Here is a 72,089-nt window from a genome sequence, read left to right as displayed (position 1 = left end):
ATAGAACATCTTCCTTATTATTGCCTCTAAGGAAACCATATTCTCAATATATATTTTAGTAGACTTTCCGATGATGCTTTGCTTGGGTTTCACTTCAAGCGGCTCACAATGATTTTGGGATACCCTAATCACTTGTGATCATGGAAATTTACCTTAAATTCCCGCACATTACACATGGATGCACATCCATGTTACCATTCTCAAGCCACGACTCATTGTTAGCTCGTGCTTATAAACGGCTTCCTTGTTAAGGATCTAATCCTTGTTAAGATTTGTGCTTGCAACATCAATTCTCAAATTGTATTTGTTTTCACAAGTCAAGAACTCATTTTGTTACTTATCCAAGTACTTTGGATGTTCTTGGCCATAATCTAACGATCTATTACATAGATTCGGGTTGATTGGTACTATATACATACTTCACATGCTCTAAGCAAGTAAGTCGTGTGACGATACCATATCCTAGCGTACATGATGGATTTAATTGTAGACTGATTCTCAATCTTTTTCCATCCACGTTACATTTTAGCTCATCCAGTTTCACTGAGTCTTGCTAAACTATTTACTATGTGATATGGTTGAAAGTCTCTATTAGAGTCCTTCTTATTTGACTTATTTACTTAGTTTTATACATACGGGTCGAAAGTCTTTCAAAAGTCCTTCAATTCATGTTTAACACGGTAAATTCCTTTACATGTTCAAACATTTTATTAAGTCTATACAATAGATCTTAATTCCCAATATGTACTAGGTACCTTTTTTGCTTGGTCCATTGTCGAAAATACTTTCAAATTTAAGCATTTAGCATTTGATAGTTAATTTACAATAGAGTTCGTAAACTTCTTGTTGGACCTTACAAGATTGACTCTTGCTCCCACTAAACTTCTTATTCATAAGAATTTCTATGTTTCTTCATAAGTCAATCCATTTATTAACTTTATGAGAAAACACGTTCCAATTCCTTTATGCAATGCTTCCTTCAATCCCATTATGGATTTCTTGAGCTTACTTTCAAATCTAGCATTATTTAGATTTTCAAAAACCCTTAGACTATTTTCATAGTCACTTCCAAAATCCTATTTTAGGAAGGCGGTTTTGGTATATTTTCCCATATTTCATATGTGCAATTTTTCTAGAATAACCACGAAAAGACTTGAGCATTCCGATTGGTGAATAGGTTTTTATTAAAATCAACTCCGTGAATTAAATTATATCCTTTTCAACCAATCTAGCTATGTATGCATATACATTACCACATTTGTTGGTTTTCTCCTTGAAAACTTATTTGCGATCGATGAGTCTTTCACCCTTCATGCAAATTAATCAAGTTTTAAACATGATTTCCAAACATGGAGTCTATTTTGGATCTTATGGCCTCTAACCATTATTTGGAATTTGAATTTGTCGTAGCTATCTTACAAGGCATTATTCCCTTACTATCTAATAGTAAATAGTATGCTTGTAAGTCTTAGGTTTATTTCTAACTAAATAGAAAATTTATAGGATTCAATCCAAAACGTTGGTGAATTCTATACCTATACGGGGTTATTGCATCAAACACTGAGTTTCAAGGCGCTTCCAAAGCCTTTTGATTATCTTGATCTTACTCCAACTTTTCAGAAGTTTTGCGAGTAATGAATTCTCTTTTAAGGCACTTGTAAAGTCCTTTTGAGTACTCTTGATCAAGTATTCTTACGAAACCCTTTTAAGGTCTTCCGAGATTCTCAGTTCTAGTTTGTTGCTAATCTCGATGGTCATCGAGTTCATTTTCCTCCCACTTGTTGTTTTGGAAATGTGTTACTTTCCAAATAGACATCACTTAGAGCAATAAACATTATGTTCTCAATTAGGTTGTGGGGTAATGCTCGTAGTCTCACTTGAATGCTTACAAAGAGACATGTATATTGTCTTTAGGTAAAAGTTCGTTGTGAAACAAACAGTTAGCTCCCACTTGAGCTATCTTAGCCTTTAATGAGCCATTAAACTCCCACTGAACCACCTAGCTCTTGTTAAGCTGTGAGCTCCCACTAAGTCACTTAGCTCCCATTGAGCCAGTGAGCTCCTACTGTGGCTAAGAGTTAGACATATACTTGAAAAGATGTTTAGAAGTTAATTCTATCCATAACTGAATATGGTGTTGTAGGGAATATTTCAAGCATCCCACACTTGAGCCCCACTGTGATCATACGCTTAAGCATGGTGGCGTCTAAAGGAAAGGAAGATAGAGTAAAAGAGTTGCCAACAAGTTTTAGGAACTTGTAAACCGTTCACAGGATGAAGGTTACACCCCCTCACGATCCATGAGATCGCTAACTCCATAGTGGTCTGGAACCATGACTGGATATTCGGGGATGAAGGTACAAATCCAACCTAAAAGAGATTGAACCTGCCCTAAAAATAGGCCTCTACTTTATTCTTCTCATATTCATGTGCGCTTTCTGACTAACATGCAATCAATAGATTAACCCTAAACCTGTTTAATCTATGTTGGTTGAATATTAATGCACAAGCAAAACTATTATTTGTGATCACTTGAATTATAATCATATTAACCTAAACAAGATTATTAATTATCTTATTAAGCGTGATTACAAGTACAAATTCCCTTTAATCCTGCAAGAGAGGGCGTGATCAAGCAATAACAATAATAATATCAAGAAACATAATAACAATAATAATCATTATAACAACCATATTAACAATAAAGCATAATAATAGCAAGATCCTAGGCATGATATTAACAAGATTAATAACAAATCCTAGCATGTCACTAAACATTAAAAATCAAAGCTTTATCCCTAACATGATACTAACATGATAGAAAGAAAGAACAGGAAGCAACCCATAGAAACATACATGATATTAGAAATTTTAATTATTACCCTAAACATGATACTAGGAATCATAAAGGCATCCTAACATGATATGAGGAATCAAAATAATCAAAGCATTCTTTCTATGTCAAAATAACAATTAGATTACTTACTTGGATGCCTCGTATCTCTTTCTAATAACAAAATACACACGTTAGTAACTTTAAGGAAAATATTAAACAGTAAATCTAATCAAAGAATTGAAATAGGATTTGGGACCAAACCCTCAGAAATTATCAACCTTTCACGTCTAGGGCGAAGGCAACTTCGAACTTGGCTAGGTGTGTCTAGAACTTGTGAATGTGGAATTTTGTAAAAGGGGAAGTTTAGAAAAAGAATAGAGGGAGAATAAGCTTCTAGCTTTTTAGAGAGAAAGAAGACATGATTGTTGATGATTGTGAATGATTAAAAACGAGGAGATACGACCCCTATTTATAGAAAAATAGTCCGAAAACGTAGAAAAGAGTTCGAGTCCCATTCGGAATAAAAGACCTCATGTCGCGAACGACAGGAGTTAGCGCTAGACGAGAGGTATTAACGCTAGGCGACAGGTAGTAGCGCCAGGCGACAAAATATGTCATTTGGCGCTGGGACAGTTTTTTGCGGATTTTATTTTTATCTTATCTTTTGATCCAAAAGTCCATATAACACATATAATATGTCGTTGGAAAGATCTTGACATATACTTTCCAACTCAATTCGAATCAGATTAAAATATTTTGTAGATAAAAAGATATGGACGTAATAGTGGAAGGGTGTCAGTTTTGGATGGAGTTTCATATTTCTTTCATATCTTTTTTGTTATATCTTGGAATTAATATTATAATATATCATTGGAAAGATAATTTAAAGATCTATCCAACCATATAAGATTTAGATAAAAATTATAAGGTACGAAAATAATATCTGATCATCTTCCATTTCGCACAGAAAAAGGACTCTCAAGAAGAAAAGTTTTATTCAATTTCGAATTCTTTGATCTTATCTTTTCAAAAAAGGATAATTAAGATCTTTTAGAAAATTATAGAAGCTTCAAATAAATCCTAATTAGTTTAGGAATGAGATTAAACCTTTGGACCCTCCACATGATCATTGGGTCGTAGGTAAAATCCGGTTTGGGCTCAGTTTAGTATTTTGGTCATAACTTCCTCATTATTCATCGGAATTGGGCTTATAATATATCGTTGGAAAGGTCTTTTCAAGCCCCATCCAAATACACCATTATTGAACCCTTATCATGGACCAAACTAAATTGGACTGGATATTTTCATAAATAGAGTGTAAAAAGAAATATTTTCAAAAACATCGCTTGATCTAATCTAGACGTTTTGATATATTGCCAAGTCGATTATGTACTTCATTGAACTCTTGAGCTATTCAAGGTCAAGTTTGTTCACATTTGATGAATATAGCCATATTCTTTCAAATTCTTCGTGAAACGTTGAAGTAATTGAATCCTCTTTAGCTTTCGGAGTCGATTGTCTATACCAAGAACAATAGCTCTTTACTTTGTCGGTTTTTAACAAGTAAGACTTGCTTGTCTTAGAACGATTCCGAATCGATCAACTGTCAAGAGCCTATATAGCCTTGAGTACGTTCTTGTTAATGTGACATTGCTAAAGATGTTCGGAACACAAATCATGCCTATGATTTGAACTTTGTGAGTTGTCATGTTAGGGAAATGTTTGTTTATAATCAAGCATTCTTGACTCATGGTTTAGACAACCATGCCATTCAAATATATTTGCAACTATTGCTCTTTACTTTGAATATGAGTTTTTCCATGTGTTAACGGATTGTTTGCTGATTATGGAACACAATAACCATTCTAAGCTTGTAAGGTCTTTAAACAAAGCATACGACCTTACAACTAATGTAGCTCTTCTTACTTCATTCTAAGATTGTAAGTCAATAACTTAGCTTATCTTAAATAGTTTGAGGTCACTTTCAAAGTGTAATACTCAAGCAGTATCTGATACTTGTGAAGATAATGACTTGCTAAGTTAATTAGAATAACATGAACTCTTTAGCAGAAATGGAATCTAGTTCCTTTTCTTTGTTCCTTGTTTCCTATATTTCTTATCATACTTCATCTCATAATCTTTAAGAACCATTTCTTTAAGAGTCTTTGACTTTTATACTTTGTTAGGCATAATTAAGCATCTAATGCGCCGCATAACAAAGTTCCATTTTTTCCTTTAATTCGTACTTGAATTAATACATCAATGAGTTGTACTCACCAGCGTATAAAGCGAAAAGATATGTTGGTTGTCAAGCATTGACAATTTTGAGTTTCCAACTCAATACTTCATGTTTATCAAAACTACCTAGTATTTTGAATACATGATGTCCAACCGTCCTTTCGGACTTGTAAAAGTCATTCATGAGAATTGTATTTTAGAAATGCCTTTCCTTTCTTTGAGAACTATTCTCAAAGATTTCCTTTACCAATCATGGAAAACAATATAGTTTAATTTGCAATTCTACAAATATATGTGCAAAGTATAACCATTTATCAAGAAAATAACATAATAAGTTTGAAATTTAAAAGCATTCATGCAAACTTTCAATCTTATTAAACGTCTTATCCATGCATTAAATTTTTCCCCATTTGGCGAGAATAAGGCGATTCCAAGATCCAAAGAAACAATGAGTGGTTAAGCATGCTTTGGCTTGTCTTAACACTCAATCTTATAAGGTAAGAAACTCTTTGCTAATAGCTCCAAGCCACTCTTGGCTGGATAAATCATCGCATCTAATTCTCTCTCAACGACTTATCCACTTTGCCACGACATGTTAGGACTCCATCACTCATATCGCTGAGTATAACCACAACCAACTTGCATACCCAGTATGCCTTACGTATCCTAGGGAGTAATAGTGATGCCTCGCTTTGGCGTAGCCCATCACTACTCTCAATAGGTCGATAAGTGTTGTTTTGGAATAGCAAGGTTTTACTCAATATTTTAAGGACCTAGGGTTTCTATGTTGGTTGATTTAAGTGAACTTAATTAATCATCCCAACATTCGAAATCCTAAACATGTATCTAACATATAAATCACACATATATATAATCATAAATATATATATATATATATATATATATATATATATATACAATCAAAAACATAAATAAAGATGATTTTGGCAACTAGCATGACCCCTTGAGTTTTCAAGTCTTCAAGGGACGGCTTTTGCAACTTCATGGCTTCGTTTTCCAAGAACCTCCGTCTTCAAGACATGACCATAATTATGCAAATACTAGTATCTACGATTAGGACTAATCTAAATATTAAGGTACAAAATACTTAACGGTTCGCAGACCGTATTTAGATTTACAAAAAAATACATTACGAATCGCATTCTGTATTTTCTATCCTAATCGGGCCCCACTAGTTGTCATTTTATAAAACCTGCGGGAGAATATACATTCCATTCATCCATTCACTATTTGTGAATGGCCCATGCATTTTACAACGATAAATAAGTAACAATGCACAAACACTCAAAAACTAGTAACTAATTTAGGTCGTTAATCCAATTAACACGCCTAATTAAAACTAGTCAAAGTTGTTTAATCGATTATGTAATTTAGCGCAATTAAAAATTGAAGCTCCCACTAAATTCCGCATCCAACTTAATTAATCCAATTAATTAAGTCGGTAAAACCCAAAATATTGCCAAAATCAAAATTTTGCCAATGCCGCTCAAAATCAAGGCCTAGCCTCAAAATTTAATTAAAATAATTAAAACCAAAATAATTAATGAAAATAATTAAAACGGCAAAAGAACACCAAAAATGCGTAGTCCAAAATGTCAAGTGCCTAGCACCAAGGAGTGCTCATTGCACCACATTACTTCGCAAGCAATGTCCACGCACAATAACCCCTATCAAGCACCAACATGCATACATACATATATAGCATGCCCAGCACCACAAGGCTCGAACACGCGCAAGCAAGCCACGGATAGCCGAGCCACGCACAGGCTGCACCACCTCGAGGCAGCCACATGCGGGCTGCTATGCAGCCCGGCTCGCCAAGGGATGCTTTGCCCTCGATTTCCGTGCAATATCCCCGGGTTTTTAACCCCCATTTTGCGTGACTAAATAATCAACTCCAAATTAATTTTAGAATTAATAAAATGAGCCAAAAATGAAAAATTATTACAAGTCCAACTTAAATAAAAAAATTCATCAAGGTGCACATAACCAAAATTATTTCTAAGAACCATTCTTTAATAAAATTGGTTTAACTTGGTGCAACAAAATGAACAAGGGTAATAACTCACTATTAATTTAATTAATTTAAATTAATCATGAGATTTTGACAAAATAAAGGGGGTTGGAATTATGAACACAAATATTCAATTAAAGATTCCAACTTTAACTTGTGAATCCTTGAAAAATTATATCTTCCAATATGAAGATAAATGAAATTTCTATCACAAGATTCAAACTTTATGATTCCAATCAACTTAATACATGATTAAATCAAAAGTTCAACCAAAAATTCATGGAATTTAGTAACTCAAAGTTTCAATCACTTAAAACAATTAAAAATTGAATCTCTAGTACTTAGAAGCCTCAAAGAACAAATTTTTCACACTTAATGCAATGGATTTGCAATTATGTTAAAATATAAACCAATCTTTCAAGCACCAATTACTACCAAGTAACCATGCTTAAAGAGGTTTAAATTGCAGAAAAAATTAGGAAAAAACCAAATACATAACCACCATAAATATGCCATTAACATTCAAGGTTAGAAAGACTTAAAATTTTTTGTCAAAACGAAAAATCCCTCAAAAAAGGCATTTCTGGTCGGATTTTGGCCAAAAACAAAGTTTAGAAGGGTAACCATTTCCAGAACACCTTTCCACCCAAAATTCACTATTTTTGGGCGAAAATCTGGGTTCGGGGCTGAAGTCAGCACTAATATGAGCTTAAAAATAATAAAACCGAGCTATTAATCTAATTAGCAACATAAAACCAGAAAAATTAAGCCATAAAAACACCTTGAAAATTATGATTATAAAAATAAATGAGTAAGGCTCCGATACTGCTGTTGGGTTTTGATGAGTCCAACTCACCGCGGAAGAAAACCCGAGCCAAGACCACACTCACAATTAATATAATCACAAGACATAATTAACTTAAACAACAAGAATTAAGGAAAGATTAATTACCTTTGACGCGTGCTTCGCTCGTAACCCGAGCTCTTACTTGGGAAAGCTTTTAGTCTCGCTCACGCGAAGACCTCATACGGAAATCCACCCGCAACTCGACCCCGACAAGGTCCAATGCTTAGAGGTTAGCTAAGCCCGACCTAATACTCGAGTAAGTATATGTGTTTAAAGGTTTTCTCAATGAAGATGCCTTTTTTAACACCTTACTCAAGTGAACAATCCCAAGGTATGCCTTGGCTATTTATAAGGAGTGCTTCCTTGTGAATTCCACTCATCTTTCAATGTGGGACTTTTTCACAAGAAGATCCCACATAGAAAGAATGTTGAATTCAATCCTTAGTTAAATAACCAAGGAATAACAAAGTAACAAGTGTCACATGGTTAGGTGAGGACCACTTCCTCACTTGCTCTCCAAGGCAACTCACATGCATTGTGAGCTAACCATGTGCCACCCAACCTTGAGCCCCAAGTTGGGTTCGGTTTGGCCGCCACTTTTGGGCCCGCGTCCATGACTAGTCACCCGGGTCCGTGGCGCGTTGCCACTTGGTGGTTGCCAACGTGGCACGCCGCCACCTTGGCGCGCTGCCACATGGCACTGCCACGTGGCGCACTTCTATTTGGCGCGCTTTCCTAGCCTTTCGTGCGGCTAGGGTTTTTACTTGTTATTTGAAGCATTTTTCCGTCTCACCAATTCCTAAATATTGGCTCGACTTTTAAGATTCGGTTCCGACGCTCTAAGCTCAGAATCCGACGTCTTTGTTCACAATACTCGAGCAACTCATTAATTCCTTCCGAATTAATTCGTCGTGTCGGTTCGTTAGTTGCTTGGGTGTGACCCGAAGGGTTCAGTCAAGATTAAGCTATAATATTAATTACTCATTAATATTACTGATCGGAAGCGGCCTCCACCTAGGCATTCCGATCACTTTACCTCACTGAATAATTAGCTTTCTAATAATTCTGAACCCTCTATTGGAATAATACACTTATTCGAAGGACACCATTCCTATCATTTTACAATTTTGTTCATTATAAAATCAGTATATGTTCATTCTCATATGTTTTATGTTCACTTGTGAATAATTTTCTATTGAAGAGTATATTAATAATGTTCAGGTTAATAATAGAAAAATGTTCAATTACTTTTCAAATATGTTCAGCCATTAAATGTTCGTTTTTGTTAGGGAGGACCAATCACTTTTCAAATATGTTTAATTTACTAAATGTTCATTTTTGTTATAGTAAATGTTCATCTCTAATCGCGGGACTAGCCAGCTGTGGTTGGACATGGGTCAAGCTTAAAATTTGCGCTAAATAACCATGGGCTTGGCTCTAATATAATGTTAAATACAGATTTTTTGTCATACCCGTCACCAAGATAGTCCACTTTACAACTTCAAGGAGGTTTCATCCCAACATGTGACAATAAGAGAAGTAGTCTCTTAGCCTTATAAAGTGTTTAACTTTCTTATCTTTTATTAATGTGGACATTTACATGGATTGTTTGAGAATCTATATTTGCCTCTTAAATGTTAGGTCTTTTTTTTTTTTTTTTAATTTTGGTCACATACAATGTTTCATGGGGTCAAATACAATTCAATGAAGTATAATGAATATTAGTATATGAACTACATTTTGGAGTATATCGAATGAGCGCAATGAAAAATCCAACTCAACATCATACCTTCATATTTCCAATCATTTTCAACAAAAAATTGCATTTCTAAACCACCTAAACATATACAAGTATTAATCTTCACCAGCCAAAAACTCATGCAAGTGTAAAATTATTGATAGAATGATCATATTACAAAGGTAGGTATACTGGTGGACTTTATTAAGATTAGTCCTTTTTGCCCCACGCAATTCTTAAGGCTTATTATTTCAAACATTGCTCAATTTAAACTTATTAAGGTTTTGATCCGAGTTATAGTTGGCATAGTTTGTGGGGTTTCAAATCATTGTTGCTTGAAGGCCTTCGGTTGAGGATAGGAAATGAAACAAATGTTCATGTCTGGTTGGATGCATGGCTGCCAAGGACACTAGCAAAAGCTCATACTCATCGTCCACATTATGATCCAAGTTTGTGGGTTTCAGATTTGATTGATGCACCTTATGCTTGCTGTAACACTAAGGCGTTGTGAGAATTATTTTCAGCTGACGATTCAAGTCCATTCTCCAAATACCCTAAGCTACCTCAATTCCTAATGATTCGTTGTTTTGGTGGCGATCAAAAGATGGCATTTACAATGTACAATCTGGGTGCTGGCTTGGAAGAATGGGTCACAATAATGGCGTGGATGATGGAGGGATGAAGAATTAGAGGCTTGGCGCATTATTTTGAGGCTAGGTGGTCCTCCTAAACTAAATTACTTCTTATGGCAAATGTGTAAGGGGTGTACTGCAATTAAGCAAGAGCTCTTTCAAAGACATATAGCGGAGGATATATAAATTGTGTGGGGCGTGTGTTGGTGGAGTTGAAACTGTCACTCTTGTACTTTTTTATTGTGATGTAGCAAAAGATGTCTAAAATAATAGCCACTTTTGGTCTATTTTGAATGATTTTCTAAACTCCTCTATTCGCTCAAAGCTTGTATGGCTTGCAGGTAAACTAGATCGTGAGGAGTTACGTGTGTTATGTGCCATGGTATGGTCCCCTTCCCTTGGTTTCGTAGGAGCAAAATGCCTCATGAAGGTTTGTTTCTAAACGCTATGTAAAGCTTCTTGAGGACTATTGTATGTATGCCAAGACAGTGTTCTCAGGTCAACCTTAAAGTGTAAGTCTCTCTTTAACAACGTGGCAACGTCCTTTAGAAGGTTTTATAAAAGTAAATGTGGGTGCTCATGTAACTACTTCCTATATGGCCTGGGGTTGGGGGTAGTGGCGAGAAACCATCGAGGGGAGCTCTTCTAAGCTACGGTTAGAAAAGTTGAGGATGTGTGGGAGGTAGACCTGGCAAATGGGTTGTTCAGGTCGGGTACGGGTCGGGTCAGTTCGGGTCAATCAATATTCGGGTTAGGTTTGGGTTGGTTCGGGTCAATTCGGGTTTCGGGTCAGTTTCGGGTCAATGGTAATTCAATGCGGGTCAACAATTCGGGTTAAGTTCGGGTCGGTTCATTTTGGGTCGGGTCAGTCTTTGGGTCCAATTATCGAGTCAAGTTCGGGTCGGGTCAAATTCGGATCGGGTTGAGTTCGGGTCGAGCCTATTCGAGTCAGGTCAATTTTCGTCTATGTTGATGTAGAAATTTGACCAATAATATATTATAATTATCAATAGGTATAAAGTATAATAATTGAATATTAATAATATATTCATTAGACAATTCCAACAGTACTATATATACAAGATTGTATTATTTCATATGTATGATCACTATCATTGATTAATTGATAAAAAATTTAAATTAGATAAAGTGAATAGTGGAAAAAATTCAATGTAACACTTAAAAGAAGAAGCTAAGAGTAATAGTAATAATAATAAATAACAAAAACTAGTGTTCCTAATCAAATGGAACTCTTTATGAATTACGAGTAATAAATTACACGCACATTTCAACAGTACTATACACACTATACTTTACTGTTTAATTTAGGTTATTTTCGATAAGTATTTATTCGGGTAAAGTAATTAAGCCCTAAATCAATTAAGTCATTTTGAGTATTTGTTAATTTTGGGTCGGGTCATTTCAAGTATAGTTCGGGTTGCTTCGGGTTTCAGGTCCGTTCGGGTCAATCAATTCGGGTTAAAATTGGGTCGGGTCACTTCGGTTTGGATCGCTACGGGTATCGGATCAATTCGAGTATCGGGTCAACTCCACTTCGGGTCGGGTCAGCTTTCTGTTCGAGTCAATTTCAGGTTTACGTTTTCGGGTCAATTTCGGGTCACAGGTCGGGTCAGGATTGCAAGCTCTGGTGGGAGGTAGAGTGTACAAAGGCAACAACTGCGCGCTTTAGGCTCTTGGTGGCTAGGCGCCGGGTGTAGGGGTGGCAATTCGGGTCAAAAGGTCGAGTTCGGGTAAGACTTCGGGTTGATTTCGGGTTATGCTTAGAAACAATAAAAAAAAATAGTGCAAAACTTAATATTATTACGAAATATGAAATTTTGGTCAAATCCGGTCGAATTCGAGTTGTTTGGGTTCGAGTTTCTTTCAGTAACTTCGGGTCGGGTTCGGGTCGGGTTATCGAGTCGGGTCAGAGATTTCCAGCCCTACCTGGGTGTGACGCGGGTATGGCTGGAAGGTGATTCTTCTTCTGTGTGTGCTGCAATCAATAACGATTCTAGAGGTTGTTCGCTAATTTGGTTAGTTTATGATGATATTAGCATGTTATTTAAGTGTTTTAATGCTTTTATTTCTTCTTATGTTAGAAGTTCTAGTAACACGGTAGCCCACCTTGTAGCAAGATAAGATACTCATGGTTGCTCGAAATTTGTTTGTATGGATCTGTTCCTGCAGAGTCTTATACTTTTAGCATATTTTGATTTATAATATTCTTGTTAACGTTTTCTTTTTTTTTTTTTTTAAAAGGTATACCAGAACTATATGGTTGGGAAAGATGGAATATATGAATTATACAGATACAACTTGAATAAATATTTGAAAATTTGTCTCGCCTCTCCTCTTCTCTTCTCTCAACTTCTTTTCTAGGGTTTCTCAAAAATCTTGGCCGTTTAGGCCGAAAATAGTCTAATTTCTTTGGAAGTTAGACTATTTCCGACCCTTTTTCCTTAATTTTCTTTAGTTTTGCAATTTAGGTTTCAATAAATCTACACTAGTGTAGATATTCGCCCGTCTCCCTATGGTGGAGTGTCTCCCTATAGTGGAGTCGTTAGTTTTTGTTAGTTTAGTTGTTTGTTTGCGTTTAGGGTTTGTTTGTGTGTTAGGGTTTATCAAAAAGGTAATCATCTTTTGCCCTATTGTCAATTCGTTGGTAAATATTTGTTCGGGATCGCAACAGTTGTCAAGTTTTCGAATTCGTTCAAGCAAATCAGATAAAAATTATCCTTATGGCACAACAAATCGTTAGACCGTCTCTCCGAAAAGGCTGTATATTCCAGCGATGTGTGCGAGAGATGTACTACAGTGCAAGATCTTTTCAACAATCGTAGCTTTGATGAAGGAAACCCTAATTTGATTCAATTTTATGTATTTGTTAATTTAGATTTCATTTGTAAATGTCGGATGGCTTTTTATTAATGAATTGATTTATTTCAAAAAAAAAAAAAAAAAAAAAAAAAAAAAAAAAAAAAAAAAAAAAATTGAAAATTCTTTCCTAGCTAGAAACATGTTAAGTTGTTTACCAAATTATAACCGAAAATTGTTTACATGATATTCCGTAATGTTATAACGTGAGCCCTCTCTTTTATATGAAATTACAAATTCTTCTCTTTTTAATAAGTAATAATTATAATTATTCAAAAAGAGAGAGATTGATAGAACTACCGAAATTCTAAATCAGTACAAATTATGACCTTAATTCAAGATAAAAAAATTGGCCTACGAAATCTTGCTTTTGCTTTCAAATTGTGTAAAAGATGAAATTGAGTGAAAAGTGCAACTAATTACAAAAGTAGTAGTTGTCCCTCTTGGGCCTCATGCCCTCATCTCTCTTTCTCGGACCTTTTGGCGTGTATATTAAGGTAGCAAATCGGTTGGTTGATTTAGTTGATAGTTATGTGGGACCCACGTCCTAAAATTATGCTCATAATAATCTATTAACATTGATTTAAATTTTGTTTAAAAAACTAAGATACTAATTTCATTAATTTTTAGTTGCAATTAATGAGTATTATTTGTAAAACATAAAATATTCTTTTATTGCAACTAAACTTACGAAAAAATAGTAAAAAGATAAACATACATTAAAATAGTTTTCTCCAAGGGGAGCTCTCGGTTTGTAAAATAGTATGGGGTTGGTTTTAAGAATGAAAAACTACAATGATATGGATTTGATACTATATATTTGGTTTGATTTTTGAATAAAATTTTATTTTTTCTTTTATTTGATACAATATATATAAAAGTATTATTATGAGTTAAATTCACCTTTACATTAGGTCTAAACATAATACTTTGCGGGTTTAAGATATGGTTATAAAATTACGAAATATTAATTACCATTTTAAACCATACCTAGAAAATTTAATTATACACTTATAAACGGATCAATATCGTAATGAGTTTTTCATGCAACGAGAACATGTACTAATATCATGTTAACTTTTATTTCATATGTATGTTTTTATAACCCTTTTTTTTTTTTAACTTAAATTCGCTAATATCTTAACTAGTACAATGAAAATGTCAACAGAAGCATTTAGCAAAGTAGAACCAAGAAAGGGAAAAACGTTATGGTGTTGGATTTTACTCAAAGAAGAATCCCATCATCATCATTAATTGTTATAATCATGCTAATTACATCCAACCACATGAATATTAGTACTCTTTCTAATTTTTATCTTAACTAAAAGGAACTTCCAGTAGACGCAATAATTTTTTTAGCTATGATTAATGTGCGTAGTACTTAGCTAGCTTGTTGGTTAGTTTAACTAATTTTTAGCTTTAAGGAGTAAATTTTTGCTTCTTGGATGCAACTTTTCCATTTTTTAGTTGTCTACTCAAACACTATTAACTCTTTTTCTTCACAAAATTAGGTAAATATTCTCGTCTATTTGGATGCCTATTATGATTAAGTAGTTGTCACTATTTAATTTAAATCACTCAAATATAACAACATATCTTTGTGGATATAAGCAATCACAAAATGAATGCATACTAGAATAAGTATGTGATAAGTATATTTTAACTAGACAGTACGGTGATGGTATTTGATGAATGATGACTCTTTTTTAGGTTTTTTTTCTTATGATATATACAGTATCATTTTATCATAATACAAGGAACTTGTATTAAAACCTACTTATACTATCAATTACAAATCTACTTAAATTATACTTAAAGAGTTAACTTATTATTGCTGTTTGAACCTTTAATTTCGAATTACGGATTCGAATCTCCTTTTAACACCCCCAACTCACTTCAATGATTTTGGGTTTTGACTGATTTAATTAGAGAGTCATCTACAACAACATCAAAAAAAAAAAAAAAAAAAAAAAAAAAAAAAGTTATGCCCATATTTTATCATCTAAGAAAAAATTAATATAATGCATACCATATCTTAATAGTAATATGAGAATCATCGCATCACATGAATTAATTATTCCTACTTGATTTTTTTAGCAATCTTACTTGATTGCTTAGGATTATATATTATACAACTGTGTTTCCACCCAAAGTACTTCAAGAAAGAAAAAAAGGTTAATTAGATAGCAAAATTTTATATGACATTTTAAATATAATTTCTGGTACTAGTTTAAGTTATATATAAAATCACTCTTACTAATCAATCCAAAATTGAAGGAACAAAATACATTTGTTTTAAATAAAAAGGAAAAATAGAAAACAATCTCTGTTATCCAATGATGAGAAGTACTTATATGAACGTAACACAAAGTCAAGTTTGGTTTCCAGTTAGGGAAAAATTAAAAAGGCTATAAAGAAATGCCAATTGATTGGTCATTTGGTCCACATGATAATCAATGGGTTCTTTGGTAGAAGATCATGATTTTGTTTTATGGTAAACTATTTATTAATTTGTACGACTATATTTTGTTGATTACTTTGTGTGATATGATAATTATATATTTATATAAGGCAGATCATTTTCAAAATGAAGAATTTCCCTATCTAGATCAGATCTACGAGTAATATTGGAGTATAATATAAGTCATTATATATAAACCACGAATATATATCTATATCTATCTATCTATATATATATATATATATATATATATATATATATATATATATATATATATATATATATATATATATAAAATAATTCGCTGAAGACGGATGAAATACATGATAATCAAGTATAAATAAGAAATTTAGATCAAATTAAATCAGAAAAAGAAAAAAAAAAGTTCAAATTAAATTAAATCTATATATGATGGAGAATTAAGGTGAATTAAGCATAGGTTGCACTTATTCTACCATTATTCCTTATAATACAAGATTAGCACATTAATATTTCTACTTAGTAAATTTATACTTATTAAAGTAGGGTAAAATAGTAAAAAGCAAAGAAAATAGAGGGAGGATTAGACGCATGAAATGGTGTTAATGATGGAAAGCACTTGTAATGTTGCATGCATGTGGGAACAAACATAATCTTGCCTCCGAAAAGTTGTTTATATTGGCTAACAATGTAGTGGTAAGTGGTGGGTGTGACTGAAAATCTCAGTAAGAAGGGGCTCAAAAAATGTCAAAATTATTACACTTTTTTTACACTTTAACACTTTTTATTATTTTTTGTTGCATACTTATATTACAGTTAGTTATTCACGTCTTAGTAATTGTCATAATGTTTATCCCAAAAGGAAGAAAGGTATCAACTAACACAAATATACGTCCGATATTATAATTATTACCAAGTATATGCATGTGTATAACCTATGATATGATTTATAATAAAGTTTTTATTTTTTGGGAATTGGGTATTTTGATTACTGACTACATGTACATGTATTCATGTGTATATTCATATACCAAGAAAAAATAAAAGGGTAATTAAAGGTAAGATTTGTTTACACAAGTTTAGCACCACGCCACAGTCAAAGGTGACAAAGAGCTCTGTCCAAACAAATGGGGATTCTTATAAAAGGATAAAGAAACCATGCATAAAGAAGGATTTCTCCTTGTTTGTCTTTTTTTTTTTTTTTCTTTAAATATAATTATATTGCAATTTAAAATGTATGAATTTGCAAATTATTAATACATAGTATTAAATTAGGCTTTGGTTAAATCAGTTCATCTATGTAAATTTCATTCACATTGTATTAAGGCCCTGTTTAGTTCGCCTTATATTTGCTTATCTAATCTGATCTAATCTGATATGGTCTGATCTGATTTGATCTGAATGTCAGATTTGACCAAAGTTTGACCTTAAATATATGATAATATATACGGAAAAAATATATCAAGTGGGGTCTTGTTAGATTTGTAATAATGTGTATTTTATTAATATGTGATTTTCAGAATTTTTTTCATTACAAAATTAAAGATATCTAGCGATAAAAAACTGCACATAAAACGATGATCTGATCTGAACTTATTTTTTCTGATCTGATCTAATCTGAACTTATTTTTTATGCTCTGATCTTATATGAACTTATTTTTTCTGAAATAAGTAAAGATAAGGTGAACTAAACAAAGCCTAAGGCTATTATACGTTTGGCTTAGCTAGTGTGATAAATTGACACATACGTTTTAGTAAAATAATTTATATTCAACAAATATTGAAGTACTTCGTATATGTTTAATAAAAAAATAAGTTGTGTTTGACTGAAATAAGGGTAAAATTAAGCAAAATTTTAGGTTTGGATAGTTATTTATGAGTAAGGCCTTGTTCTCTCCACCTTACTTAAATAATATAAAGTATTTAGTAAAAATAATTTATATTAAGTACAATAAAATAAGTTAAAAAGTTCAATAAAAATCAATAATTTTGAAGAACAAACATAGGACAAGTGAATTCATTATAATAGGTTTCACTTTTGCTGAAATTTATAAAGCTTTTTTTTTTTTTTGGAAGAAAAATTTATAAAAATTTTAATTGAGTAAAATCTTTAAAACTAGATGAAGCACGGTTTGTTTGAATTTTTTAAAATATATTTTTTTGTATGTGCTAAAATTTGTTACATATTTAGATAAAATTCCTATTATCAAAATAATTATTTATATCTAATTAATTAAAACTTAAAAATATCATTCGCCAATTTTGTTTGTGTGGCATTTGAATTATTTAATTGTAAAAGAAATTAATAATCTCTTATTTAATTGGCTACAACTAATATTTACAATCTTACATGGCGCGCTAAGAAAATTAAATCATACGTGGCTCTCTAAAATCTCGGAAAAAAACTCCCCTTTACATATATATATTAGATTAGATTAGATTAGATTTCAAATAAGACTAACAATATGAAACAAAGACATTATATTAGAGTATTCTAGGTTGTGTCAAAAAAATAATAATAATAATAAATAAATAGGTATTACTCTAGGTTAATTAGACTTCTCTGATGTAGTGCTCGAGATATGGTTTCAAGAGAAATTAAATTCGTATTTGTGTAACGTCATGTACGGATCAGAGCAATCATGCCAATCAATGGCAATGCAACTATGAAAACTAAACACATGTTACGGGCTACGGCTATTGCAATTAGACACATATTTATACTTTGTTGAATTCTCCATTATGTTTACATGAACCTTAAATATAATAATTGTTTTCAAAAAAAAAAAAAAAAAAAAAAAAAAAAAAAAAAAAAAAAATTCTTTAATATAGTAGTAGCACTAGCAACCCATACGTCAATTAAAAAAATAAATACCGTTTACCCTCACCTAAATACCTTCTATTATAAAATCGAGCAATTTTTTACGTTGGATGGGGATTTACTTTGTATCTCTGAGTTCAACTTAATATTTGATCTACATAGTTGATTGGAGATTTAATTTGTATCATTGAGTTCAACTGTTCAAGGTCGAATTCTTCAAATTACAGATACTTAAAATGAGGTCTCTTACCATTTTCTCTTACTTTCAAAGTTTAAAGTATCTTGTCCGCAATTATAATTGGAACAACACTAGAGTTGAAGTTTTGTATGTCTTTCTCTTACCTTAAAAAATTTGAAATCTAATTAAAAAACACAAAGTATTGCCGCACCCAATGTTTTGTCAGTCAAGAAGTATCATCGTCATCTTTTTGCAACGATAAAGAATAAGTTTTCACCCGATGAGAAGTTGGTGGTGATTACGGCGAAGGAGAGGAGCGAGGTCATTCATGGCGGAAGAGAAAGAGTTTAATTGCTTGAGATACTCGAATTTTTCGAAAAATGTCCAAAAAATCGAATTAGGACTTTCTTATGTGATGTATAATTGTTGAAATTGATTCTCATATAATTATATGTTGAATTGTGAGCATTTTAATAACATATGCATGTATTTTGGTTGAGAAATGAGCAAGTTATGTTATACCCATGACCTTCAATACGAGATCTTTAATGGAGGTTCTGCCATTGTTATACATATCATCAAACAAATTATACATATTCTCAAACAAGTTATACACATCCTCTATTGGCTTGATAATATCCTCTATTGGCTATATGATATCATGGTTGGATAATATCTTCTATTGGCTATATGATATCATTTACGATTGTGTCTATGATATCCATTTTGGCTGGATGATATCCTCTATTGGCTATATGATATCATCCCGCCATGATACCATATAGCCAATAGAGGATATCATCCAGCCAATAGAGGATATCATCCAACTAGTAGAAATATCATTTAGCAAATAAAGGATATCATATAGTCAATAGAGGATATCATCCAGCCAATAGAGGATATCATCCAACCAATAAAGGATATCATATAGCCAATAAAGAATATCATCTGGTTAGTAGAGGATATCATCCGCCAATAGAAATATCATTCAGCCAATAAAGAATATCATCCAGCTAATAAAGGATATCATCCAATTAGTAGAGGATATCATCCAGCCAATAGAGGATATCATTATGCCCATTGAGGACATAAAAAATCTGCATTTTGTCTATCCGGACCGACGAAATATTTTGTCTGTCCGGACTGACACAATACCTTCTCATTAATAAAAAAATTAAAAATAAAAAAAATAAAAAAACCTATTGTAAGTAAACACTTCATCCGCTTCTTTTTACTTGAACTATTGTCCTATAGCATGCAATATAAGAACTAAATTAGAGAAGATAAACAATGGTTTTGATACAAAATATATAACTAGCAATAAAGGGGATGACTTGGGGTTTAATGGTATGGGTTTATTTTTATTTAGTGTATGATTATTTTCTTTAATCTCATTTTTAAATTGCGTCTCAAAGGCTTATAGGTCAAGTAAATAAAAGGACATTTTGTGAAAAATTACCTTATAAAACATGTTTTTTGCGAAAAACTACCTAATAAAAAAAAAATTGTAAGAAAGTACCTTATAAAAGGATAAATGTTGTAAGAGACTACCCTTGGTCGAAAAATCATCATTGATTTTTATTTTTTGGCGTTGATCACGTCACGTGCCAATTGAGAAAAAAGGAGGGAAATGGTGAATTAAAAGTCACGTGATTGGCACGTGATGTAGTCAACGGTGATTTTCTGACCAATGGTAGTCTATTACAACATTTACCCTTTTATAAAGTACTTTCTTACAAAAAAAAAATTAATTAGGTAGTTTCTCACAAAAAAAAAATGTTTTATAAAGTAGTTTTTACAAAATATCCTAAATAAAAACAGAAGAATTGCTTTGTAATAAGGCGAGTTTGCTAGCTAGAAAACTGAATAGAATTACGTGTGAACCTATATGAGGATTGAAGAAAGGTAGTCCTAAAATAAACTATGGAAGTCAAGATAGACCAAACACCAAAAACAAATTGACATAATTTAACAATTGTTGATTTAACTTAATTACGGACTAGTCGTACTTTTTATATGGTGATTTGATGAGGCCCAGCTAATTTGTGCTTTAAGGAGGTCAAAATAGTGACAGCTACGACATTATGTACCTTTAAATTGGTCCGTCAATCCTACACTCATCCATCCGCCGAGAATTTCGCTTTGCCAATCGGAACTCTATTAACTAATCGTACAGTGCTACCAACACTCCTCAACCACCAGCCACACCTACTTGTCGAGCTAACCTATATAGAGAATCTGTATGTGTGCTCCGTATATTGTAAGTCTGTCCTTCGCACTTGCCTAGTACTCTCTGTCACTCAATTAACTCAAAGTATTTGCTTAGCGAGTTTTGAAGGGCTTTAGTGAGATCCTAGTGGTACTAATATGTGTTTTTGACCTTGAAAACTAGTAAATATAATTCTAATGATGAAAAACACATTACAGTCCTTTAAACTCGATGAAGCTAGTTTTAAAGTGTGATGCACACTTTTTTATTGAGAAGGTATTGCGTTAGTCTGAACTAATGAAATGTTTCGTCAGTCCAACTGATTTTTTATATCCACTACTGGCGGGATGATATCTTCTATTGTCTATATGATATAATCCAGCCATGATATCATATAGCCAATAAATAATATCATATAGTCAATAAAGGATATCATCCCGTCATGATATCATATAGCCAATAGAGGATATCATATAACCAATTGAGGATATCATCCAGCCATGATATGATATAGCCATTAATAGAGGATATCATCCAACCAATAGAGAATATCTTTCGGCCAATAGTGTGTGTTTTTTATTTGCTTTGCTTTGTTTTGTTTTGAAGTGATTTTAATACAAGTATATAACTTCATGAAAAATAACCTACAATCGATGTTTCCTTTTTTTCTTTCGATTTTTCAAATACAATGTCAAATACAATGACGATATTTGAAGTTAATAAAATTGTTCTATATTTCAATTTGTGCTTAGATATTTAAAAGTGAAATAGTTGTGATAAAAGAATGGGTTTAAGGGGTTTAATACTTTGATTACATAGTGACAATAGCGTAGAGTTCTACGGTGCGGAGGGAATCAATAACTAACTATTCAAGTTGAATGAGCAAGAATTGGAAGTTGATTGGATAAAGTTGGCATGAGCTGAGATGGCATGCATACTATTTAAGCTAAACATGAAATTGACATGACTTAACACCAACGTGATTATCAAAAATGAAATATGACATGAGAGACATGTTAGTGGGTTATGCAATTATTTTAAAAAAATAAAATAAAATTGGCACGAGTATAATGCCAATTCGAGTAGCAAGCCCACTGCAATTCGAGTAGCAAGCCCACTCAAATTTAACCAATCAACTAATTGTCTAAAGAATAGTACGAAATCCGATCCATTGTTTTTAAAAGTTGTTATACGCTTAGTACAAAGTTCAATTTACTTACAAAAAAGTATACTTGTTACGGTGTTACCTACACACGAGATTAAGAGATTGAGGTAGTGGAGTAGTGACATTTCTCACCTCGTATATCATAGGTATAGAGATCAAATCTTATGAAATTCATTTAAAGGAATTTTCCTTCTCTCCCCCTTCAATATGAAGTCGTAGATCCTCATATAAAAACACAAGTTTTACCTAAAATTGTGAAAACCTTACAAGCAATCTTCTCGATCGTCAAAATATTTTCAGTTAAACCTTCTTTCCCTCCACAATAGAAAAAGCTACGAGTAAAAGAATAATCATATAACTTTATCATATATTCATATACTCCGTATCCCGTAAATTCAGCGTAATTACCCTTGTATAACAAACAAAATAACGATTATAAAATAACGAACTTCTTTCCATCTCCTTGTTCTCCCCATTTTCACCCAATCAATTTTTCCAATCAGACAAACACTTCTTAACGTCCTACTTCTGTAACGGCTCGCTGACTTGGCATTTCCTACTAATTATCTGGACCATGTTACGCTAGGGGTAAAATCGTCAAATTCATATTATTATTTTTTGTCTTATTTTTTATACCACTCTGTATAAAATACGGATAAGTAGGCCTTGATTTAAAAAAATACTCCGTAATTAGTAGGCCCAAGAAATTAGGGGGAGCTTGAGTAATGACACGTCGGAACATTTCGTCGGTGAATACAGCACTTAGGTAGTCACATTTCTTGTCCTCCCCAGAGTTAATACGGAGTAATATTAACCCCACCTTTAGTTTGCAGGTAGGGTTTACCGGTTAGTTGATTTTTACCGCAATAAAAAAACAACGCTGTTCACTTTTTTTCAGCAATAATCATCTATTTTTTCCAATAATTATTTGGGGTGTGAAGATTGAATGATTGGTATTAGCATCATAGTTGTTCCAAAATTTCTTTAATTTAGGATATACATCTCCTAAATGCCAATTAAAAAATATTATTAAATAAAAAAAAAACTTAGGATAAATATCGATTTCAAACGTATGGTAGCTTTTAATATACTGTATAACACAAAGTCTTATATGTTGCTAGTCACATGGTGTGGCCACTTTACATAATCACATATAAGACAATTAATTAAGTAATATAGGATTACGGTGATGAGCAAATGGAGTTACCAAACATATGTAGGTTACTTAAATGAGAAAATGGTTACTCTCTTAAATAAGTGGAATTATTCTTTCATTTTTTAAAACAAAAGAATAGGGGTTACTTGAATGAACAAATGGAGTTACTTATTACTAAGGGCTCGTTTGGCATTGTTGTGGTTTTGTGTTTTTTGGTTTTTTGTTTATTATAAGTATATGATATATGTCACATAATGAATAAAAAATTATTTGAACTTATTAAAATCATAATAATTTTGAAAACTGACAACAAAAAAGTGGAAATACCTTTTTCTTGTTTCCAGTTTTTGGTTTTTAGTTTTCAAAAAAAAGGAAACTGAAAACCAAAAATGGTGCCAAACAAGCCCTAAATTACTCGATTTCACTTGTATAATGAATTTGAGTTACTTTTATGGACAACATGGGGTTACTCTTATGAAAAAATGAAGTTACTCATATATAAATAAGGATTATTCTTATAAATCAATGTGGTCACACCGTGTGGCTAGCTACACACAAGACTTACTCACTGTATAATTGTACAATTTATTTAAAAGAGCATAACTCATTTTTCTAATTTCCATGAAATTAGATTTTTTTTTTAGGACAATTGCATTGGATAAGGAATTCTTATTCCACCTCACCCTTAATTTTTTTTTTTTTTGAATAGATGTATGCTTAGGTTTGTTCCATTCAACTTGTATTTACTAATTTATTGAAATGATTTTTGTTAAATTTAAATTATTTTAATTGATAAAAACTGCTTTTATGTTAAACTGAATTAATTTTTATTAAATTAAAAGTGAGCTAAACATGGTCTAGTTACATTGAAAAGGTTATATCTAACGAGATAATAAGGATAAAAGGTTTCTTAATCCAAAAATATATTATAGAGGTCGGTAAAGATAAGAACCGAAAAGGAATACATTTTTAACCTTAGCAAAAGGAATTGAAGGAGGGAGAAAATTATTAAGTACGGAGTATATATTACTAGTTTTGTGCCGTGTGTTTATTGAATTTAAAATAAATTTTTAATGTATATGTCAAATTTTAAAATATATTGTTGATACAAAATTATTTAGGAATTGATGTGTTTTTGTGACGGTTTAAACTATATAATAGACATATAATGACTAATAATAATAATATTGGTGAAAAATATTTCTTGACCCGTAACCTGAAATAATGACCCTGTCCGAAATGACTTGTGACCAGACCCGATTGACAGGTCTACACACAGTAATAAAATTATATTAGATTGTGAAGTATATATTATTTAAATTGATTAGAATATATTGTAAATAATGGATGTGGTGCATTTTGAACTAATTCCTTCGCTCCAAAAAAAATATTATGATACAAAAAATAAATTTATATGATAATTTATGAGAGTTATAATCTATTTTTTTTTTGAATAAAATAATAATTCAATTTGTACATATGAAATATTGGTACTTTATCGAAAATAAAACTCTAAATTAACAATTTTATCCTAAAATTCTATCCAGATTTGATTGAAAATAGAATTATAAACTAATTTTTTTATCCTACAAATTGAATTCTACCTAATTCTATCATACGTGGCGCGATATTTGGCGAAAAGTTAAAACACCAAGTGTCGCTGTCTCGTCGCCTGGCTAAAAGTTTAGCTTTATATATTAGTTATATGATTTGTAGGTTACCTAATTGTATATTACTTTATTAATAACTTACATGATAATGCCTCCGTCCCTTATTTACATACATATTTCTAATATTTATTACTCACATAACAAAAAGAAATAGGCATGTAAATAAGAGAAGGAGGGAGTAACTAACAATGAAAAAAAAGTTAGTTATTTTATCATTATCTATCCTGTTTGATATGCAATAATTTTGAAGGCAAGATATTAATTATACAAAACCAATCATGGTAGTTGAAATATTATTTTCTTTGATATTTCGTACTCCATTATTGACCTAGGTAATTTTGAAATATACTCGTATCATAATTAAGAATTTTATTGATGATTATTCTTCCAATCATATTAGAGTTTGTTTGTTTCATCGTATTTAACTTAATTTACGAGTATTTTATTTTAGAAAACAAGTTTAGATATAAATTAGTTTCAGAAAAAATAATTTCAAAAAATTCAATGAAAATGAATTAAGATAAAATTAAATAAGCTCAAACAATTTCAAATAAATTTAAATAATTCAAGATAAGTTTAGATAAAATAAAATAAATTAAGATAACATAGATTAAGATATAATAAATTTAGATAAAATCAAATATCTTAGAAAAAATCAAACCAAACCATACCAAATCATGAACTTTGTTATTTTTTAATTTTTTTTTTTTTTTTTTACTTATAAGTCTATAGTTGTATATATTTTATTGTGTATTAATAAAAGTACAAAAAAATGTGAAAAATACGCACTAAGATGAGTCTAATTAACAAGAACTCACTTGTTAATGTATTGTTCCTCTTATAAATTAGTATATAATATGGTCAATATGTGGTTAAATCTAAATATTAAACTAGACCAACAAAAAAAAAAACTTCAAATCAAATTAGACTAAAGCTTTATAAAATTAGATTCGTGTGACCTTTTTCAAGTGAAGAGAAAAAATTCTAATAAAATACTTTATGAATATATTCCGTAATACAATAAGTTGAATAAGAATGGAGGGAAGAATTAATAGTTTACATTACTTCTAGTGGGCCAAGCCCATTAAGATTATAAGATAAAAGACCCTAAAATGTGTTAAATATAAGTTTAAACCTATATTAAATCATTAACTTATAAAGTTAACAAACCTTTTCACTAAACCAATTTCGTACTATTACACACTAAACACTTAAAAACACGTATTTCATCCCTAGTAATAGTTAAATTAAAGCTTTAAAAGTGTAAATCCCAATTAACAAGTTTAAAATTAAAAATCAAGATAACTCAATTGGTCCCTAAAGTAAAGATAGTAGTACTAGTACTTGTAACTTTTTAGTTAAGGGTAAATAAATTCGAAAATGAAATGTAAAGAATGAAAATAGTACAACTCCCTACTTCACTGAACAACAGCAACAGCAGCCAGCAGGTGTGTGAGAGAGCGCAGCAACAACAACAGCAGTAGCAGCAACCGCAAGTGGGACCAACACCCCTTTATTTATTTATTTATTTTAATTCTCTCTCATATTCATTCATTCTATTTCACTCTATAAAAACACTCCTTTCATTACAACATTTCTTCGACTCTGTCTCCACCCTTCTCAACGGCTCACCCTTCTCTCTCTTCTCATTTTCTCTCTCCTAATTTTCAGCTGAGCAGAGTTTGAGCTGAACTATTTCAAGCTTTTCAACAATGGCGGTTTCTCTTTCTTCTCTCTCCTCTCTCCTTCTTCTCCTTTTCGTCACTCTCGTTGCCGCTTCTCGTACTGCTCCCAGGTAATAAAAATGTCGCTAATTTTTCAGTTTTTTCAACACAATTTCTCCTTTTTTCAACTCAAATGCAAGCTACATTTTACTTCAAACTTCTAAATTTCACCTCTAAATCACTTTTATATCTTTCACACAATTTTTCTTCCGCTCCATTTCACCTCAAAATTAGGTTTTATTCAATTTATTTTGAATTTCACCTGAATATACGTTTTTATTAGATTTTTTTGAAAATTTATATGGTGAAATGCGGAAAATGAGATTTAATTTTGAGAAATAATTTATTTTACAGGTTTTATTTGTTTTTATATTCTTCACATTTTTGTTTCTGCTTTCAATTTCACTTCAAAATTAGGAGTTATTTCATGTATATCTTAAATTTCACCTGAAAATATGTTTTTTTTTCAAGTTTTGGAAAATTTATACTTGGTGAATGCGAAAAATGAAGGTTTAATTTTGAGAAATAATTTATTTTACAGGCTTGGAGAAACAGAGAAGTTGCAGAGCTCGAAGAACAGAACAATGGCGGAAAAGTAAGTAACAACAATGGCGGAATGAAATTTTCAAAATTTTTAATTTTTAATTTTTAGTTAAACAACGTCAAATCAATCTGAACCGTTGATTCTCTGAAATCCTATGAAACAATAATAACCGTTGAGATATTTTTGTAACTTCCTCTTTCTTTTGATCCCACTCGTTTATTCTGTTGACGGTTACGCCTCGTTCTTAGGATTCCCATTGGACATGCTGCACTTTTTATTTTCTCTCTCCTACTTTCCATAATTGCCCCTTAATTAATTTATTAATCATATTTTTACTCTGTATTAAGATTATGTAATTATGGGTAGTATTGTCATTTAATTTGAGATGAATACCTGAATTTGTACTTCCCTGTTTTTCTGATTATCGAGCACAGTGGCGATCCTGCTGCGTACTTTGTATTTACCCTAGACCGTTAGTGGATAATTGTTTGTCTTCCCCAAATGACCATTTTACCCCTTTTGTTTATATTTTTGAAAAAAAAAAGAATGTGGAAGAGAAATCCCAATATGGATTGAATTTGGGTTATGTATATGGTGTTTACATTATTTTTTTTTTTTATTGGTACGATAAGAGTCACAAAAACAATGATGTACTCGGAGTTGATCCAAGGTCTCGGTTTTTTTTTTAAAAGTTTGGCCTTTGATAAAAACTAGATTGCGTAAGAAAAATAAAAAAAAAAAGGCCTCAAGTATTTGTTGTATTTGAGAAATTTTATTTTAGGTACGGCAAGTCATAAAGACAATAATGTACACGTGATTCATCCGTCTCGGTTGATTTTGGCTATATGGATGTTAATTTAATGAATGTCGAAGAATGATATCCTATAATATTGCATATTAAACCCATATTGGTCCCCTCTATAAACAAGAAAAAACCCAAATGGGTGTCACCATCTACATTCAATGGGTGGGTATAGGGTAGCTTCAAGCTTAGGCTGTTAGCCTGTTATTACATTAATGGTGAGAAAAACATGGAGCATTTCAGATTTTCTCACCATGCGTATGGTACTATGGTTAATTGTATTCTAGTAGAACGAATAAAAAATGGTACGGTATCACTTTATTTGTTTGTCCATATTTGGTATTTTTAATTTTTTTTTTTTTTTATGTGAATGAGGTTTTATTTTATCTTTGTTGTTTTTCAGGTTGGAGGAGATTGATACATTTAATGAACATGCAGTGGCTGACCCAGAAGAGGTTGTTTCTATGGTTCACATGTGAGTTTCTTTCTCTAATCTGGTTTCTTGTTAATGAGTCTTTGATAAGGCGAACTTACAATAATATCCATTTCTTGTTAATAACGAGTCTTAGGTAAGACGAGCTTACAATAACTTATGTGATTGGTTAAAATGTTATTCCTAAGGATTCGAGTTAGAAGTTCGTCTTGCACAAGATTTTGCCTCTTATAGAGTTTCATTCATTTTTGGTGATTGTTATGATGCAAACATTAATCGTACAAGATTGCTTTTCTGAGAGGCTAAATAATTGATGTTTGATATCATCACCCATTTTGCACCTACTCATTCGGCGGTGACATAAGTTTTGGTCACACCTAGTTATTTTTGTTTATGGCTTTCTCACTTTACTTGCCTTTTTTTTAACTTTTGAAGAGTAATAAATATGATCCTTATTGTGCTCTGCTTGTACTCGGGTTATGGTAATGTCACTTGATTTATGCACCAACAGACTGTACTGGTTTAAACTTTTAATGTCATCCCTTTATCACCCACATTGTATCTGCGGATTCTTTTATTCCACGTTTCATTCGATTGATTTTAGATGGATGATCTAGCTTTCTCAAAGATGCATCTTTCTTTTTATGACATTTAAGAAACTCTAAAAATTGGTTAGGATTAATTTTGAGTTTTTGACTGACTTAGATATTCTTTCACAGAGTTGAGTATTCGGGTTAAATTTTCCGTTGGCGTTACAAATTGATTCTGTTTGTGCAATGATGGGGTACAATGGTACTAATTAGTAGCTGTAAAGATGTTGGTTGATTTAATGATGAGCATATGCTATTTGTCTTGTCAATGAAAACATAATCACTAGATTAATAGCTGTTATTCTGGACTTTTTCATGAAATCTTGACACCTTGGTCTTTCATTAGATCTCTAACTTATTATTTGTCTTGTATGATGATGGAGCCTTTTCTTATTTGGGTCTAAATTGAATATGTTCAACTCACATTCTACTGACAGTACCTCTGTTCTGGACTGTATTCTGCAATGCATCTTAGTAACACAGCGAAGTAGGAATTGTGAAAATAAATGTAAAATTTGTCTACAACTGAATATTGAATAATTGTGTATTGTCGGTGTCTTGAGCTGAAAACTGTCATATTGAAGCTTTAGGCCCAAGAACAGTAGATATTTACTGCATTTGCCGTTTATTCATATACTCTACATAAAACAAGCCTAGTAAATTAGATTATTAGTACAAGGGAAGATGAGTATGTAAATTTTTTATAATTTACAAGGAAGGTTTTTTCCACTGATGTAATGCGTAAAAGATTATATAATGCAAGATCCAAATATCATGAAAAATTACATGTCCACAGGGGAAGAAGCCTGAACCTCTCTTGAATTCATCACTTGTATCATATGTCACCTGAATTTCCTAGTGACTTAAGGGTTAAACTTGACAATGATAATGATATTTATAAAGTACTTGAGTTGAGGTTGAGGATATATTTTATTTGTAGTCCTGAGGTGCAGCTACTTTTATTGCTACAAGTTGTACTTATATTATGTCGTATTCTGCAGGAGTATCCAGAACAGCACTCAGCGAAGGAATTTGGGTTATTTTTCATGTGGGACAGGAAACCCCGTTGATGATTGCTGGCGTTGTGACCGCAACTGGCACAAAAACCGTAAGCGCCTAGCTGACTGCGGTATTGGTTTTGGAAGAAATGCCATTGGTGGCAAGAATGGTCGCTTCTACGTTGTCACAGACCCTCGTGATGATGACCCTGTCAACCCCAGGCCTGGGACTCTGCGTCATGCAGTTATCCAGGAAGAGCCTCTTTGGATCATATTTAAGCGTGACATGGTGATTGAGTTGAAGGAGGAGCTTATCATGAACAGCTTTAAGACAATTGATGGTCGTGGAGCTAATGTTCACATTGCTAATAGAGCTTGTGTTACAATTCAGTATGTGACAAATATCATCATCCATGGCATTCACATACATGATTGCAAACCCACTGGTAATGCTATGGTGAGGAGTTCCACTACTCATTTTGGATGGAGAACAATGGCTGATGGAGATGGCATCTCAATCTTTGGCGCAAGTCATATTTGGATCGATCACAACTCCCTCTCACACTGTGCTGATGGACTTGTTGATGCCGTGATGGGTTCAACTGCTATCACCATTTCCAACAATCACTTTGCTCACCATAATGAGGTATTGTTTTTGCATATTTCTGTAATTTTTTGCTTTATACTGACTTGGCGGTGGGGAGGCTGACATTATATGCAATGCAATATAGGTGATGCTGTTGGGACACAGTGATTCTTATGTGAGAGACAAGGCGATGCAAGTTACAATTGCATTTAACCATTTTGGTGCAGGCCTTATGCAGAGAATGCCAAGGTATGCACAGCTATACATTATGTGTTCAATTCATGCTCTGACCGAGCTAGCTTTATGCTTAGTTCATGTCTTAGTAGTTATAGAATGCTTCCTTGAAAATGCAGGTGTCGCCATGGTTATTTCCATGTGGTAAACAATGACTACACCCACTGGGAAATGTATGCAATTGGTGGAAGTGCAGCCCCTACCATCAACAGCCAGGGCAACAGATATGCAGCCCCAACCAACCCTTTTGCAAAAGAGGTAAACACTTGCCCTGTAATAAATCCCCTTAAACATGTTCAATAAACATGATTTTAACATTATTAATGAATGATTGAGCTTCAGACATTGCATTAAATTTTGATACTGAGTATGGTGTGAATTATACTAAAATTTTAGGTGACAAAGAGGGTGGAGACAGCTGCAAACAAGTGGAAGGGTTGGAACTGGAGGTCTGAGGGAGATCTACTGCTGAACGGTGCATACTTCACCCCATCCGGAGCTGGAGCCTCAGCTAGTTACGCAAGAGCCTCAAGCTTGGGAGCTAAGTCATCTTCCATGGTCGGAACCATCACAGCAAGTGCAGGCCCTCTCTCCTGCCGCAGGGGCCGCCAATGCTAGCCCTTAGTTACAACTCTGTTCATAAGAAAGAGTCCAAGTTTCCCCTTTTTTTTATTTATTTTTTTTATTTATTGTCCATTTTTGGTTTTCCTTCCATAGATTTACCACCACATAGCAGCATTGATCATTAAGTCACCTTTACCTGATTGAACCACTTTTCTACAGCTCACCGGCAAGTGTACATTTTTTACACATTGTCTCTATATATGATTTGATTAAACCCTCACATATCCATTGTCGAATCAATCATATAATTGGATTGAAGAAGCCTTTTATATCCATTGTTGAATCAAATTTGTGTGGCTTTTTTATTTTCTCAACCTCGGCCTGCTTCATTTCAGAAGAAAGATTTCGCGATGACAGCAAGGTCAGAAGCGTTGTTCCTTTCTTCTTTTGGCTTTTGATTTACCCTTTCCTTTTTTGAATTCCCTCCAAAACAAATCAACCCTCTTCCAAAATTTATAACCACCTTTGCCTTTTTTTTTCTGAAGTGTCAGGTTTCTACAGTTCTTTGTTTTTGATTTATAGGAATTGGGAAATGGTTTGTAATCTTCTTTTTCTTTTCTCTTGTGAGTCCTAGTTACACAAGTATTAGTTTGATTTGAAAAAAAGTTACAATTGTCAAGAAACATTCAGAAATTGAATTGTGTGTTGCAGAATGCAGATCTTAGTCTATCAGAAACAACCTCCCCCACTCCCCTACCCCTGTGATTCTCCTGCATTGCATCTTCAGACCGAAATTTATTATTGCAAATCTAACTCCGCCAAAGTATGAATACTTGGAAGCTCTCATCTTTCGGATTATTCCGGAATATATTAAAGAGTCTTATCTCTCAAAGGCTGGTAGGAACCACACCATTAAAGAGAAAAAAAATCATTGAAGTCTTTAACAGAACAACAGTCTAATCAGAAGAGAAGAAATACATTAATGGGTTCAATTTCCCTGGCATGTTAGTCTTCCAAATTATTTCTGCTAAGTTGAGGAAAAATGGAATAAATACCATAGCATGTGAGGTAGGTCCAATATGCTGCATATTTGGATGTGATTAGTCAATGTGAGATGATTTTTAAGCCATCAAATTACAAGCTGAGGTTTCCCACTATAAGTTTGTGATTGTTGCAGTAAGATCTAGTATGAAATTTATGCCCCAACTTTGTGTCAAATTCGACAATTGGCCAAATGTTCGATTGAGTAACTTTGGACAAACTATTTTGGGTTGAATATAAATATCAAGTTTCTTTATTCTTTCTCCATGTCTAAACAATCCTGGATATATACTGTGTATGCACCACTGGTACTTCTCCATTCATTACAAAACCTTACATGTACGGTTGTAATAGCTTAAGTTGAATTATCGTGTCGGATCAACTTTTGTCCTCTCTACACTATCATTACACTAGTGTAAGAAGAAATGTCTATAGTAGCAATGAACACGAGTTTAGGACTCTATTATATAGCTAAGCCAAGTTGATTTGTGTATTTGATTAAATAAAGATTAAGATATTTTCGAATCTAACTCATTCAAGGCATATAGCGCTAAAATGACAGATATTATGCATAATTTATATTGTTCATGACATATTTTTAGAGACATCCGATCAAATTAGAACTATACATAATTTTTTTATATCTCCACTAATTTTTGTTTAGATCTATAGTGTACTTATGTAAAACTATAGTATGTGTTATTTTAGGGCTCCATTACAAACTCAAATTTGTTTGAGCTTAGCTCAGCAACTTCATTGAATATTGGCGGCAAATGAGAAAAGCGGCGAAAATAATGGGAAGGATCATTCATTTAAGTGGGCCCTACACTTTGCAATTACACATGTTATGGGGGCCCAATTTGTTCTAATCAGTCCTATTAATTGATGAAGTAAAGCTCACTCATTGGTTCATTGCCAAGAACTAATGACTAAAACATTAATGAGTATTGAGTAGAAATTTTTAATTTTTAATCTCCTTTCTTTGTGCAAAAGTGATATAAGATACTCTGCTTCACTTTTAATTTAGTTTAATAAGCTAGATAAAATTAAGGATTATTATTATAAAACACTAAGGACAAATATTTAACTTTCCCAAATAAGAGTAAAAAATTGCCTTTCCATATACTTGTATGTATATATGAGCATCGATTCACAGAAAAGATGAATCGTTTGCCCTAATTCGTAAGGTTAAGGATATTCCGATTTCAATTGATTTATATATTTGTAGCTTTTTGTAGATGGAATAAAGATTTAAATTACTCATGGTTTCTAATAATTATTCATTTTTAGACAGTTATTGTCTCACAAAAAAAGTTAAAATAGAAAAATTGTTTATCAACAAAGGGAGTTGATGTATGTCAATTTTAAAGTCTATGGTCAAAATGGCTCATAGTTACCAGTTACCATCCATTCAACAAAAAATTGAGAGGGTGTTTGTTTGTAGGGATTGTAGGTGGATAGGGATTACTAATCCCTTTTATCCTATTATCCCTTGTTTATTTATTGGGAATTGTTGTATTCCATATGAAAGAGATAGGGATAAAAAAATAGAGTTATCCCTCTATTTTAATAACAAGGGAGGCAGGTATAAGATGTAGGGATTAATATTGAAAAGTAAAAGACAATTTTACCCTTAATGAAAAGGAAGAAAGAGGAGAGGAGAGAAATGTTAGTAAGGATAGTTAAGTAATTTTACTACTTATCCCAATTTAATTCCAAATTATACCAAACAGGCAAACAATGGATAACATAATTTTTATCCTTGTCCCATCTCTTAATTCCCTATCCTTATCCTACCCTCTTATCCTCATAATCTCTATCCCTGTTGCTAAACGCCCCGTGAAAGGATCTACAAGATCTACAAGTTTCAATAGACTTTGTAATCATACAAAATAAAATTAGCAATATCCTCGTAGTCAACCAATATCTCAAGTTATCAAAGTAAAAATTATTGGTTTATTATTTTAAAAATATTTCCTATTAATTTCACAAAATTAGACTGTAGGTATATATATGCAAATGGGTGATTCAAAAAATAAGTCGTTTAACTTGAACTATATATATGTAAATTAAATTGACCTAAATCTTTTCTTATGATTTGATGATTTTAGGAATTTATTTTGGTTAGTCATTATGCTTTACATACCTAATTCACTCATTGTAGATGTTTGGGAGTTGGTAAGATAGCAATATAGAAAAGTTAAAAGCACAAGAGTGGTAATTGACTAATTGGCAAGGTAGAATGAAAGATAAAGTCAAGAGAAAAAGAGAAGACAAAAAAGAACACTAATCTTTTTTATACCTTTCAACTGTATGCCTGTATTGGAGTCCAAGTAATACAAGTACTTTAAAGGGGTAGATACTAGAAAAGTTTAATGGAGAAAGTAACACCAAAATCTACCAAGTATTTGCCCAAAATCTAAAGGATTTTGTGTCGGTGCATACTTTACTAGCCATGTGAATATATGATTTTACAAAACAATTAATGAATTGCAAGAGATATTAAGAAAAAGACTAAAATGCCCCCACAATCGAGGATTGATGCTTAAAAATTAAACAAATAATCAAAGTTTAAGTCAAATATCCATAATCTTTACTTTCTTTAGCTTAAAAATTTTGTGAACAATTACATGACTCAGAATTGATGCTTGTTATTAAGCATTGTGCGGGTGAAAAGTGTATCCAGCCTCGGCAAAATGGGATTTAACCAATGCAAGAGCTCGGTACCGGTGCGATATCTTGTTCTTCTCTTCCTTTGGCATTTCAGCATAACTGTTAATAACCACATTACACTTCATGGATGTTAATAATTAAAAAATAAATAAATAAGAAGTACACGCTCATGTCAAAACAGAGAAGAAAGCTTACGTCTGCTCGTATCCATCAGGCTGAAAAACCGGATCCCAGCCAAAATCGTTCGGCCCTCTTGCTTGAACAATCTTACCCTGCAATAACAAAGGGAAAGATGATCAATATCTTTTTGAAAAGCTGCATTCTTTCATTTTTAAAGATGTTTTGCAGGTCAAGTTCAAACATCAAGTTCAATAACATCGTGGCCAAAATTTGCCCATTGAAATTATAACAAATGCGAAATACTTCAGCTGAATCCAAGGCCTCTTCTCACAAAGTTTTGTAATTGTACAGAATTGAAAACCAAAGCATCTAGTACATCAATGAAGTATTGAGGACATAACCCTTCTTGAAAGACTGATAAACAAGCCACCAAGAAGACTAGAAGAGCGAGGCAAATCTAAAAGCATCTATTTTGTAATCAACGATGACTTTTCATTTAGAGCCACCAAATAGTAGTAAAAAGGAGAAGAAAAAATGTCTTCCACCCAACCAACACAGCACAATTGCTCAGAGTGCAACAGTTACTGCAACTGAGCTCAGTTTCTACTATTTATGGCCCTGGACCATAGATTGATCACCAAAACATTACTTTTATATTATCATATATTTCAGCATGGATCAAAGTTCTCAAACATTTTTGGAGTTATCTAATAAGTGATTTTATATTATCCTAGAAGCCTATAACCGTACAGATAAATCAGAAGATCTAGATACCGAAAAACTCAAATGAGGCATAATGAAGGCCATATACGAGGTTTTAATTAGCATTTTAGTGATTTAACTGTACTAGGGTTAATTGAAGGACTGCTTTGTATTTTTTTTTTAATCTTAATTAAAATGGCACTGTGAGCCTCCCACAAGGCCACAAGAAGAAAGCTTTCATTTATGCTCATTAAAAGGAGTTAGTTTATCCATGTGGAACTCGTGGCCTATAACTGAAAGATCTGCTTCCATAAATTACTATGACTATTTTGCTGAAGGACAGCAGCAGCTTTCAAAATCCAAACCTTAGCAAACACTTCTAACCTTTATACATCAGCAACAATGTACTTGAAAATAATTTCGATAAGAAAATTTCTTTAATAATTTTACCAAATGAAGTGAAATAATTCTGCTACTTTAACAAGGTTAGGGGTTGAGTTTAGGCCTTCCTCATAATAATCTCAATGGATCTTGCATGAGGTCATAAGGATACATTTGGAAGAGTAAAAAACAGTTCTTATAATTAAAAGACAACTTCCTTCTGATTTCCAAGAGGTACGGACGATATCCATCTGACAAATACAGAGATAGGGCCAACCGGCCAAGTGCACTTTAGATTGTAATTTAAACACTCAGTAGACATACTCTGCATAGATTGGATGATTGGCACTGTTATGAATTCCTAATAGACAAGAGCTAATTCGTGAAAAGATGCATCAATGCACATGATTAGGAAGTTCTAGTAGTCCATGTAAAATGATAGTAAAATGTTTTAAGGCTGAAATGGTTTGGAATTAAAGTCCTGACTCTGAGCCTTTGGGGTGAATTAACCAATAGTTGAGTCCAGTTTAATCCTACCCCTCCCAGTACTCTTTTTCATTTCTTCCCAATTGTGGTTCAATAGTCAAGACTCAAGAGAAAGGAAAACATTAGCAGGCACAAGTAACTATTAAAGTACAATAGCCTCCAGACTTGATGCCACTGAAAAATAAATGTAGTTGGAATTAAGTACTTTTGGCCTATTTTACATGGACACAGGGACAAGAATCAGGCTCGAATGTGGATGCGAGAGGCTGATATAATATTTTAGAAATTATAGAGACGGAGAAGCCATCTTAATTTTGGACATGGGTACAGGGATGCGAAATTATAAAATTTAATACAATTTACATTTTTTAATTTTTTTTTTTAAAATAAGAATTTGAGTGTTTCTGTGTGTGAGTTTGTTAAATTTGGGTTCCTAAGTTGTAGGCATCTTCCAGCCTGAAGTTCCCAACCCACAGACAAGAGTTATTATTATTATTGACCCAACATAAAGCCCAAACCAAGAACACTTATAATTAGCTGAGTGCCTCATACTTCTATTAGTTACACTCCAGCAATCAAGTGCAAATATAGTAAATAGGTCATTAGTTGTAACAGCTTACGAGCTTACTCCACCAGCTGCACAAAGGTATGAAGAAGTACAAGCACATGCACTAGGGAAGTCGATAGGAGGTCCAAACATCTCAATACTCATTAAAGAATGATTTCCATCCAAATATCCCATCCCCATCCCACTCTGATTATCGATTAGTATCTGTAGACATCTAAAAATGTCTCCCCAAAACCAAAACCGATGATGAACAATCTTTCATTGCCATTACTGTTCAGGTAGAGTATTTAATCTCAGGAGTGCTTAAAATTCACATTCAATCCAATACAGTTTGCAAATCAGTCCACATTCAAATCCAAGTATTTAGTCAAGCCTTGTCCAATTCTCATTTTAGCCCAAACCATTTGAATCCATTTTATTTATTTATTTATTAATTGAGCCCGATTAATAAAATGTCAAATCCTAAACCTGAAAATGGGCCTGGAATGACAGGCTCGACGTCTAATTATCACGTGCTTTTGAAGAAAATAAGATAAAAATGAATTTTTAAGAAGTTTCCACAAAACCAACTGCCGCACCATGGCAGAAATACCGTGCCACGACAGTTTTGTTTTACCCGGTTTTATCTTTTTACGCAGGTTGACTTTTAAAATGATAAAATCAAGTATCGCGCCACGTTACAAGTAACCGTGCCACGGTATTTGTGCCATGCCACGACACTCTATACCATGCCACGCTGGTTAATGTCGTGCCGCGGTGGATATTTCTTCTGCGGCGCTTCATTTCTAGGGTTCCGGACCTCATTTCTCATTTCCCCTCTATAAATACGATGCTGATTTATAGTCTTAGAGCACCAATTCATACCCTCTTTCTCTCTTATACTCCAACCTCAATACTTGCCTACCCTATTTCACAATTCATCCTTTAAGCACTCCCCGGAGTCCGTACTTAACCTAAAGTTATGTACTTAAGCCAAGGCGTGAAAGATAGAACTGTTTGAGGGTTTGGCCCCAAATCAACCTTACATTTATTTGATTTAATTTCTATTTTATTATTTATTTTCCTTGAAGTTACTAACGTGTTTATTGTTTTATAGATACTAACGTGTTTATTGGCCCTAAACGGTTTTTATTATGTTTGTCATATATTAATCGTTGTTATTATGGTTAAATTGTTTCCAATGTTAATATTTTTTCTATTGTTATTGTTAATCACTATATTGCATGTTTAAAGGGAATATGTAATTGAAAATCATGACTAGTAACATAATTTGGACGACCGGTTTAGGTTCCTTTTTAATCTTGTTGCTTAATCAAGTGATCACAAATATTTTCAAATTACGTGTGCATTAATATTCAACCAATTTAGCCTAATTTTGTTTAGAACAAATTAAATCTTTGTTTGCATGCCTTTGAGATCGCAAAAATACTTTTCACAATAAGAATCGAGTAGAGGCCAGTACGGGCGAAAGTGACTCCATGACTCACTTCGTACCGTACCATCATCCCTTCTTGGTTCTGAACCATATGGAGTTAATAATCTCATGGATTATGAATGGGGTGTAACCTTCACGAGTCAATCGCTATTGCCTTTCGTTGTCCCTTAATCGTGGCTGCATTAATTGATCCGTGAACAGTTAGCAAGTATATTAAAAACCTCCCTACTTTATTTGTTCTTAATCGTTATCTCTAATAGTATATGTCAAATCTCGCTTCCTATGAGTGCCAAACATATTCACATGCTTAAGTAAGCGCGCTTCGAATGACGCCTACAATTTGGCGACTCCATTGGGGAGGATTTTTAGTTATTTATTGATTTGAGTGATCGGTATTTAATTGAGATTAGTGGATGAGACTTGAAAGATTCTCGAATTGTACTCCTATGATTAATTTGGCATTGTTGCATATGCGTTGACGTTTTAACGTTGTATTTAGGTTTGCCTTTTAGGAAAAATGGAATAACCTAATTGCGATCGAAAAAACAAAAGCACTGTACACATAAAAACAATCTAATGGTTCTGATTTTTTCTCGTTATTAGCTTCCTTCGTTTTTTCTGAAACCGTATGTGTTCTACATACGTTTTAGCCCCGAGCCGTAAACCCGAAAACGTTCATGACAATAAGGGTTCACCCAAACCATGGAGTCGAGTTCGATTTCATCACGAACTTGCAAAGCCGCCCGTTGGCATACACCCTTAAAGGAGGTTGTCTTGCTAACGCGTCCAAACTTTTAACCATGGTACTCTTTTGACACCCAAATAAGCTTAACCATAGTGGAACATAGAAGTTGACCTTAGGTTACGAACTTCATTGCATCGTCGTGACTATATGTTACTAGGCATTATTAATGTGTTTTTCTAACCCCGAGAATGTTTGTTCATCTTACTGTTTTGACTAACGTATGACCGAGGGACTTTATTCCACGTAGTAATAATAATTTCGGACTTTTAGAATTGAATGAAAATGGAAAATACGCAAACAGACCCCTGAAGTTGAGTACCGTGCCACATCAAAATTGCCGCGTCACGGCATTCAATGCCATGCCACGGCAAATTGAATCGCACCACGGTACAGTTTGCAGTGCCACATTAGTTATAACCGTGACACGGTACCCGGGGAATGTTGCTCTTAGTCCGTTTTTGGTCATGTGTCAATCAATCAATCAATCAATCAAAGCCTTAATCCCAAAAGTGGGGTCGGCTAACATGAACCAAGTTTGATTATTCCGTGTAGTCATCAACATAAATCTTTCTCCTCCATCCCTTACGATCCAAAACTTCATCCTCACGTAAATCCATGCACTTCATATCCTTCCTCACTCCTTCCAACCAAGTCATCTTTGGTCTCCCTCTTCCTCGTTTAATCCCTCCATGGTCCCACTCTTCCACTCTTCGCACCGGTGCACCCTCGGGTCTCCGTCTTACATGTCCAAACCAACGCAGACGATTTTCCCTTAGTTTATCTACAATGCCCGCCACACCTACTTTCTTGCGAATAACCTCATTTCTGATTCTATCTCTTAAAGTGTTTCCACACATCCACCTTAACATGCGCATTTCCGTAACCTCCATCTTTTTAATATGCTCTTTCTTAGAAGCCCAACATTCTGTACCATAGAGCAACACTGGTCGTATGGCAGTCCTGTAGAATTTTCCCTTCAACTTTAAGGGAATGCTGCGGTCGCATAACACTCCCGTGGCCGCTCTCCATTTAAGCCACCCTGTGGGTCACGTCTTGATCAATGTCACCATTCTTCTGGATGATCGACCCTAGGTACTTAAAACATTCACTCATGGTCAAATCCTTTCCATCCAAACTCACCACTTCATTGCGTGTCCCCCTCTGAGTGCCAAAACGACATACCAAATATTCAGTCTTACTCCGACTTAGCTTAAACCCTCTAGATTCCAACCTTTGCCTCCATTGCTCCAACTTGACATTAACCCCATCCTTAGTCTCATCCACCAAAACGATATCATCTGCGAACAGCATACACCATGGAACCTCATCTTGAATTGGTCTAGTTAATTCATCTAGAACCGTTGCAAAAAGAAAAGGGCTTAATGCAGACCCTTGATGCAATCCGATTGTAATAGGGAAATCTTTTGTCAACCCTCCGCATGTCCTCACATTTGTTGACACATCCCGATACATATCCTTAACTAGGTCTACATACCTTCGTGGGATACCTTTCTTCAACATTGCCCACCAAAGTATCTCTCTTGGCACCTTGTCATATGCCTTCTCTAAATCAATAAAGACCATATGAAGATCTTTCTTCTTTACCCTATAAAACTCCATCATTTGTCTTATCAAATGGATTGCCTCCATAGTAGATCTCCCAGGCATAAAACCAAATTGGTTATCTGAAATGCTTGTGCATGCCCTCAACCTTTGTTCAATCACCCTTTCCCACAACTTCATAGTATGGCTCATAAGCTTAATTCCTCGATAGTTAGAACAATCTTGAGCGTCTCCTTTGTTTTTATAAACCGGGACCAAGGTGCTCTTCCTCCAATCTTGTGGGATCCTTGTAGCCGTCCATATCTTGTTGAAAAGGTTTGTTAACCAATCAATACCAATCTTACCCAAACACCTCCACACCTCTATCGGTACCCCATCAGGGCCAACCGCCTTCTTAGGTTTCATCTTCCTCAGTGCAATCTCCACCTCTACTCTCCTAATCCTTCGCACATACTCCATGTTGATTTCTTCATCACTCATAGAGGTATCTCCTATCACAACTCCATTACTTCCATTAAATAATTCATCGAAGTACCCCTTCCACCTGTCCTTGATGCCCTCCTCTTGCACTAGGACCATTTGGTTCTTATCTTTGACACACTTCACCATGCCAATATCCTTCCTTGCCTCTTGTCTTCTCTTTGCCATCTTAAAAATGATCCTTTCTCCCTCCTTGGAATCAAGCTTTTCATAAACCTCCTGATATGCCTTTTCTTTTGCTTGGCGAACAGCTGCCTTTGCCTTGCTCTTAGCCTCCTTATACGCTGCCAAGGTTTCATCACTCCTACATTTTCCTAAGGCTTGATAGCATTCCCTTTTTTGCTTAATTACTGCTTTCACCTCTTCATTCCACCACGAAGTATCTCTCTGTACCGAAGTTCTTCCCCTTACTTCCCCTAAGACCTCTTTGGCCACTCTTAGGAAACAGTTCTTCATTCGTAACCAAGTCATGTCCGGATCCACCTCTCCATCCCAATCCGCTTCTTCAATTACCTTTTCTGTAAAAACCTTAGCTTTTGCATCCCTTAGGGTCCACCATCTTATCCTTGGTTCTTCTTGTCTAACTTTTTTCTTCGCCTTCTCTTTCAGACGAATAGTCATTACCAATAGCCGGTGTTGGGTGACCACACTCTCCCCTGGGATAACCTTACAGTTTATGCAACTTTGTCTATCTATGCTCCTTGTGAGCAGGAAGTCTATTTGAGTTGCATTTGCTCCATTCCGAAAAGTTATCAAGTGTGAATCCCTCTTCTTAAACCAAGTATTAGCCAAAATTAAATCATATGATTGGGCAAAATCCATAATAGCTTCCCCACCGGCGTCCCTCTGCCCATACCCAAAGCCTCCATGGACACTCTCATAGCCATCTCGGCTCGCCCCAACGTGCCCATTTAGATCCCCTCCAATATATAACTTCTCTGAGTGGTGGACACCCTGCACCACCTCGTCTAGGTCCTCCCAAAATTGTCGTTTCTCTTCTGCATCTAAACCCACTTGGGGAGCATAAGCACTGATAACATTCACAATCTCCTTGCCACATAGCAACTTCAGCCTTATCAACCTATCGTTCTTCCGATAGACCTCGATCACCTCTTTTGCCAACCTCTCATCGAGAACCACACCAACCCCGTTCCTAGCTCCACCATTCCTTGTTCTGTGGCTCGTTTCTTGCCCAACATACCATACCTTATACCCCAAAACCAAGCCTCGAGCTCCTTCTCCTGTCCATCTTGTCTCTTGGAGGCACATGATGTTCACGCGTCGTCTTTTCATTACTTCTACCAATTCTGCTGATTTTCCCGTAAGAGACCCCACATTCCAAGAACCAATCCGCAAACTAAATTCTTTTCTCCCACGCTCCCTCCTGATCCCAACTCCAAGCCCTTGATTATTTGACACCACAATTGGGCAATATGGCGCGTCGCTTCTGGGCGACGACCTAGCAACCCTTACATACTTATCACTGCACCCGGGTCTGGGAAGTGCAGCGCGTCGCTCAGTAGGGAACGCCCCAATGGCACGCCCTTGCTCATTTGACACCACACTCGGGCAATGTGGCGCGTCGCTTCTGGGCGACGACCTAGCAACCCTTGCATACTTATCACTACACCCGGGTCTAGGAAGTGCAGCGCGTCGCTGAGTAGGGAACGCCCCCACGAAAATATCTGTTTGGCTCATGTCATGGGATGTGACGAAGTTTTATACTGGCTGTCACTGGCCTACCGTAACCCTCCTCCTTTATCCAGGCTTGGGACTGGCAGCGGGAAACCCACTGGCGGAGTTGTTTTTGGTCATGTGTGTCTCATCTTTTATCACGTCTAGCCGTACGGTCATAACACGCGTCTTATCACCTCACCTAATCACTCACGAGTCAAGTATAGTCCTCACACTTTCTTATTTTTACTCGAGTTGTGCAACATGTAGTTCATGACCGTACCTTAGGTTTGTCTTGTGTCGTTTTTTAAGGAGTAAGTCGGATGGTATCCTCCCATACATACTTTTTCTAAAAACAAATTTCGAAAACTTTCTTTTTATTTTACAACAAAGGATTTCAAAGAGATCAAAAGAAAGCTTTTAGATACTCCGATAATTGTTGTGTTGTATTTCCTTCAGATTATGCGGGGATTTATAGTACCCTTGCATGAACAGTGTTTACTCGATATGTTAAACACGCAGTGAAATGTCTAATCGAGCATGAGGTTCTGAGCGACGATATTTACTTTTGCATGGGAAGCTAAACGGTGATGTTTGGCGGTATTCTTAATCCGTTCATATTACGCAATACGGTGCGTATTACAACACTCCCCCTTGAACGGATTTCTATAGGGTGACTCCTAATTTACATGTATGTAAAAATAAATATTACCGCTATTGTACCTATATGTTTATCTGCCTCATTAAAACCTCGCCAAGAAAAACCCTGTGGGATAAAAACTTGGACGAAGGAAAAAGAGTACCGCACATATAGGGCTCCCCCTAAGTTAGCACAGATCACAAAGACGACGCATGCCGGTCATATGCACGAGTTCTTGAAATTTGTTAGGTGGTAATGCCTTCGTGAATAGATCGGCTAAGTTGTTGCATGACTGGATCTGCTTGACATCGATCTTGCCTTCTTTTTCTAAGTCATGAGTAGAAAAGAACTTGGGGTCGATGAGTTTTGTTCTATCACCTTTGATGTAGCCTCCTTTGATTTGTGAGATGCAAGCAGTGTTGTCTTCAAATATTGTAGTTGGGTCTTCTTCGACTATTTTGATGCCGCTTTCTTTTAGTATATGTTGGGTCACAGATCGCAACCATATACATTTCCTACCGGCTTCATAAAGGGCAATCAATTCAGCTTGGTTTGATGAAGTTGCTGTTAGTGTCTGCTTAGTTGACTTCCAAGAGATTGCTGTATTGCCATAACTGAAAAGATAACCAGTTTGTGATTTTGATTTTGCTGGATCTGATAGGTAACCTGCATCAGCATATCCCACGAGAGTAGGATTTCCATTTCTTGGATAGAAGAGCCCTAAATCAATTGTTCCACGTATATAGCGAAGTAGGTGCTTTACTCCATTCCAGTGTCTGCTTGTAGGTTCAGAGCTATACCTTGCTAATAAGTTTACCGAAAAAGCAATGTCTGGCCTACATCAAAGCTCCTATTGCACTTAGGTATGGTACCTCTGGACCAAGTACAGCTTCTCCTTCTTGTCGGGGTCTAAATGGATCTTCTTTGATGTTTAGAGCACGAACAATCATTGGTGAATTCAATGGGTGTGCTTTGTCCATATAAAACCTTTTTAATACTTTCTCAGCATAATTGGATTGATGAATTAAGATACCATCTCTTAGATGTTCAATTTGTAATCCGAGACAAAATTTTGTTCTTCCAAGGTCTTTCATTTCAAATTCTTTCATCATACATTTAGCGGAATCTTCGATTTCCTTATGTGTTCCGATGATATATTTAAATCATCAACATACACCGCTATTATGACAAAACCTTTTTCGGACCTTTTGATGAATACACATGGACAAATTTGGTCGTTCTTATAACCTCCTTTGAGTAGGTACTCACTTAAACGGTTAAACTACATCCTCCCAGATTGCTTTAAACCGTAGAGTGATTTTTTCAATTTGATGGAATGTAGCTTTCGAGGTTGTGACCTCAAAGGTTCAGGTAGTTCAAGTCCTTCGGGGACTTTCATATACATGTCGGTATCAAGTGACCCATAAAGGTATGCAGTCACAACATCCATCAAACGCATTTGTAGTCCTTTGCATGCTGATACACTTATGAGGAACCTTAGTGTCGTGGCATCTACCACAGGTGAATATGTTTCCTCATAGTCGATTCCCGGCCTTTGAGAGAAACCTTGGGCTACAAGTCTAGCCTTGTATCTTACAATTTCGTCCTTTTCATTTCTTTTTCGTATGAACACCCATCTATATCCGACGGGTTTCACTCCTTTTGGAGTCAGGACTGCAGGACTGAAAACTTCGCGTTTTGCGAGAGATTTTAATTCAACCTGAATGGCTTCTTTCCATTTTGGCCAATCACTCCTTCGTCGACATTCATCTACAGATGATGGCTCGGTTCTGTGGCAATTGTGTATGCGAATACATCATTGACATATGTTTTTACTCTATCCCACTGTTTTCTAGTGTGGACGTAATTTATCGAAATTTCATGATTGTCGACGATTTCATTTTCACGCTCCCCCTCTGACTCTTTAGATTCATCTTGGGGGTTGATTGTATTTTCATCATTTTGGATTTGATCCACTTTATTCGAGGGGTTTTCACTCTTTTTATTCCTCATTTTCACTCTTTTGGATTTTCTCGGTTTTAGGTCTTTAGCTCCGAGGGGTCTGCCACGTCTTTTGCGTGCTGTAATTTTATCTGAAAGTGGATTATCCATTTTCTTTGCTGGGATTTCAATCCTAGCAGGGGCATTTACTGAAGGTATATGTGACTTTGTCACTCCTTTTGTATCAGTGAATGCGTCTAGCAATTGATTTGCGATGTTTTGCAAATGTATTATTTTCTGCACTTCTTGTTCGCACGCATTTGTCCTTGGATCAAGGTATGATAGATTTTGGGCATTCCATGATATTTCTTTCCAGCATGGGCCCTCTTTATCTCCCCCTAAGGTTAGGAAGAATGTCTCATTAAAGTGACAATCTGCGAACCGAGCTGTGAAAAGATCATCAGTCAATGGTTCGAGATATCTTGTGATGGAAGGTGATTCATAGCCAACATAGATTCCCAACCTTCTCTGTGGGCCCATTTTAGTACGTTGGGGCGGTGCTATGGGAACATAGACAGCACATCCGAATGTTTTTAGATGTGCCAAGCTAGGTTCCTTTCCAACTACTAGTTGTATTGGAGATAACTTATGTGTCGCGCTCGGTCTTAGTCGTAGCAGAGCAGCGGCATGTATTATTGCATATCCCCATGCAGAAGATGGGAGTCTTGATTTCATGAGTAATGGCCTAGCGACTAATTGTAATCGCTTTATTAATGATTCTGCAAGGCCATTTTGTGTATGAACATGGGCTACTGGGTGTTCCACGCCTATCCCAATTGACATACAATAGTCATTAAATGTTCGGGATGTAAATTCTCCAGCATTACCTAGCCTAATCCTTTTGATCGGATAATCCGGGAATTGAGCCCTTAAACGTGTGATTTGCGCAAGAAGTTTTGCAAATGCAACATTCCTGGTGGAGAGAAGACTAACATGTGACCAACGTGTTGAGGCATCAATTAACACGAGGAAATATCTAAACGGTCCACATGTCGGGTGTATTGGCCCGCAAATGTCTCCTTGTATTCTTTCTAGGAATGCAAGATTTTCACCTTCAAGTTTACCTTTTGAAGGTCTAATGATCAGTTTTCCAAGTGAACAAGCTTTACAATTAAGTTCATTTGATTGTGGGATCCGTATATTATTTAACGGATGTCCATTTGAACTTTTAATGATTTTTATCATCATGCTTGTTCCAGGATGACCTAAGCGGTCATGCCATATATTAAACATTTCCTGGTTGTCTACCTTGTGGTTAGACACCAAATATGTTTCAATTGGGCTGATATAAGTAAAGTACAATCCTGAGGAGTATGCTTCTAATTTTTCAAGAGTCTCGTTATTGCCAGATTTTCTTTTAACGAGGTACATATACTCCTTTTTATTTTCATTAACGGTTTCCATGTGATAACCATTCAGACATAAATCTTTGAAGCTCAATAGATTATGTCGTGTTTTGCTAGAATATAATGCGTTTTTTATTGTTACTTTTGTACCTTTTGGTAATATTACGCAAGCTTTTCCTGGCCCTCAACCATATTGACAGTGCCGGCAATTGTGTTGAGATTGGTATTTATTGGCTTGATATGAGTAAAGTATGACTTGTTGCTCAAAATGCTGTGTGTGGTTGCGCTATCAATCAGGCATTTTTCAGCATTTGTGTTGTTATTTTCCATTGTCTTCACATGAATAAAGAAAGGATTAGTAAAACTAGCATCTATAAAAACACGTATGAGAGAAAAAAAAAACACATCTTTATTATAGCATATTTTACAATATTAAAACACACTTGATACTAGGAAAACATGCTTAAAGAAAACTTAGGATTCTGGATGAAAAGGAATAACAAATACAACGGACAAACAACTCGAAAAATATATGACAATGTCGATGAAGCAAACACCACATGACAAGCACATGATCGATGTAGTCTAGACATTTTCTATGTCATCAACAAGATAACGGCTACATCGAGTTCTGGGTTAGGGGAACTTTGTGTGACAAAATTAGTTTCTGCTTGTTTCCCTTGGCCTCCCCTTGAGGCAACATATAGATCCACAAGGTGTTTTGCCGTACGACAATCCTTAGCCCAATGACCTTGTATTCCGCATTTAAAACACTTTTCTTACGGCCTTCCTTGGTTTTGAAAATTTCCCCTTCCTTTACTGCCTCTGCCTCTACCTCTACCCCTCCCTCTACCCCTACCCCTACCCCTACCCCTACCCCTACCTCTACCTCTACCTCTACCTCTACCTCTACCTCTACAGTATTTTGACGCCAGTTTTGACGTCCTCTACCCCTTCCTCTACCCCTATTGGGGTACTGACCTCTGCCTGAAAACCTCCTCGTACAATATTGTTATTCCAGCGCCTGCCTATTTTTGTGGCATTTCACAACGCCTCTCTCGGTACTGTTCTTGTTGTACCATATTATTTGCGTGCATTGTAGTGAGAGTTTTCTCAATCATGGCTCTTTCAGAGATTGGTTCTCCACATAATCTCAATTGTGAAGTTATGCGGAGTACAGCAGAGTTATATTCACGTACTGAGTTGAAATCTTGAAGTCTCAAGGTAGACCATTCATGTTGGGCCCTTGGCCCAATTATTCTCTGTAAGTGTTCGAATCTGTCTTGGAGGCAAACCCAAAGTTCTCTAGGATCCTCAATGAGAATATACTCAGTTTTTAACTCGTCATGAATGTGGTGTTTGATATACACCAAAGCTTTAGCTTGTTCTAGAGTAGGGTTTCCTTCTTCGGCGATAGTGTGTTCTAGGCTTTGTGCTCTTAGGTAGGCTTTTGCGTCCACCCGCCATTCCAGGTATCTTCCTCCAGAAATGTCTAAAATTTCAAAGTCCCGGTTTGCAATTCGAGCCATTTCTGGTTACACGAAATTTTTTTAGAAATTAGTAGAAGGGAAGTTAAATATTTTTGTATATATAAGGTTTTAAAGATTAGCAAATATCATTATGGAATGCAAGCCGTGGTGGTCCGAGTACCCAACTTATAAATAAGAGGTTGGGGGTTCGAAACTTGGTAAAAGCATAAACCCCGCAAAATTAATAAAGGCTGCATATTTTTTAATTTATTTTAATTATTATTACTAAAACTTTAATTATTTAATATTGTAAGATTATTAATTGATAAAACAAAGTTTTGAATTGTGTACCGTTGGGAGTTACAACACAATGGACATTAAATAATCGTTGTAAGCTAATACAAAACGAGAATATAATTGCATGTTGTAGTTGACAACACATTACAACAAAGAAAAACAATACCTTTAATCAATCAACACATTACAACAACAAAGAAAAACAAGGTAATGCATGGTGTAAAACAAGTAACCAACGCATGCAACTCTTCCAAGAAATGCATACATGCTTCCAAGACATTTGTATTAATGCATGTACTTATGCCAGACAAACTTTTATGTGTAATATATATCCGATTAGGGGACATATGCAGTTGAAATACATATATTTGCAACAGTTTTATTTCCTCTCTTCATGCATTCTTATCCTTTCTCTTCATTCATATTCATTCTTACTCTCTTCCTTCCTTTTTAAAGAAATATTCATACAAAAATAATTAGGAGAAGAAAATTGCTTATAGTCAAAAATAAATTTGCTTCATGAAATAATAGGCAAGATTCATGTAATAAACGGAAATTTTGTCTTCATACTTCCGGCCATAAATTGCCTACCATTTTAGGTGGCCTTGTTCTCAAAATGAAACATAAGCCGACCATCAAGGCGGCATTTTGAGAGTTTGGCCCGTCCATATAGGTGGCTTAAAATGCAAATCTTGCCCTCCATAAAGGTGGCTAATTTGCTTAAAGTGGCCTATTGGTCGCCTTGGCGACGTTTACTACGAGTAGTAGCGATTGTGGCGGTATCTGTTTCATCTCTTCCTCTCTTATTAGTATTTGGAGGAGGGGGTTCGGTTTTGGTTGGTTGTATTGGGGGATTTTCATTGAGGTTAGGGACAACTTGTGGAATTTCGACGGCTTCGGCGGCGTTAGTGTTTCGGGCTTGATTTGTACTTCCTCGGGCTGGTTATATTGTACCACAAGGTATGGCATTACGCTCTACTACGAAATATATATGTGAAAGTGATATATTATTCAAAAATGTATTGACGCCATTATATTGGTGTTCCATTTTTGAATGATTTGATAGTTAAATTCAAAATTTGAAAAAGCAAAACTACCTTTTGAGTAATTTGAGCAAATTGGTGCTGATAACGTGTTTTACAACAAAGGATTTCAAAGAGATCAAAAGAAAGCTTTTAGATACTACGATAATTGTTGTGTTGTATTTCCTTCAGATTATGCGGGGATTTATAGTACCCTTGCATGAACAGTGTTTACTCGATATGTTAAACACGCAGTGAAATGTCTAATCGAGCATGAGGTTCTGAGCGGCGATATTTACTTTTGCATGGGAAGCTAAACGGTGATGTTTGGCGGTATTCTTAATCCGTTCATATTACGCAATACGGTGCGTATTACAACACTTTTATTATTTTCCCCTTTTCTTTTTCTTTTTCTTTTTCTCTCTTGCGGTTGGGAAGCCAAGAATAGCATCAAATTCTTCCGGAAGAGAAGTTTCATCATAGTCGAACTTGAAACAATATGTTTCTGGATTCCAATAGTCTAAGGCCGCTCTTAGAAAATCATGTTCGATTGCTACACGCCTTAATGCTAACAAACCTCTAACAAATATTGTTTCTAGTTCTTTTTCTCCAAGTTGGTCAAATAAAACAACCAATCGCGCATTGTGTTGTCAAAATCTCTTTGAGACATTATTATTGAAATATAAAATTCTAATTAATTTTTGTTTCGTAATTATGCATATCATGAATTACCAGTTATAATTTATAGGCAAGAAGAGTCTAGAATAAATTAAAATACGTCCGGCAACATGCGCATTGTGACACGGTACAAAGTGCCATGGTAATTAAATAAGATCAAAATCAATCTTTGACCCTTCATTCCAGATTTTCTTTGAATTTTCTATCCTCCGTTTGTCTTATCTTTTTTTAGGGAGTTTTATTTTAATTAGAACTCCCCTTCTCTTTCCGTGAGAGTTATATAATAAAAAAAACTCTACTTTTTTCCTATCTTTTTATTTTTCCTTCTTTTTTATTTTGAATTAGTTTAAAAACTTACTCCATTTTTATTTTATTTTTTTGTATTTTGGGAAAAATGTAAAACTTTTCCCATTTTTATTTCTTTTTAATTTTGGGAAAGTTGTAAAATTGTAAAATTGTCCCATTTTTTATTTCATCTTATTTTTGGGGAAGTTGTAAAACATGTTCTATTTTTATTTCATTTTAATTTGGGAAGTTGTAAAACTTTTTGCATTTTACATCGTTTCGGTTTTTCTTTTTTGGGAGGTCACACGCACACACTAACATACACAGCGAATGAGAATAAAATGTGAATATAATGTACAAAGTAGTCATAATACAGTGATAATGTCAAGTGTCAATAACAAGTATACAATTAAGTCTTTCGGTCAAAAATTTTCTGATCTAGATGAACAAGGTACAAAGTCCGGGTCAAACTCTCTCTCGCTCTGGTAAGGAAGTGGCCCGCCAAAAAGTCCCTTCATCATCCAAGTACGTGGAGTCGTGTCCATGCCGACTCCACAGCTCCCGTAGAAGTCAATGTCAAGGAAGGTAGGCCCTGACCAACTCGTAAACTGCATAGGTTGAGACGAGTGCTCCCACGACACGGGCACCGTGGGCGGAGGCATTGTCAAATACACTGAAACTGAATGTAAGTCATGGTCCAAAAGAGAAGTCACTAGCCTAAACATAGACTGCGAAAACTGGAATGGCTGAGTCGGCCGCAAGTATTGCCACTAAAACTGACGCGAGCGAGACCTCTGCCGCTCTCGAAATACAAAGATGAGATAATGATCGGTGATGCAAAATAGAAAAAAAAAAGGCATTCAAGTACAAAAGGAACCTCATAAATGTCATTTGGACTCCTCGTAGCATTCAAGCACCACCATAGCATTGATCGTTTTGTAGTGCCGGTGCTTCCACCGAGATCTCTTGGCGAGAGCTTGCCTATAGAGACGCTCATTATGCCCAAGGAGTTTCTTCCTTTCTTAGTTCGGGAAACATGTATTTTGTTATAGCCACTTTTAAATCGTCAAACATGTACAAGGAGTTGTTGATTATTTGATCATGTTTTAGGTGACCGCTCGTCGCAGAGTTGAGATAGATCCCATCCATATCGATTCGTTATCCGAGGTCAATCGGGGTTAGGAGCATATCGATGACACTGCGAAGGGCTATAGACAGGAGAGGAGTAGGATATGGAGCCAGTGAGTTCTCGAATGGTGTTCTGATTTTACTTGATATTGCCTGTTACTGACTCGTTTTTGTTTGCACGTCCAGCGTGATGACGCGATGAGGATGTTGGGTGTTATTGACGCCTTGAGGCATTGCATCATCAAGTTACCGTGGGGGGAGCTGTCGTAGGAGTCCAGACGACGCCTACGAGGTACATTTATAATTGGATGCTTTTTATTTTTGTATTTTGCATCACTGATCATTATCTCATCTTTGTATTTCAGAAGCGGCGGAGGTCTTACTCCTGTCCGAGGCATGGAGGCTCGGAGTGGGAGAGTCTAGCCGTCACCTGCGATCTCCAACCTCAGTAGCAGCAGTCGCAGCCGACTCATCCATTCCAGTTTTCGCAGCTTATGTAGTGACTTTTCCTTTGGGGACCATTCAGTTCAAATGTATTCGACAATGCCTCCACCGACAGTGCCCATGTCTTGGGAGCAGTTCGTTAGGGCCTTCCTTGACATTGACTTCTACGGGAGCTGTGGAGTCGAGTAGGGACACGACTCCACGTACTCGGATGATGGAGGGACCTTTTGGCAGCCACTTTTATCGAAGCCAGAGAAAGCTTGACCCGAACTTTGTACCTACTTCATCTAGATCAACAGATTTTTGACCGAGAGACTTTATTATATACTTGTTATTGACACTTAGACACTATCATTGTAGTATGACTACTTTGTGCATTTTATTTACATTTTATTTTCTTATTTGCTGTGTAGGTTAGTTGATGAGTGACATTTATGCCACTCTTTTATCCTTTTTCTCTAAGGATTTTCCCCTCATTTGCGTTTTTTCAAAGCGTTTTATTTTCGTTTTTGTGTTGTTTTGTCTTTTCTCGTGTTTTTCCTTTTTATTCTCCCTTTCCTTGTGTTTTCTTAGTTTTCTTTGATATTTTGTAGGTTCTCGGCCCCTTTTGATGAAGCCTATGGATGCATATGGAACTAAGGAAGGGAAAGAGATGCTCAAGGAGAGGGCGCACAACAAAGCATAGGCCGCGGGCGTGGATCGAGCTCTGAAGGTTCTTCAAGGTTGCGGTAGATGCCTTGCCGCACCTTGGGAGATGCCTCTCCTCAGCCACCCGCGGGCGCGGCATCTAAGGTCGCGGGCGCAACATTTCGAGGTTCATTTTCTCCTTTTCCCAGCCGCTAGAGGCCTCTCTAGTCTTTGCTAGGTTAGGCAGTTCCGTACCTAGCCAAGAGAGCGCACGGCATGCGTAGAGAAGGCTCTCCTTGGGTCTTTATTTCCGGATTGGTGAAAGCATATAAATAGCCTTCTTATTGAATTTTGTAAGGATTCCTATTTTCCAATCAACATTAGAACCTAATATTTTAGAGAGAGAAAGTTGCTTATTCTTCGAGTTTCATCATTGTAATCAAGACTTGGTCAAGGTTATTTCAATCCAATGCTAGAACTTCAAGTTTCCTTCTTCAATCAAGTTTCTCATTAGTATTCTCTTACCCTTTCCTTTAGTTTGATTTATTTGCTTTGATATTGTTTGTTTTCATCTATTTCTTTAGTTGAGCTTGTTGGATTTGTTTTTCCTTTTGTTTTTAATCATGTTTAGTTTTGTGTTTATTGAATCCTTGTTTAGTTTTGTTATGATGGTTAGTTTCTCTTCCCTAAGCTAAGTTTTTAGCTAGGGGAAGGAGGTGAAAAACATGTATTAATATTGATGATTGATGATGATTTGATTGAACTCATGTTATAAATTGATGAATGTATGATTTTTGATGGCTTGAGATTATTAGTAGCACATTGTTTGATGTTCCCTAATTTAGATTCACGAAAGTGATTTGAATTAGGTTAAGATCACCTTTACTTTAATGATTGCATGAAAGTGAATTGTTTAAGTAGAGTTTCATGTATTGTGCACTCTTAATCTCTCGATTTGATTAGTGTCTAATTGGATACATGAAAGTGATCTCAATTAGGCCAAGACCTAATTCATTGATTTGCTTAGACAATTGCATGAGAGTGAGTTATTTAAGTAGAATTTAGTATTATATGGCATGTTCTTCATGATAATTATCGTTGTCCATCTTTGTTTAATCGTGTTTGACACCCCCGTACCCCTAGCGTTGTTTCTCTTATTCTAGTTCTTCTAGCTTTTGATTTCTTATTCTGCTTGTTTTCATTTCTTCGTAGTAATAGTTTGACTATTGAAAAACACAAAAAAAAAACATTCAAAATACCCCTTTGCAATAGATTCGTAATTCACCTTGATTGAACAAAACCCCTTTTCCTCGTGGATCGATCCTTTGCTTGCCTTTATACTTGTATTAGGGTAGTGAAGAATTACAAATTTTATTTGATTAGCAAGAGGTAGTAAACGACCTACTTCACCCCGATTATTAGTCTGTGTGCCTATTTGTGTGTGATTAATGACGCAAAAAAATTCTGTAAGTTTTCATAAATGGAGGGTACCAACCTTCTCCCAAAAAAGAAAAACCGAAAAGATGTAAAATGCAAGAGTTTTACAACTTCCCAAAATAAGAAGTGGGCTAGTAATTTGTACTAACAAATCTTTCTAATATTGGAAGGGTTTATTTATAAAGAGGAAAAGAAGTTGGATCCCTTTATTTTCCTCCCCTTCTATTTGCCAAACCATATAAGAAAACAATCACTTTCATTGCAAAGCTATTTCTTTCACTTACAGTTTGAGTTCCTTACCTTTAACAACCCACAAACTATCTTCCAAGATAAAGCTATAATTGTGCAACCCCCCCCCCCCCCCCAACTGCGCTTCTTAAAAAGATGATGCAAATAGGTTCTATTGTCACTCAATTCATGCAATTAGCAACAGTTGGAGCATTCCTTATTCTTATCTTACTTCATACGTAGCCACCCCCTTGAAGTCTCACGAGTCACCTATCCTTCTACAAGCTATCCTCAATCTATCCACCCACCTCGAAACCCTATGGTTAACAAGATGGTTGAACCTTAATCCTCTCCAAAAGTCATCCCTTCCAATTTTCCCCTAACAAAGGCATATTGTATTCACTTTTTTTTTCTTCTTATTCAAATGAAAATACTTATGTTTTTGTTCTAATTGCCAAGCCATTTTAAAATAGAAAGATGATTAAAAAATAGAGGGGGTCAATGGTAATGTCCTCAAAGTCATATAATATTAGGTGACAAACTTAGTTGTTGAGAAAGTGGATGGATGAACAGAGGAAAGTATGCCATTTTAAGGGATAAAGAAAAAGGAAATGTACTCTGCAGGTGTGGCTCTAAGCAGTGTAAACCAGTTCTACATAACAAGGCCAAAGTTAAATGGGGCCTCCTGTTTACTTTAAGCTATATATATTATGTATAATTGAAGTGTATAATTGAACGTGGTGGAATGGTTGGGGGCTTCATGAGGAATTTAGAGGGTTCGAATCTTGGCTAGACTTGTTCATTTTTTTTTTAAATTTTTTTTTCTACATTTATAGTTTATACATAAGGCCCCATTTTGTTGAACTAGATTAGTAGCAGAGGGCCTCCATTATGATTGATACGACCTGGTACTCTGTAGATCTTAAGCTTTATTTAAAACCACTGCATCTCTAGACTGTGTGTGTAAATAAGGTATTCTTAAAGCATTATTTGCACCATTCTACCTAACCTCTCTACCCACCCTCTTCTCCGCTTTTCATCTTCTGTACCATCATCCCAACTAGCAAAAGCAGGCCCCAAAGTGACCATCTAAGTTGCTACATTGATATGTATGAATTTGACTGCGCTAATCAGTTAGCAAATCCACATTTGACTCATTATCTTTCACTATTTCATGATGATGCTACAACTTTACACCTGTGTCTGATTCAGTAGTTGATGAGAGCACATAATTATAACTACAAATTGAGTTACTTGATTCTCAATGACAAGTGCTTAGAATATTTCTTAACATGTTTTCAGAAAGTACAACACTTGAATAAGAAAAAACACACAGTTAACCTGTATTGAACAAATTGTAATTAACATAATGATAAGTGTCGGTGGTTTAGTAGACACTCATTTCTTAGTCAATTATATACTAACATTGGTTAGAAGAAAAAAACACAGCCATCAAATTGTTTCTGAATCCTAGATGGTACGACAAACCTAAAAAGTATTTCAAGACTTCAGAAATCAGAAAACAAAAGTACATACCATAGTTTTCCCCACAAAGGTGATAGGATCTGCACTTGGTCCAAGGGCAAGAGAAAACACACACATAGCATATGCTGATTTATCTTCATAAGCCTTCAGCAAATTATTAAGACCTACAATAACCAATAATAAAGCGGAATAATCAATTAGGTAAACACCGACACAGGTTACGAAAATACAAAAAAAGGATGATAAAGCAACAACCTTCATGACCAATTTTTTCAAGAAACCATTTGCTTCAGATGTACAATTTGAGGAGCACCACACCACAGCCACGTGAAAACATATCAAAAAGAAACATGTCAGGAAAGTAATGTCAAATATTATTTCCTATTTATGAAATCAACCAATTGCATACGTAGTGCTATATGATAATAAACAGAGCAAGATCACCACAAACATTGTAGATACTCTAGATAGTAAGGCTAAAGGAAGCAGTTTATACCCAAAACAGATGTCAGTAGCAATTTCTGACCAATCTCTCAGTGTAAAGTGTTGTAAAGACTGTAAACAAAGTCTCTCGATGTTTTCTTGAAACACACAACCCAAATTATATTACTCAAGATTTTCATTCTACGAACAAGGAATCACCACTAACTTTTTACATTAGTAATTCCAAGTTTTTATCTAATTTAAAAACCAATTTACATGTATTTAGAGAAACAAGCAAATGTAGGATGAATCTCATTATTAGTAGTAGGCTTAGAAGTAAGCTAAATATAACTTTATTCTTATCATACAAACAAATTTACCCATATACCATAATATTGCTGCTAATTCATAATTTGATAAACACATTAGCACATCATCTAACATACAAAAGAATAAGAAAGAAATTGGCACCTCAACTCAGCAAATGAAGAAACTTACATGTAAGGCCCTGCATTAAAATCAGAAAATATTAGGATTCGAAACAAAATCCAAAAGAGACAAACCAAAATAGCAAAAAATTAGAAAATGGAATTTTTTTTAAAATTGTGTTTGACAAATTAAATTTTGTTAACATACCAGGAAGCCCTTTAAGAGCATTGAAGCATAAACAAGTATCTTCAACGAGAACAGGTCCATTAACCTAATCCAATTAATAATAATTAATAACCCTAATAAACATATAATCCTCAAAAACAAGAAATCAAATCAAACAAGAAAATTTGTTGATTACCTGAATTGCAGCCAAACGAGCTTTTTCCTTAGAAATATCTTCAGGCTCTCCTTGCAATTCTGGCACTGCATTCAATAACAAATTAAACCAAATTAAATTAAATTATAAAATTATGAACAAATTAAGAAGTGGGTATTTCTGGGAAATGGCAATTACAGTCGAGTTTGAGAGATTTAAAAGGGATGGATTGACCAAGAATGGCTCTAACTTCCTCTAACTTTTTTGGGTTTCCAGTCACAAATGTTACTGGTTTTGGTAGCATCAACCCTGTTACAGTTGTTCCCGACATTTTTCAAATTCCTACTTTTTCTACGGCAAGCTATTGCTAAAAAGCCTAAAACCCAAGAGATTCTATGATAAATTGATTTTTAACAACAAAGAGAGTAGGAGTATAGCGGGCAATCCTGACCCAACCCGTGATCCGAAATTGATCCGAAAACGTTGATCAGAAATTGACCCGAACACAAAGCTGATCCGAGCCGACCCATACTCGATCTGAAGTGGAGTTGACTCAAACTTGACCCGATATCTGAATTGACTCGACCCGAAATTGACCTGATATCCGAATTGACCCGATACCCGAAATGACCCGACCTGAAATGACCCAAAACCCAAAGCGACCCGAACTATACCCAAAATGACCCGATCCAAAATTAACAAATACTCAAAATGACCTAACTGATTTAAGGCTTAATTATTTTACCCAAATAAATACTTATCAAAATTAACCGAAATTAAACAGTTTAGTATTGTGTATATAATACTGTTGAAATGTGCGTGTAATTTAGTACTCGTAATTCATAAAGAGTTCCATTTGAAGAGGAAGACTAATTATTGTTATTGTTATTATTACTATTGCTCTTAGCTTCTTATTTTAAGTGCTACATTGAATTTTTATTTTTTTTTTTCCACTATTCACTTTATCTAATTTGAATTTTGACCAATTCAATGATAGTGATCATACAATAGTACTGTTGGAATTGTCTCATGAATATATAATTAATATTCAATGGTTACACTTTATAGTTTACGAGGGATGAAAAATACAACCTTTTCATCTTAAACTAGTGTGTATACCGAGCAATACCCGAATTGCTTATTTGTACTTTGTACTTCTTAGCTAGTGTGTGATCCGGGCGTTGCTTCAGATGTTACGGAATTTTTTACCTCATATGTATTTATTTTATAATCTTGTGAAAAATAAATAAATTAAATAACCACTAATTTGAAAGAAATATATAATGTTAATTATGTGAAATTTAAAACGCTAATAAAAGTTGGTTGAGATAGTAAGTGTATACCTTTATTTGTTGGAGGTAGCGGGTTCGTATCTAGATTAACCCATAATTTATTTATTTTGTTAAATGAAGTTGCAAGCTTACGTGTCACATGTACTTTGAATACCCTCTCCGTGTTTTTTCAAGTGTTACAGTTTGACCGGCACATAGTTTTAGGCAATTTAATTGACTTAAATAAAATAAGAGGTAAGTGGGGTAGTTGGAGTATTAAAAAATTGTAAAAGAAAGATAGTGGGGTTAATAGTTTATTGAAAAGTAATGAATGTGAGAGGAAATATATAATAAAAAAAGTAGTAGTGGGTTTGGGTGGGGACCATGAGAAGAGAGAGATGTAATATTATAATAGCTTTTTGTCAAAAAAGGAAGTGTAATACTTAAAAAAACACGACCGAAAATGGGAAGTGTAACACTTAAAAAAACACGGAGGGAGTAGTGACATGGTGTCATATACGTCAATTAAGGAACCCAGATAAAAATCTTTATTAATATTTAATTCTTATTGAATGACAAGTAATATGGTAATGACTTAGTGGCTAACACGTTAGAGTTTTAAAAAAAAAATTGAGTTTGTGGGTTCAAATCTTGTAAAAACCATATTTTTAGACATGGAGTGAAAATCAAATTAAATGAGTAGAGCGCTACTTGACACCTAAACTTCTTAGAAGCGCCTTGAGAAGAGCGCCACGTGGCACATAACCTTTTTTAGGAACACCTTTTAATATATAGTATAGATTAAAGGGTATAATCGTAAATAAATGAACAATCTTTTATTAAATATTTTTTTTTAGGAAAGATTATCTTTTTTGGACGAATAATGGTTTACTCAAACCTACTCACTCTAAAAGCGCAAATTTTAAGGTGAAACATGCCTATACTTTTGAACATTTAGTAAAAAAAATCTAAATAATGGCGAACAACTGGCGCTAGAAGGAGGGGAAGGATCATGTGACCTGAGGTTCGCCATCTGAGCAAGGGACTAGTTGGTAGACTGCCATGGCCAGAGAGGAAGTTGTACAGACACCAGTCTCAAAGGCTATCGACACCAACCAAACACCAAATAAAACAACTTCAGTAATGGTGGATCCCAAAGGATCAACCAAACAACCCAAATCCGGTATCTCTCAGAAAACTAATCCTACTGGGTCGACGTCAGTTGCAATCAAAGCGGTGACGAAACCAGTAGATCCAATAGGATCTAGTTCTTCCTTTAAGTTCGAAATACCAGTGACAGGCGCTGTAGGGAATATTTCAAGCATCCCACACTTGAGCCCCACTGTGATCATACACTTGAGCATGGTGGCGTCCAAAGAGAAGGAAGCTAGAGCAAAAGAGTCGCCAACCTAAAAGAGATTGAACCTGCCCTAAATAGGCCTCTACTTTATTCTTCTCATATTCATGTGCGCTTTCTGACTAACATACAACCAATATATTAACCCTAAACCTGTTTATTTATGTTGGTTGAAATTTAATGCACAGACAAGATTATTATTGGCGATCACTTGAATTATAATCATATTAGCCTAAACAAGATTATTAATTATCTTATTAAGCGTGATTACAAGTACAAATTCCCTTTAAACTTGCAGAAAAGGCATGATCAAGCAATAACAAATAATATATATCAAGCAACATAATAATCACAATCATAATCTCAATCTCAAAGCATAATAATATTCGCAAGATCCTAGGCATGATACTAACAAGATTAATAACAAATCCTAACATGTCACTAAGCAATAAAAATCAAATCTTTAGCCCTAACATAATACCAACATGATATTAGGAAAGAATAGGAAGCATCCCATAGAAGCATACATGATATTAGAAATATTAGTTATTACCCTAAACATGATACTAGGAATCATAAAGGCATCCTAACATGATACTAGGAATTAAAATAATTAAAGCATGATTTCTATATAACAATTAAATTTTTTACTTGGATGTCTCGTATCTCTTTCTAATAAAAAAATACACACGTTAGTAACTTCAAGGAAAATAATAAATCAAACAATTAAATTAAATAATTGAAATGGGAATTTGGGACCAAACCCTCAGAAATATTAAACCTTTCACGTCTAGGGCGAAGGCAACTTCGATCTTGGCTAGGTGTGTCTAGAACTTGTGTATGAGAAATTTTGTAAGAGGGAAGGTTTAGAAAAAGAATAGAGAGAGAGCTTCTAGCTTTAGAGAAAGAATAGAATTAGATGATTGTTGATTGTTGATTGTTGATGATGAAAACGGAGGAGATACGACCCCTATTTATAAGAAAACAGTCTGGAAACGATAGAAAATACTTCAAGTTCTATACGAAATAAAACTGGAATCTGTCGCCAGGTGACAAGACCAGCGCCAGGCGACAGACTTTGTCGTTTGGCGCTAATTAAAGATAAAACGCGCTTTTGTACGGAATCCTCTTCTTAATATTGATTAAGCAGCAAATTCCGTATTTATCAAATCAGGTTTATCATAAAACACCTATTTTATTCCAAATAAAACTCTTTAAAATATAATTATCAATCCTAATACTATTAGAATTAAAAAGAGCCTTCTAAATATTCTAGAAGATTAAAATCAATCCTAATAACTTTAGGAATAATAATTAATAGGCCCTCCTCTAGATCATTGGGCCACATATAAAAATCATTCCGGGCCCAATTTAATTTAATCCATAACTTCCTCATTATTCATCGGAATTGGGGTTATAATATATCGTTGGAAAGCTCTTTTCAAACCCAATCCAACTACACTATTATTGAACCCTTATCATGGACCAAACTAAATTGAACTGGATATTTTCATAAATAGAGTAAGAAAAAAAATATTTTTAAAAACAGAAAAAGAGATATTTTAATAAAAACAACTACATCGCTAGACTTTTCACACTTTCACCTTGTTCGATAATCAAATGACGCGAAAGGTATTCATCACTAGGTTTGGTTTTGGAGAGACACATTTGGGTGTCTACAGGCGCGAACAATGAACCCACTATCCAAACACCAATAACCCAGAGACCCAGCCTGTCAACATGCCAGCCATCTTACAGAACCTCTTTAAGTGTAGTAAGGAGCAATTGGCAGCCATGACAGCAGTCCTCGCCAATTTCGGTAAGGGAACAAGCTCTCCACTAGTAGCTGCAACTACAGATGTAGCCGCAAAGAAGGCAACACTTGTGACTCTCACCTCGGAGCAGAAAGAGCTAGTCCAGCTGAGAAAGAAGGTGTTGAAACTGGAAGCTCAAAACCTGAATCGAGAGTGGAGTGTGGAGGAGGCAGCCCAGGACAAGTGCAACTCGGAGACTCGAGTCGTTCGCAGCAGGTCACCGGCCTCTGAGCGGGGACTGAGTCTGGACAGGGAGAAGCGAGCGCGAATCCAGGCAATTCTAGATGATTCCCCATTTTGGAGGGAGATTCTGGAAGAGCCGATGGAGAAAATTAAGATGCCTAGCTGTAAGTACAACGGTACCACAACACCTAAGAATCATGTCTCAACATTTGAGAATCACATAGTATTATACGCTATAACAGACTCAGTTTGGTGTAAAGCGTTCCCACCGACCTTAGAAGGGTTGGCTGCCGAATGGTATGGAGCCATCCCTGATCAACTGGTATTATACGCTAAAGACTGCTACCCGCTGCCACGAATTGATCAACTGGTAGATTCAACTAGTGGTCATGCCCTGCTGATCTTCATGGATGCCTTCTCAGGATATCACCAGATCAGCCTGCATAAACCAGACAGGCAGAAGACTGCGTTCATCACTGAAGGGGGGGGGGTGTACAATTACATATCCATGCCTTTCAGGTTGAATTCGAGGTTAAGCTTAGGGCAGCTATTAAAGCTCAAGCCCTAGCTAACTTCATAGTGGAAGCCTCTTACGAAGAGAAAGAGGATGAGGTCGGAATATGGAAGGTGGCAGTGGATGGACCTTCAGCTCAAACAGGAAGCGTAGCAGGAATAATAATAACATCGCTAGAGGGCAATGTATTCGAGTATGCCATTAAGTTCAAGTTCAAAGCATCGAACAACGAGACAGAATACGAAGCAACTCTAGCAGGCCTCAAGATGAGTATCGCAACAGGTGCTAAGAAAGTGCACGTGCAGACTGACTCTCAGCTGGTAGCTAGCCAGTTGAAGGGGGAATATAAGGCTAGAGAACCTAAAATGCTGAAGTACACAACCAAGGTGAAGGAACTAGTAGCCCAATTAATGCATTTTCAGATAGATTTGGTCCCTAAAGCTGAAAAATTCTCAAGTTGATGCGTTATCAAAGTTAGCCAGTTCTACTCTCCAAAGCCTCACAAGGACTGTCATGGTAGAAGTCCTGGAGGAAAGCAACATTGCAGAAAGTAAACAAGTGTATTTTACCAGGTAGTAGCGAGCATGGTTCCCAGACATATTAGCCTATAAAGTACATGGCTCGCTGCCTAGTGACGTGGCACAGGCTAAGAAATTCAAAAAGGATGCCAATTCGTACGTGGTGATTAATGGCGAGCTGAACAAAAAAGGCTTCTCCAAGCCATTACTGAGGTGTATTCCAGAGTGGGAACAGGAAAAAATTATGGAAGAAGCACACTTAGAAATCTGCGCCAACCATATTAGCAGAAAAGCCATGGGAGTTGAAGTGCTGCGAAGAGGAGCATACTAGCCAACCTTGACACAAACTGCTGTAGCATATGTCAAGAAATGTGAAAAGTGCCAAAAGTATGCTCCAGTCATAAACCAGCCAGCAAACGATCTGACTCTAATTCTCAGCCCGATCCCGTTTGCCCACTGGGGAATGGACATATTAGGACATTTAACCACTGGGTCAGCGGACAGGAAATATCTCGTAGTAGTAGCGGATTATTTCACCAAGTGGATTGAAGCTGAACCCACAAAGTACATAAAATCTTCCCAAGTAAGAACGTTCATATGGAATAACATCATTACAAGATTTGGGGTACCACAGTGCATAGTCTTTGACCATGGGTGCTAGTTCGATTGTGACACCATCAAGGATTACCTAGAAGATATTGGTACCAAGTATGAAAGCGCCTTAGTTTGCCACCCGCAGAGCAATGGCCAAGCAGAGGCAGCAAACAAGATGATCCTAGTAGCCTTGCAAAGAAAGTTAGAAGAATATAAAGGCCTCTAGGCTAACCTAGTCCCAGAGGTATTGTGGGAAAATAGGACAACAAAGAAAGAGTCTATTGGGAAGAGTCCATTCACCCTGGCTTATGGGGAAAACGCAGTAGTTCTAGTAGAAGTACGAATCCCCAGCCTGAGAATTCAGCACTATGAGCAGTAAGGGAATGAGAAGAGTCTGCTGGAAGAGCTAGTTTTCCTTCCAGAGATGCGGCTCAAAGTGACCCTCAAGCTGGCAGCCCAAAAGAGCAGAATCTCAAAAGCCTTCAATAAAAGAGTCAAGCACCGGAAAATACTACATGGGGACTTGGTTCTCAGAAGGACTGCAGTAGTGTGAAGAGGAAACCAACATGGAAAGCTGTCAGCCAATTGGGATGGCCCTTTCCTCGTCCACGAGCAGGTGGGGCCAGGTGCTTTCCTCCTCGCAGATCAAGAAGGTGAGGTCTTAAGGAATAGTTTCAACGGAGATGTGTTAAAGAAATATTTTGTTTAAAGGGCATGTGGCTAAGTAGAAACTGAAAAACTTTGTTTAAGTTATGCAACAACTTTGTTTAAAATTATGCTGTGTTAATCAAGGCAATTTAAGCCACTTAAATTCACTGAAATACGAGCCTCTACATGAGGAGTATACTATTGAGTTCGCCTAAACATGTTTATTTGATTAAATATGCTTTGGCATCACGCACTAACATGCAGAAAACACCATACATACATAGAAGTCAAAGCACAAAGCATCAAAATAAGATGCAGCAAGACATCGTTACACTGGTGACAACCACAATCCCCTACGTTTCACCTACCTACTCAAGTAAAATAGGGCACCACCTCGGGGACGCTTGAGGAGGAAGCTTGGCACGTTCAACTTGAGCAGAGAGGATCGAACAAACGACAAAAGAACAGGATGAGCGGGTATCACCAAGGTTCTCTTGGTTGCACCCAGCTCACCTCGTCTGTGGGAAGAGAAGAGGTAGATCAGCAATGAGCCCTTACGAAAGATAAGTAAGGAGCATGAGCAATAAGTCGCAGCCAAACAAGCTGAACGACACGCGAATAAGTCACAGCCAAATAAGCTGAATGACGCGCAAACAAGTCACAGCCAAATAAGCAGGATGATATACGAATAAGTCCCTACAAAAGTTAAGTGGGTGACATAGCATACAAGCCTCTGTCACAAAGAGATGAGCGGAGTAAACCTAACAGTTCCCACCAAGTACAGTATAGGGCAAAGAACTAATGAAGCCCTATACAGCCAAGTTAGGGAACAACGAAAGCAATCGCAACAGGTAAACCCAACCTACGAGGTTTTACCTTGTAGAACGAGGAGGTTGCTGAGTTAAGGTTTAGTTAATACTATACCATGACTCGGTAGTAGAACGGAGTAAGCACATTGGCAGCAAACTAAGCAATAAGCAAAATAACAGAAAAGTTATTAAATGCATACACTAACAGGCTGAACCTCTGCCCACCAAGACAGAGAAAACATTCAGCCAAAAGCTACAACATTCACAAAGTTGAACCTTCACCCCCCAGGATGAAAAAACATTCAGCAAAAATAGTTAGAAAGGCAAAAGAATTCAAGTTAAGCTGGACAAGCTCAGCAGGCAGAAATATAAAGTGTTAAGCAAGAACATGCAGAAAATACAATCTTTGGCGGCTATACACCCCAAAGACAACAACAGACACTACCTAGTGACTACAGACCTAGGAGAGGGAAACTCTGATGAACCACTAAAGGAAGGGGGAGACAGCTTCCAAAACCTTTATTGCTCATCAGCCAGAGTATCCACTCCGATGGCGGCAACAACATCAGCACAGAAAGGCACCTCCAAGTTTAGCACGGCGTGATTAGGAACTTTCTAATTAGCAACGTGAGGGTGGTCAGCAGGCAGGTTATAATATTCAGCTTCTCTAGCAGCATTAACCAAAAGGCGTTGAAGCGAGCTTGCTGCTCCACACTCTCTCCATAAAGACCACTCACGCAGCGAGCTGCAGCCTCCTAGCCCCCATCATGACGATCAACGAGCAACTTAACAAAGGTTGGGGAAAGCACAAATGACTTAGGTGATTTCTTAGCAACTTCAAGCTCACTTTCCCTCCTAGCCTGCAAATCGGCCACCTCAGCCTCCAGCGCCTGCACTATGGTTTGAGAAACTCCCAGCTGCCTCTCACAGTCTATCAACTTGGTCTTGGTGAGCTAGAACTCTCCCATCTGAAGTTGTAGGGCATCCGCTCTCTCTCTCAAGGGAGTCACCTCGCCAGCCATTGCGTCTCTCTTAAAACGAGCCAATTGAACATCCTTATCCTTTTGAACAAGGGCTGCACTCTGATTTTGGTACTCCTTCTCCATTGTAAGTAAGGCATTAGCCAAGTCACCAACAGACTTGGTGAGCTGCAAATAAGCAAAGCAACGAAAGTAAGCCAAGGCAATTACACAAAGCAACGAAAGTAAACTAAGGTAAATAAGCAAAGCGATGGAAATAAGCTAAGGCAAAAACAAGGAAGAGAAACAGAAAGGAAAAGCTAAAGCAAAGAAAAAAAAGAAGAGATATGAAAGCTAACCTTCTGCAAGTCATGACACGCAGTGGCAGCAGGAAGACTAACTGAACCGCTGGTAGAGTCGGTAGGAAGACGAATACCCTGAGTGAGGCGGTAACCAAAGTGTCACCTTGCTGCGGGTTATCCACAAACAAAGACTCGTCAGCTCGAACATTCATCAGAGGACGAAATAGAGCGTTCTCAGCCCTAGCAGGGCACGACAAAAGGCAAAGAGAGGCATCAATGGGCACCTCCCCAAACTCAATGGGTCCAGTGGGGCGGAAAGTACCCCTAGCAGAGATCGAGGTTGCAGAGAGAGGATTCTCAAATGCATCACTTAGAAACTGGTGAATGCAGCGATTAAGCTCACTAGAATTATAAGTGCCAGTTTCCTGAATAACGTTCTCATTAGGAAGCCCAATGTTGGCAGAATGAGAAGCAAAGGGATCAAGTGCAGAAGAAGTACGAGCCTTTTTGGCAGTCGGCTGGTCGGCATCGCCTGAAGGAGAAACCACATGATCATCCTCCAAGTCAATAACTGGATGACCCTGCTTATGTGTGCTCCCAGGCTGAGAATGCCCTCCCCTGCTAGCACTTCGCACGCGGCCTCGAAGCCTAGCGGGGCGAGGCGGGATCTTAGGAAGCTCTATGATAGATTCATCAGGTAATTCAAAGGCAGAGTCCTCAATAGAAGGACTAACAGTGTCCTTAGAAGCAATGGTAGCACCAATGCTTGGAGAATAGAGCAGAACATGCTCAGCAGAAGCTGTGGGTTTCTCACCCGTCACAGCATTAACTTCAACCTCCCCCTCAAGGGAGAACTCAATACGCTATCGGTAAAATTATCAGCGTTATCACTTTTAGGATCATCAGAAGCTTGATTCAGCGGTTCATTTACTTCGACGGGCCGAGGTGCCACCTGACCGAAAGCCGTAGCAAGACCCTCCTCAGCAGAGGGAACACCCTACGCCACTAATGCCTCAAACCTAGAAGTAACATCGTTAGGCCTATTACGAATTTCTCGTCGGCTTCCAATAGTAGAAGATGAAGGCTTAGCCTCAGCACGGCTAGACCCTGCCCGATCAGCAGTAGTCACACTGCCAAAAATAGCTCTCAGCTGGAGTCAAGCGAATCTTACCCTTTAAGGCACCAGCATGGACCTCCAAGGTTTCAAAAAGTATTGGAGGATTATTAGGAGTGGCAGTGAGGGGATCTTTCCTGTTAGCCTTCAGACTGAGAATGCGCCTGTCTAGCTTGTCATAACCTAAGCAAACAAAGAAAAAGCAAAAAAGCATAAGAACTAAGCGCGGGCAGAAGCAAAGGAAAGAAAACACATTGAAAAAAGAACAACAAGACTTACCAAGCTCATGAGTAGAGCACAAGCACATCGTAGAAAGCCGCGCATTACCCACAATGTACAAAGAGTTGGGCAGCCAAAACTTGGGAAACTTCGAATCACCTAAGCCCGCTCCCTACAGCACATCAAAAACGTCTGTTTCTCGAGTAGATTCAGAGGGAGAGACGGTAACTCCAGCCATGTTAGTACGGATTTCCCGAAATTACGCGGCACAGCAAAAGAAGAAGGCACTGTAACCTAGAAGAATTTACCAGTCCAATCCCTAAAGCGACCAAGCTTGGGATAAGACAGAACTCTACCCTCTTTGAGAGCCACATAATACCAACTAGACTTAGAACTAGAAGATGACCTCTTTAAGCTCATTAGAGACTTGAATAGATTTAGCGATTCTGGGTACCTCCGAAATAGCATGAACCACAATAAGCATATCAAGGTATGTAGAGAGGCAGGATGTAACAGGGCAATACAAAGGTTAAAGGCACGAAAGACCTTGTCCAAAGTAGGATCCAGGGGAAATCGCAGACCCAAGTCTAGTTGTGAGGCAAAAACAGCAATGTGACCACCAGGAGGAGCGGACAACTTAGAGCCCTCAGTTGGCAAAATCAACCTATAGCCCGAACCAAACCCATAAAACTCTTGGCCAACAACAGCCAAGTCCAAACTCTCAGCGTCCTTACTCCAGTTGGAGTCCAATACGCAGTTTTTGAGGCCATGACACCTCTCATCCAGAAAGAAGTCAGATTTGCCCTCTTCCACGGGCTCCACAACATAAGTAGGCTGACAATCATGAAAAGCGCGCTCGTTGGGAGACTCAGCCGTCCCACACATATTCGCAGCCGGGGAAGGAGATGGTGAGGAAGTCACAACGCTGCCACCCCGCACTACATAATGATCAAATCGATTCACATCAGCCATATCATCAAGCCAGGCAAAACTGTTTAAAGGCTGAACATGGGGAATAGGGCTAACAAGAGACACATTAGGAGGATTATCCTTGACCTGGCCAGCTAATTATTTATGGCGCATCGCGCGCATCCTTAAACGGGTGAGATATGACAAAGGAACCTCGTCACAGGTAAGTACTCATTCGCAATAGGGGTTAAAGAAATCAGGACGAGGCTTAGGTTGAAAAGGACAAAAAGCGCTGCCGTCAGCAGAACGACTACTAGCCGATCCAGGTGTATCATGAGGAGTCGCAGCAGTACTCCCCCTGCTCACAGCAGGAGCGAAATCAAATGGCATAACCATTTGCAAAGGAAGAGGGGGAGAAGCAGGGGAAATAAAAGAAGTGCGCGCAGAAGGAGAGCCTGACTCGGCGCCCACAGAAGGGTCACTCATATTTTGACTGTCAGTAGCGTCAGACATCCTAAGATCTACAAAGACAAAAAAGCCCCCCAAAGAAGATGAAGAAAATGGGGTGCCAAAAAATCAAGGATCAGTCAAATCCAAAAGAGCAAGCATAGAAAGAACAACGCAAGAATTGAAAAGAAAGAATTGCGAGTAGAAATACAACAAATAGGGATAGATTAAACAAAAACAACCAAAACTGATCAAAAGACGCCATCTTGCGAAGAAAAAAACGCAGAAAGAAATGAAATTGAGCACATACATACAAGAAAAGGTACAAAGAAAGTACTTTTATGACAAAAGTTGCAGAAGCAAGAAAGCACAACAACAATGGCGACACCAGGAAGCCAAGCGGAGATCAGGGTTTCAAGCTACAGTAAAAAAAAAGCAAAGAATCTCAATGAATAATGAAGAATAGAAAAAAAAAGCAAACAAAACAGAAAAATAGAATAAAAACAAAGACGAAAGAGAATGATAAAGACAAAAACTTACAACAACAATGGAAGCACAACGCGCGTCTGTGAGGAAGATGAAAGGCGAAAAATTTGAAAAATGAAAGAGAAAGGTGAAAAATGAAGAAAGTCAAAGAAAAGAGGGGGACAGTGAATTAAATGGTGAAATAAATAGGCGGTTAAATAGGCAACAAAGCCAAACCGCCATGTCACTTCAGTAAAAATAAATTGACACTCAGATGACTGACATGTGTCCTACTCGTGCAAACCACTATTCCCGCTAAAAAAAAAACTTCAGCGGGAGTGATCGAAATTCCTCCCCGCTAGTTCGTCATTTATCAGACTTTAGCGGGAGTGAACGAAATTCCTACCTGCTAGTTCGTCATTTCTCATACTTCAGCGGGAGTGATCGAAATTCCTCCCTGCTAGTTCGTCATTTCTCAGACTTCAGCGGGAGTGATCGAAATTCCTCCTTGCAAATTCGTCATTTCTTAGACTTTGGCAGGAGTAAGAGAAACTCCCTTAAGCAGAGTCAAACATCGTCATCACACGGAAGCACACCTAAACTTCACACTTTGCATATCACCTTAAGTCTCAAAATTGTGTAATCAATCTCGAGACTTGAGGGGCTAGAGGTATGTAGGAAGACTCGGTCAGACAACATATTGAGTAGCACTGACAGATGTTACGTTCAAAAATAGCTGGCATGAGTAACCTCATACCACCTCTTGAGGGGCTAGTTGTAGGAGATAGCTCCTGCTGAGCTATTCCCTCCTAGCTGAACCCATCTTGAGAGGACAGCAGCATCTAGACAAGAGTCGGCACGAGTAACCTTATACCATCTCTTGAGGGGCTAGTTGTACGAAATAGCTCTTGCTGAGCTATCACCGGGCTCCTGGCTCCACTCTCGAGGTGCGTAATCACCGCTAGAAGAGCGCCTTGAGGGGCTCACCAGCCCGGCAGAGTCAGCCAGTAGGCTAACCAAGTAAGACTCTCCACAAAGGAGATCGTAAATCTATAAATAAAGGATAAAGTACAACGGAAAAGAGGTTAGACACATATTCTATTACACTATATATCTCTCTAAGTAAACTTTCTTTCCCTAAATACATTCTAACTTAGGCATCGAAGAGGGGGTTCCTCGAGCCACCCCCGAGGGCAGTTCACGTGTGTTGCCTTGCGCAGGTCATCAACTGAACCCAGCTCGTGCCAGCAGGAACCATTGGATCCACACCTGGAACAATTGCAAATTTTGAATATTTAGTTAAAAAAACTGAACATCGCAAATTTTGAACATTTAATAAAAAATCTGAACAATCACAATGCACCACCCCTATACTTTTGAACATTTAGTAAAAAAAAATCTAAATAATCGCAAATTTTGAATATTTAGTAAAAAAAAAGTCTGAACATTGCAAACTTTGAGCATTTAGTAAAAAAATTAGAACAATCGCAATGCACCATGCCTATACTTTTGATCATTTAATAAAAAAAATCTGAACAATTGCAAATTTTGAACATTTAGTGAAAAAAATATGAACAAACGTAAATTTTGAACCTGTAGTATATTAAATACAATACTGTGGCGGATCCACGGTGGGTTCATTGAACCCACTGACTTTTTGGATTTTTTTTCTTTTTTTTTTTGTTTATAAAAACTAGAAAAACGCATTATGCATGAATGGGTTTAGGGTTCGTCATCAACTCTACGATCAAAACATCAACGCAGATTGCGAAGGTCTCTACTTGGAAAGATGCAAAGACATCAAAAATCACTGCTCGCGTCAAATTTGAAGCGGTGGAGTGTGAGCTATGCCCGATATGCAAATTAGTTATGATTTTGATTGTAAAAGTTATGTTATTTTCTCTAGATCTGTGGTTTACAAATCTTTATTATTGTTGTAGATGTCGTATAGCTATTTATTAATGATAATATTCTTCTTCTTGTCAAAAAAATAAAAAGTGGTGTTTTTTTTTTGGCAAAGAGAATTACCAAAGAAACAAACAAAGGAATTAAAATAAAAAACAAAGCAACAAACACCACCGAGCTGCACCAGCCAACCTATGAGCAACAACAACCTCCGCCCGGGAAACCTTCTGAATATGGCACATGTGAAAGCAAAATAAGATCCTGGATTTTTGATAACTCCAGATGGTAGAAATATCTATAGAATGCTTAGTGGTGGTTTATTGATTACCAATGGGTGCTTTGGGCCTAGTTCGGTCCTCCATACCCTCTTTTTTAAGCCTTTTTATTTTTTATTTTTCCTTTGCTTCTCTCTTTTAGCCTATTTAAATTTTTATCCCTTTTTTTTAAAGCCTATTTATAATTTTTTTCCCCTTTTGTCTTAGTCTTTTTAATTTTTTTTTCCCTTTTACTTCAAGGATAGAAGTTTGATTCCCATGTAACCTCTTTCTATAGTTTTTTACAATCTTTTTTCCCCTTTTGCTTCAAAGACTTCTCTAAACTCCCAATATTCTAACGTAT

At 36.0% G+C, this 72,089-nt stretch overlaps 2 protein-coding genes across 3 annotated transcripts; one reads left to right on the top strand and one right to left on the bottom strand.

The window, feature by feature from the left end:
- Nucleotides 1-26,293: 26,293 nt before the first annotated feature.
- Nucleotides 26,294-32,034, top strand: LOC145583148 (putative pectate lyase 1). Of its 2 annotated transcripts, XM_081640309.1 has the most exons (7): nucleotides 26,294-26,637; nucleotides 27,108-27,161; nucleotides 28,316-28,387; nucleotides 29,937-30,579; nucleotides 30,665-30,768; nucleotides 30,873-31,011; nucleotides 31,150-32,034. In XM_081640309.1, exons 1-7 carry the CDS (start codon nucleotides 26,555-26,557, stop codon nucleotides 31,369-31,371), a joined length of 1,317 nt encoding a protein of 438 aa, XP_081496435.1. In that variant the 5' UTR covers nucleotides 26,294-26,554; the 3' UTR covers nucleotides 31,372-32,034. The 2 variants fall into 2 exon arrangements, with proteins under 2 accessions (XP_081496435.1, XP_081496436.1); XM_081640310.1 differs by lacking the exons at nucleotides 26,294-26,637; nucleotides 27,108-27,161 and adding an exon at nucleotides 28,065-28,217.
- A 2,722-nt stretch (nucleotides 32,035-34,756) lies between these two features.
- LOC145582223 (inosine triphosphate pyrophosphatase-like) lies at nucleotides 34,757-57,827 on the bottom strand. Its single transcript, XM_081639229.1, has 8 exons — nucleotides 57,642-57,827; nucleotides 57,486-57,550; nucleotides 57,332-57,395; nucleotides 57,194-57,203; nucleotides 56,528-56,559; nucleotides 56,324-56,436; nucleotides 35,227-35,303; nucleotides 34,757-35,130 (listed from the first exon to the last, which is right to left on the bottom strand). The coding sequence occupies exons 1-8, from the start codon at nucleotides 57,772-57,774 to the stop codon at nucleotides 35,013-35,015; spliced, it is 612 nt and encodes a 203-aa protein (XP_081495355.1). The 5' UTR covers nucleotides 57,775-57,827; the 3' UTR covers nucleotides 34,757-35,012.
- Nucleotides 57,828-72,089: the final 14,262 nt, after the last annotated feature.

The sequence above is a fragment of the Chenopodium album genome, chromosome 15, assembly GCF_948465745.1.
Source record: "Chenopodium album chromosome 15, dcCheAlbu1.1, whole genome shotgun sequence".
Classification (NCBI taxonomy): Eukaryota; Viridiplantae; Streptophyta; class Magnoliopsida; order Caryophyllales; family Amaranthaceae; genus Chenopodium; species Chenopodium album.
This window is presented reverse-complemented; position numbering and strand designations above follow the sequence as displayed.

What these genes read in the sequence shown, in the direction of transcription:
- LOC145583148 (XM_081640309.1), top strand. Translation starts at nt 26,555, where the DNA reads ATGGCGGTTTCTCTTTCTTCTCTCTCCTCTCTCCTTCTTCTCCTTTTC. An exon ending in CTTATGCAGAGAATGCCAAG is followed by an intron (nt 30,769 to 30,872) that starts GTATGCACAGCT and finishes TTGAAAATGCAG; the next exon opens with GTGTCGCCATGGTTATTTCC. An exon ending in CCAACCCTTTTGCAAAAGAG is followed by an intron (nt 31,012 to 31,149) that starts GTAAACACTTGC and finishes CTAAAATTTTAG; the next exon opens with GTGACAAAGAGGGTGGAGAC.
- LOC145582223 (XM_081639229.1), bottom strand. Translation starts at nt 57,774, where the DNA reads ATGTCGGGAACAACTGTAACAGGGTTGATGCTACCAAAACCAGTAACA. An exon ending in TGAAAAAATTGGTCATGAAG is followed by an intron (nt 56,437 to 56,527) that starts GTTGTTGCTTTA and finishes TGGTTATTGTAG; the next exon opens with GTCTTAATAATTTGCTGAAG. An exon ending in CCTTTGTGGGGAAAACTATG is followed by an intron (nt 35,304 to 56,323) that starts GTATGTACTTTT and finishes TTGTTATTGCAG; the next exon opens with GGTAAGATTGTTCAAGCAAG.